The sequence below is a fragment of the Mytilus californianus genome, unplaced genomic scaffold (assembly GCF_021869535.1).
Source record: "Mytilus californianus isolate M0D057914Y unplaced genomic scaffold, xbMytCali1.0.p SCAF_8, whole genome shotgun sequence".
NCBI classification, from domain to species: Eukaryota; Metazoa; Mollusca; class Bivalvia; order Mytilida; family Mytilidae; genus Mytilus; species Mytilus californianus.
Window position 1 is genome coordinate 82,258,495 of NW_026262734.1, and position 72,089 is coordinate 82,330,583.

At 32.4% G+C, this 72,089-nt stretch overlaps 1 protein-coding gene across 1 annotated transcript; it reads left to right on the top strand.

Moving 5' to 3' along the window:
* The first annotated feature begins 46,035 nt into the window (after positions 1–46,035).
* LOC127710914 (E3 ubiquitin-protein ligase TRIM71-like) lies at positions 46,036–48,710 on the top strand. Its single transcript, XM_052216876.1, has 2 exons — positions 46,036–46,068; positions 46,967–48,710. The coding sequence occupies exon 2, from the start codon at positions 46,971–46,973 to the stop codon at positions 48,633–48,635; it is 1,665 nt and encodes a 554-aa protein (XP_052072836.1). The 5' UTR covers positions 46,036–46,068; positions 46,967–46,970; the 3' UTR covers positions 48,636–48,710.
* Positions 48,711–72,089: the final 23,379 nt, after the last annotated feature.

The following is a 72,089-nucleotide window of genomic DNA, read 5'->3' on the forward strand; positions in this document are numbered from 1 at the left end:
TGACAATTTGGTACTTAAAAGATAGAGGATTAATGCATGCAGTGCTTGCAAATATTTCCCTGAAATATTCAAGATGGGAGAATTAAAAAAAAAATTAAAAACAAATAAAATTGAAAAAAAAATCATTTGGAAAAAATATAATAAGAAAGTGAAAAAAATTATAAAATAAAATTGAAAGAAACATTTATGGCGTCACAGCACAACTTAACTTTTTGCAATTAAGAATTAAGGTTTAGAAAAAGTTGCTTGGTAATAGTTTAAAACTTTAAAAATTATTAACATACTAGATTTTTACACAGTTTAAAAACATTCGAAAATAAAATAAAGTTGAAAATAGACATTTTGACTGTATCATTTCTTTGTCTGCTAAACGAGTCCCTCATGCAAGTAAACGTTTGATTTATTCCACAAACACTCACTTAATTAATAAAACAAACTCAATGCTAGAAGCAAAATGAATGAGTACGTTTAACATCCAAATACTGTTCAGAGAAACAACCTTTGGGATGCATGTCATGATGCCGGAGGACACATATATCTATGTTTAGTTTATGCAAAACCTTTTCATTACAGTATCACTTTCAAATACATCATTAAAGATTATACAGTGTAATACTTTTCTTCAATTGGTCTAAAATGCAACGCCATTATGTCACGACGTCATAGTTGAGTATGTGACGTCACAGACAAGCTGTCGTATTTTCTGGCACACTAAATGTAACAATATTAAATTAGCTGTAGTTAGAGGGTCAAGAAATTCACACACTGCATTTCGTACATTTGAAATGATCTATCAAATATCTATTTGTCCGGGTAAGTCACCAGTGTCTGAGCAGAAAGTTGATGACCCAGGGTTATGTCAAAAAAAAAAGTTCCTCGGATGATACCAAGACCTTGTTGATAAATATTCCGTATCAACTTCACAAATAATACATAATTGTCTTGAAGTATAGATTCTAGGTCCTGACACTGTTTATCATCTTAATAACGTGTTATAGTGCTCTTTTTATTTGTTTTTGTATATATTTAACCTTCACTGTTTATTCCATTTTTGCTAATATCCTTTTCGCGTGGCTGTGTTATTGCGTAATTTTTTGATCTTGTCTTTCATTTTTATAGTGATTAAGATTATAACAAATGTTGACTTCTGCACCCCAATTTCTTACATTTCTACCTATCATGTCTGTTTGTTTTGAAGGTAGCACTCCACAGTTAGAAAATAAAATTAAAATTGAACCACAAAATGTTTTATCATCTTCTATTTCTGGCTTTCTAATACATTAACCTAACTGTTTGTGTTATACATGTGCATATGTATGTAATCAGTATCGTCCAAAGATTTGATTTTTAAAAGTTAAAAGGGTGAAATATAATTCCTTTTTTGTGTATCCATGGCAACATTCTGCATTTATTTACCATAAAATATTGCAAAAAGGGGGGTGAAAATGTCACATATCCCCCCAAAATTTGGATCAAACTAGAATTTCAATGCCTTTGAGTGATACCTTTTCAGAAACTGTTGACATTAATCTACCTAATGATCAAATAAAAAATGGGTGTCTTTCGCCTCATTTTTTCGTAAAATTTAATCACAAAGTTCGTGCGACAAAAAGTTGGAAAAAAACATTACAATAATTGCCGGACCAATGTTTGGTATGGATATGCAAATACGGACTGTCATACAGAAAACAGCCTATATTACATACATTACATAATCTTGATGTTCATATAAACCCACTATGAAGGCTATTTTAATCTTCAGTTATCCAAAAATGAATTTTATTGCACACTAGCTCTCATATTTGAAAAATCCACAGGGGCCAAAATGCCAAACTACACACCTAACTGTGGAGTGCTACCTAAACCCTGCTGACTGCCATTGGCGATTGCCAAATAAACGGATCACCGATGTAATAAATGAATCTTAATTATAAATTTGATACTAAATAGAAAACAATAAACTTGCGGAAAAGATGATATACCGCAAACAAAAGGAGCAAAGGTTTTTGTACACCATATCCGGATTTCGACAATTAATGTCTCTTCAGTGATGTTAGGAATCGAAACGGTATTTGGAAAGCCATACAATTTACCTCAATTTAAGATAGACTCTTGAATTTTGAGGAGTCAAAATAGGATGAACGGATCATATAAACCCGAAGGCAAATATAATACAAGCCCAAACGAAAAAATATAAACAAGTCTAAATTGAAAACAACGTTCAAACCTATGATGATTGCGTTGGATAAATCCGCAATTTTTATACGTGTGCATGCAAAACAAATTTCTTGGTAGAGAATATTTGAAACATATATATATACAATGCAATCATTCAAACATTCAAATGGCGACAATTGATAAAGTTTTGATTAAGTTTTCATATTCTCACCATAAAAGAAAGAAAAAGATTATTTGACTTGCATAGAATTTTCAAGAAAATGATTATAACAATGTTTCTTGAATAATTCCACATTACGACATTTTTGTATTGTGAATGGTAAATTATTCCATACCTTGGTTGCCGAATAATGAAAATATTTTTTATAAAAATTTGTATTTGGTCTTAGAACAAATAGATCATTATTAGAGACAGATCGTAAGTTGTAGTGTTGAACATCATTAATATTTAGCATTGCTAAGTAATCAGGTGTTATATAAAAAAGAAGATGTGGTATGATTGCCAATGAGACAACTCTCCACAAGAGACAAAATGACACAGAAATTAACAACTATAGGTCACCGTACGGCCTTCAACTATGAGCAAAGCCCATACCGCATAGTCAGCTATAAAAGGCCCCGAAATGACAATGTATAACAATTCAAACGAGAAAACTAACGGCCTAATTTATGTACAAAAAATGAACGAAAACCAAATATGTAACACATAAACAAACGACAACCACTGAATACAGGCTCCTGACTGGGGACAGGCACATACATACAGAATGTGGCGGGGTTAAACATGTTAGCGGGATCCCAACCCTTCCCTAAACTGGGACAGTTAGTCCATTTACGATTTTATATATAAGAATTGATTGTTGGTATTTTATTCTTTTTGTAAAAGATACATGTAGCCATTTTAAAAAAGAAAACATAAAATTAGATGGAACAGAAATATCACATTCAAGTATAATTCTTAAAATTGCTACTCCTTTTTGAAGTTTAATGATTCTATCTGAATCTTTTTGTAATAAATTTTCCCAAACTGAACTACAATAGTTTATATATGGTAGAATATATGCATTATAAAATAGTTGTCTTATGTGGATAGTCAAGTATTCTTTAAGTTTATACAAAAGTGATATTTTGGATGAAATAATCTTACATATACGATCAACATGTTCTTCCCAGCTTAAATTTTCATTAATGTCATGCAATTCCAAGTAATTTGAAAGAATGGGCATTCTCAACACAGGTTTCGTTGACGGTAATACATAATTCTGATAGTTGTGTAAGTTTTAGTTTTGAACTCAATTTCATACACTTTGTTTTTTGTGCATTAGTTTTCATACTGTTATTGTTATACCAAGATTGTATAGCATTTAAATCATTTTGCAATATGCTGTTTATTTTTTCAATTTTATTATCATGAAAATGCAATGTTGAATCGATCATCTGCATATAAATCCATGTTGGATTGTTTAACATGAAGTGGTAAATCATTGATATGAATTTAAAATAACAGAGGACCTAAAATAGAACCTTGAGGCACTCCATATTTTACAAACATTTTATCAGATTTAATGTTTGCGTATTGAGACAAATGTAATTCATGATGCAATGTAAGGACAAATGCGTATTTCAGACAAATGTAATTCTATTCAATTTATCATTTGGTCTCCGATATGATAAAATTTTATCTTTTCTAAAAGTATGGCATGGTTAATAAGGTCAAAAGCCTTACTGAAATCCAAAAACACAGTACCAACTATTTCTTCATCATCTAAATAGTTTAACCATTCATCAATTAGTTTAGTCAGGGCGGTTTGACATGAATGACCTCGCCTGAAACCTGACTGAGCTATTATATGTAACAATTTTTTATCATTCAAGAATTCATATAACTGTGTACATACATGTCTCTAAAAAATTTAAGGTATGGTATTTAAGATAGAAATTGGACGATAATTGGAGGGAACATCTGTTGGTCCTCCTTTATATATAGCAGTTACTCCAGCATGTTTTAATTTTTGCGGAAAACGGTTTGATGTTTTACTTTTTTTATTAGAAAAGTTAGTGATGGCGATATTATGTCTGCACTAAGCTTTAAAAATTTGGGACCAATTCCATCTAAACTTGCTGATTTATTAATATTAAGGTGTTTTAGTTGTGCACACACCTCTCCAACAGAAATGGGGTTTAATTTAAAATTTTCTGTTTCCTTCAATTTTTTACTAGTAAAATGTTGTAGCATAGAAAAATCCATATCTGAAGTATTATTTCCAATAAGTTTTTCAGCTACCGAAGAAAAACAATATCATGGGGGTTATAAACAGTTTGATTTGCATGCTGCATTTTAGATGGAAAAATATTATCCATTTTTGGATTTAACTCTTTAATGTGATTCCAAAGATCTTTACTATTTTTTGAACTAGATATAGCGTTTTGATAATATTCCTTTTTTGCATTAAATATTATTTAAACGACGTTGTTTTATTTCGCCACTTTTTAAAGTTTACCCAATCTTTTTTTGAATGATACATATTTCTGTCTTGCATGGAAATTTTAATTTCTTCATTGAACCATGCTGCTTGTTTAAATGTTTTCACTCTTTCAATATTCATTGGACAGGTGCATGCTTGTCAATAATTTGTTTAAAATTTTCATACCACTTGTCAGCAAGATCAATATCATCTTCCATTTCAACAATATGATACTGTGATGAAAAGCTTTTTAAAAACAAAAAGTGTAAAGTCACCATTGTTTGGATTATCGATGAACCTCAGTGATCATTCATGGTTTAAGTCGACCTAGGGGGGGGGGGGGGGAGGGATCTTGTTCTTTATTGCGTGAACCCCTGAGGGTAATGTCTACTATCTTTTCGGAATACATCTGTTCTTTTCTATGGCCACCTGCGTAATATGTAATGAATTGATCTAATGAATATGTATTAGCGTCCAACAATTGTTATAGAGATAAATGATAATCGAGACTGATTGATATCCAACATGGCTAATTAAATTAATGTCGCATATGTTAGGTTTCTGAATACAAACTGTGTTCACATTGGAGATCAAGTAGATTTTAAGCTAAAAAGTTACGGTCAATGGATAGGGCTTTTTTTAGATCTCCCTAATTGAGCCATTTCAGCGAAATAAAAAAAGAATAAATTCCGTTTAAGCAGCAATAAAAGTTCTACGTCTAGGAAAGATGGGAACAATCAAGGTTTTTCTAAAATTGGTCCTGTTTTGAATAAAATAACAAAAACGGAATTATAATAATCACATATTATTAAACTGGTAAAATATTGGAAAAAATACAAATTAAAAGAAAAAGATATTAATTAAAAGAAAAACAAACTGAACCTTAAAGAATCGATGAGGTGTGTAATATACAGATATAAGATGCTACAACGGAATTTTATTTCTTAATATACATTTAAGTTATAAAAATATTAAGCGGTATGTTGACGATTCTAAAAGAATAATTAAATGTTTAGTCTTGGTGTTTGTGATGTCGTTTAACAGAAAAAAAATGATTATGCATATGCAATGCAGCAGTGATAAAATACAAATACAGGGTCAGAAGTAAAATAACGTAGTCTTTTATAGTGACTGAGTGATGATAGATACAGTCAGAGATAAGATAATGAATTTCTGTGTATAGTAATTAAGGCTCTACATTTTTATCAAACTTAAATATGCAAATAAAGAAACAAAAGCAATAATTATAATAAATGACAACACGATGAAATCAGGTAATTATTTTTCTCGTATGAATTGTTTTACATTGTCATTTCGGGGCCTTTTATAGCTTACTAGTATACAGTATGGGTTTTGCTCATTGTTGAAGGCCTTACTGTGACATATAGCTGTTAATTAACTTCCACATCACATGGTCATTAGTCGAGAGTTGTCTCATTGGCAAACATATACCACATCTTCCTTTTTTATTTAAATAAACCATACCTAATCTTATTTAAGAATACAGGTTAACCCTGGAAATTACGACGAAATTTAAAGACACCTTTTATGTATGTTAAATGCAGAAATTACACGTCACATTGAAACAGTTCATGAATGAATATGCGTTTGAGTCCTTAAATAATTTTAAAGATATGAAAAGAGTTACAGACACTGAATGATTTTCTTTGGAGTTGAGGTGATTATAACTTTCTATTTATTTAAAACTTATTGCTAATGAATAAAACAAATTGAGGTTTGATATATTCCTCGATGTTTGGCATTGAAAACTATTATAAATTACTACCGTTATGTGGTTTGCGATGATATTTTAGCAAAAGTTTGTCCAAAGGCTTATAATAACTGGAAGATGAATATTATCTATATAATTCATGATTCATGATTCTTTTATAAAATTAGAGATGCATTTGTTATTTTTTTTTTAGGAAAATGTGTTTTCCAAAGGGCACGTGTGTCGACTTCCCTCTCCAAAACATATAAAATTGAGAATGGAAATGGGGAATGTGTCAAAGAGACAACAACCCGACCATAGAGCAGACAACAGCCGAAAGCCACCAATGGGTCTTCAATGTAGTGAGAAACTCCCGCACCCGAATGCGTCCTTCAGCTGGCTCCTAAACAAATATGTATACTAGTTCAGTGATAATGGACGTAATACTAAACTCCAAATTATACACAGGAAACTAAAATTAAAAATGATACAAGACTAAAAAAAACCAGAGGCTCCTGACTTCGGACAGGCGCAAAAATGCGGCGGGGTTAAACATGCTTTTTGAGATCTCAACCCTCCCCCTATACCTCTAGCAAATGTAGAAAAAACAAACGCACAACAGTACGTACAGTAAAACTCAGTATAAGAGAAGTCCGAGTCCGATGTCAGAATAGGAAACAAAAGAAAATAAACAAAATGACAATAATACATAAATAACAACAGACTACTAGCAGTTACTGACATGCCAGCTCCAGACCTCAGTTAAACTGATTAAAAGATTATGTCTTCATCATATGAATATTTATAAATGGTAAGGTCAATTCTTTTGTTTTCGGTATGTGAAACAATCCACCTTCCCTCAAAATAAAATTAGATTAACAACTTCATGTCCCAACTATAAAGAAGAATCAGTGCAAGTTTCTGGGAATCCCATGAATTTGTTTTCAAGGAGTCGAGCCAATCTGTAGTCATAAGCGAAGTTATATGATCTAGTTGACAGAGGCACAGAGCGTGTTTGACGACAAATTATGACGATATGTTAACAAACAAACAAACCCCCCCCCCCCCCAAAAAAAAAAACCCTAGCTTAGTACAAAATATTTTTCTGAAAATCAATATCCGTATTCAATGAACAGGTGATTGCAAAAACAGCAATTTTTAATAGCATACTGAACATGAACTATACTGCATTGGTACAGTTATTCTTGCTTCCTTCTGTCTATCACACAACTGTATAAAAACAACAAAACAACAACTTCATTTTATTTTGACTAATTTACAAAAGTACAGCTAGGCACGAAATGAAAAAGTGAGATTAGCATGATTAGTTTGAACTAGTATAAAGTTGAGGTGTGAAACTGTTTGAACAAATTTAAAGTTGAGGTTTGAAACTGTTTCACTCCAAACGCTTGGTTAGTGTTTGTTGCCTGTGGTATAAATAAATTGATCAAAAAAATCTTGGATATGATAACCAATGACCAAACTATATATATATAAACTACTTTGATTGGTTTTCCGAAAGAAAAAAAAACGTTTTAGTTTGGGATTATCAAATAATGAAGAATACAGCTTAGAATTTTGAACTCATTAATTGAATCCGTATTCATGTGACCTTCATTTTAACCCCTTAGCTGGAGATGGGTTACGCATGAATAAGACGTGCATGTCTGAAGTTATTAAAAGGAAAATAATGTCAACATTGAAAGTGAAACAAGAGTAAACCATTTGATTGACTGATTCGATCAACAGCAACTCATTCTTATTCAGGTAAAAACGATGATTAACATATATTTTTAACCTATAATATGAAATCCAACAGACCTAGAAAATCTAATTGCACGAGTTCGCCATCTATTTATATCTATATTCTTGTTTATATCGGATTATATGACCGTCGGCAGTCTTTGGTGATCACCTCGATAGTTAATTAGATGGCGTCTAGACTAAAAAACACACGAAATGCTGATACATATTATCGAACCCATGCTTTGTAAATTGTTTATTTTATACTTTTTATAATTTAGATATACGTTTTTGTATGTTATACATGTAACTCAAATATGAGAATTTGAGTCAAATCGGTGAACATGACTGAATTTGACAGCTAATGCCCCTTTAAGTATAAAAAGTCTTGATACTGTTATTTAATATCAACGTGTTTGTTGTTTGTTTTTGTTTTGTTTTTATTTTTTTTGGGGGGGGGGGGGGGGGGGTTAGATTCTGATTGAGGCTTATGGTGATATAATGATATTTATATTATATTGTAATGTCTTATTGTTGACTCAATTACTTCAATCATTGAATTTGATTTATATGCTCTTTATGGGCTCTGTAATTTGGGAAATAAAATATTCTATGCTATTCTATTCTGTACGCTCTGTAGATTTGTGTTTCTTGTCAGTGATTGAATTAGGAATTTTGAATCCCTGTACGAAGTGTATATAGCAAATCCCAAATACACATTTTGGTGGTGCTTCTGACAGAGGCGGAATGTACAGATTAGGTAACAGGTTTGTACCTCTTAAGTGTTCCACAATTTTCCTACCGTTACATTCCCCTTTTCTAAAGGATATAGTTCCCATATATATATATTCAAAGTGGCCTTACTGATGATACGTACCTTAACATGTAAATTGTAGTGATATAACCATTGAAATTTTATTAGGGAAACCATTGATGTATAAGGAGTGGTCTGATTGTTTACCTTTTTTTAATGTGACGTACGGCCTTCAACGAAGAGAAAAGTCGTACCGTAGGTTTCATGTCGATCCGGCCCCACGTCGATCCGGCCCAAGTCGATCCGTCCCACGTCGATCCGGCCCAACGTCGATCCGGCCCATATTTAAAGTCGATCCGGCCCAATAAAAAAATATATTTATAAGGAATAGAAATAAAGATATATATTAATAGTAATTCATAAATGTTTATGAATTTTATTATAATGTAAAAGGTGTACGGTAAATAAAATTGGCCTTTGACAAATATTTTCTTTAGATGAGTTTAAAACAACTATATTGAAAATGAAAAACATGTTGTATTGCAATGTCCAATATATGCAGATTTACGTGAAAGCTTTTTTACTCGTGCTAGTCACTTTGACGATAGTTTTATAAATATGCTTGATGATGAAAAACTTATATTCATGTTTAATAATGATGATATGCAATTTTACACTGCCAAAATCTGCCATGATATATTATTGAAAAGAAAAAGTGTTTTATATGTTTAATGATTGTATATACATTACTTTTATATGTTTTAATCAGTTTCTCTTTACTCTTTTTTGAGTGTTTTATGTATAAGCTGAAATTAACCTTTTATATATGTCGTTGTTACACAGGTTTAATGATTGTTTATACATTTCTTTTATGTATATGTGTTTTAATCAGTCTCTCGTAACTCTTTTTAGAGTGGCTTATGTATACGCTGTTGTTTATATATGTATATGTTTTATATGTATGTACATAAGGTGAGACTTTAATAAAGTATTTGTCTTGTCTTGTCTTGTCTTGACTATGTTGATTATGTTTTCATTACAAGTTTTCAAGATTATTGGGTATAATTATAATAAAAACGTATATGGGCCTTTTTCAAAAAATGTGGATTTTCTTGTACAATCAATATTTCTAAAAAAGTGTAAATATTTTTATCCAATTTTTGGATACACAATTTAGTTTTTGGTGTGTGTAACAAGTTCCAGCAAATTCAATATGAAATTTAGCTAGATAAATTGCTTCCAGTGGGTTTCAAAGGGTCCAAAAAACCCCAAATTGCTTGTACGAAATTAAAAAACTAGTCTTTTTTACATGCTGGTTTTAATACCAAGCGGAAATTATTAATTTTTTTTTGGTTATTATGAATATATAGGTATCACTGCAGGTATGTATACACAAATACAGGGAATTATTAGATTTTATTAGCATTTTTTTTTTACTTTTCATTTCGTACTTTAAAAAATGTCAACTACATAACACAAATGAAATAGTGTTGCCAATAAACAACTGATTATATCCCTTGTAACTAAGGAAGTGCTCTCTACTAACTCTTCATCCTCTGATGACGTGCTTAAAGTTACAGGATGACATCATGAATTCATTTCAATGTAGATTAGTTTTGGTGAGTACAAATTACTCCGTAATTTAATTCTATGTCAACTTTGTAACGGCAAAAACATTGATTAATTTTTTGCATAAATATTTTTTTTTACATAAATCATTGAAAGTCTATAATACTGACTCTAATTCAATAAAAACCATTTATCTGGTAGTATTAGGGGCAAGAAAAACATCCGAAAACCACAAATAGGTCAACTACATAACGGTCAACTACATAACGCATCGAATCGTTATGTAGTTGACAGAAAGCGTTATGTAGTTGACCATGCTGAATTAAATTGACTTGAGGTCACCTTGTCGGGCTAATCATCGAACCTTATACTATGATTTAGCATCCATAATTTGAACTTGTTTATCTATTTGCTTTCTTAAACAGAATAATTGTTTTAAAACTTGTTGTGGTGTTTCCAAAGGTACATTTTATCGTATTTTGTATCCGGTAGCCCTGTACCACTAGAATTGGTTGCTTGGTGGCTTTTATATACCGTGATTTTATAATGCCGTGAAATATACCTTTAAATAACTGTAACAGGTAACATTTTATCGTATTTTGTATCCGGTAGCCCTGTACCACTAGAATTGATCAGAATTGGTTGCTTGGTGGCTTTTATATACCGTGATTTTATAATGCTGTGGAATATACCTTTAAATAACTGTAACAGTGAACACCAATCGTCTGTGTGATTGATGTAGACATCAGTTTGTAAATATAATGATTGTTTATTGATTTTCTGTCAATCAGTAATAAAGTTTATGTATGCGTTATTTCAGAATCCTCGCTACTTGAATTTAGGATAACTGCGTGTTAAATTTTTGCGTGTGTTTTACCAATCAGCGAAAATAATACACAGCGAAAATTTAACATGCCCATTTTGCCATTAAATGGCGAAATAAACCAGACGCGAAAAAACCCCGATATATATACGGTATATATAAAACATGGTTTCACTTTGCTGCAAAAAATCTTTAATTTTTATTTTTTATCATTTCAGCTGTAATACAAACTAGCTACGAAAGGTAAAATGGGTCTAACAGTGAAAGAAAGACAACAACGTTTTAGGGACAAATTAAAAGGAGACCCAGACAGATTAGAGGCCTTCAGGGCAAAGGAAAGAAAGCGGTATCATGACTACAAAGAAATTGGTATGGTTAAATCTATAAACGAGATGTCTGAAAGATCAAAAAGAAGTAAAAGAAGGCGATGGAAGTTATCAAAGAATAAAGAAAGACAACGAAAAAAAGACCTTGAAAACGACTTAACTCCACCAGCATCACCAGCTCATATAGAAATGGTAATTCCACAACCACCCACATGTTCCCGTCAAAAAATCCAAAGTAAGAAAAAAAGAAACAGAGATCAAGCAAAATGCTATAGAGATAAAGCTATATTAGAGAAAAAGTTGGAAATCACAAAAAGGAAAGCTGAATTGTACAGATTACGTGTACATAGAATGGAAACAGAGAGAAGAAATGTAGATTCTCCAAGATCAAAGACAAAAAAACTGCTCAGAAACTTTTCAAATTATGATGCCAAACACTGTAAAGTGAGAAAAGCTTTAAACTTTCACCATGCACTCCTCAAGTAGCTAAGCGAGAAGTACAAATTAAATTCAGCTAAAAGACACCTATCTGAAGCAATTGTGGGAAGAGTTATAAGAAAATACAAATTTGTTTCTGAAGCTAGACGTACAATTGGAGTACGAGGTGGAAAAGATAGAAGACAAAAGAAAGGTTCAAAGACTGTGAACATGAAGAAAGCAGTCAAAGAGTTTTTTGAGCGTGACGACAATTCACGAATGTCGACAGGAATGAGACAAACAGTTACTAAAAACAAAGAGAAACGCCAAAAAAGATTCATGCTTGATACCCTTCAACATTTGAACAGGAAATTCAAAGCAGAGAGATATGAAACATGTAAAAGTATCAGTTTTACTACATTCTGGAGACTGAAACCATTCTGGGTTAAATGTCCTACAGAAAAGGAACGAGAAACATGTTTATGTAAAACATGTGAGAACTTATCATATATGGCTAAAGAGCTTTACGGAAATGATGTGATATCAACAAAAGATATTTCTGTTTTAGTGGAACAGGTTGCATGTTCAACGGACAATATGAATTGTATGTTTGGAAACTGTAAGATGTGCAAGGAAAAACAGATTGATCTCAAAGAGTTTGACCAAAACAAACTAGTGACTTGGACTCAATGGGTTACAGAAAAAGAAAAAAGAGAGATAAAAGGAGACATCAAAGATGTAACAATAACTAAAAGAAAAGAAGAAGAGATAACCGTAGGCGACTTACTTGACAAAGTCCATGATGAACTTTGGTTCAAGTATAGGAGACATTCGTTTATGATTGATAACCAAATGAACCATTACAAAAATGTTAAAGGGACATTGAAACCATCAGAATGTTTTTTGCACATTGATTTCGCTGAAAACTACATCGCAAAATTGGCAAGAGAAATTCAAAGTAAACACTTTGGTGCATCTCAGGTACAAATTTCTCTTCATACTGGGTATTTCGTTACAGGAACAATGACTTCTTTAAAGTCATTCTGTGGCGTGTCAGATTCATTACAACATGATCCCATCTCAGTTTGGGCATACTTGAAACCAATATTGATGCAAATTAGATCTGAATATCCAGAGGTAGATACACTGCATTTTTACAGTGACGGGCCATCCTCCCAGTACAAGCAGAAGATGAACTTTTATTTATTTAGCACAGAAGTATTTGACCATGGCTTCAAGCAAGCATCATGGAATTTTCATGCTTCAGGCCATAGCAAAGGAATTCCAGATGGAATAGGTGCATCCGTCAAAAGGTCGGCAGATCTAAAAGTGAAACATGGAGTAGATATTGTAAATGCAACTGATCTCTGTAAACAGATTTGGGAAGCTAACAGTTCTGTTAATGTTTATCTCATCAAAGAGAAGGACATTTTAGACATTGAGTCAAAAGTGAGGTCCTGCAACCTGAAAACAATACCAGGAACCATGAAGATACACCAGCTATTTACAGAGAAGATGGGTAGTGTCAGGTATCGATCTGTAAGTTGTGAATGTTATGAAAAAGTTTGTGATGGCCATGACCTGCAACCATTCACCTTTTCCCCGATTTGTACTGAAAAAACATTCGTTAAACGAACAAAGCAGATTGAAACGTTTGAAAATGAAACAAAACCCAAGGATGAACATAAGAAAACAAGAATCGAAAATAATACTGTTGATGAGGACAGGACTGAAGGGAGAAGAAGAGAAGGCAAATACAGGAGATTTCTGAAATTATTGCAAGCATGTGAAACATTTGATGAACTGCAACTGAAGTGTGTTGAAATTCATGAGCAAATAGAAGAGGTGAGTGGGTCTGCAAGAAACAATGAACATTATTCTACAGATATTTTGTCCGTTGCACTTCTCCCAACAGATTACGAAACAAAGGGGGATGTACCCGTGACAGTGAGAGCAGATGGTGATTGTTTGCCAGCCTCTGGCAGTATGTTTGTATTTGGTAATGACAAACACCCATCAGAAATTAGAACCCGAATTATCATAGAACAGGTGATGAATGCAGAGTTCTATCTAAATGAAGATAATCTTTTGAAAGGCTATGATAGAAGCAATTTCAAAACAGGCACATTGATAAAAGGATACACCATGTATTCAGACGAATACATGCATGGCAATCACATCACAGAGACAGTGATAAAGGAAATCTATTCTAAAGAAGTTCTAAAAATAACAAAAGAAAGAACATATATGGGCATATGGCAGATCCATAGTCTTTCTTCAGTCATTGGGATGATGATTGATTCTATCTATCCTGAGAAAGGCAATCCGTCAGTCAGAAAACATCTTTGTAGACATATATATCCACGAGAGGTACGTTCATCAATGCCAGCCCAAATTATGTGGACCACAACCAGGCTTGATATGAATAACAATAACTGGGTGCCCAATCATGTCGTACCAGTCTTGCCAAAGAAATCGTCTGATCCTATCACATTTGAAAATGTTAGAATAAAAAATGCGTACAAAGAGCTGTTGATTTCGAGATCTCAAAAGCAACAAAACAAAGGTAGCAGCAGGATTGAAGACAATACAGTAACCATTGATGCCTGTATTGGAAGTCATGTGCTTGTATTGTATTATGGTCAAGCATATCCTGGTCTGGTTGAAAATGTTGACATGGAGTCTCAGATGGTTTTCGTAGAATGCATGCACACAGTTGGGAAAAAAAATAACAACTGTTTTTCGTGGCCACGAAAGATGCGTGATAGGAACTGGTATGATATTGATGACATTCTCAGAACAATTCCACCTCCCGAGGCTGTGAAAGGGAATGATTCACATTTCAAGGTTAATGATTCAGACTGGAGAGAAGTCATGGTACAACTGGGTATAAAGGACTTTGTTTAATTACTCGATCCTCTGAAGATAGACTCTTTTATTAACTTTTGTTGTTGTTTGAATATATGTTGTTATCAGTCGTCAGTTCCATTGTCAGAAGTTTCAAGTTTACTTTACTCATGATAATATTGTCCTAAATATGCTATATGTGTTTGCTATCTGATTCTTTTCAATGAAGGTCATTTTGTTCTTGTTAATCTGAGATTCGATTCGAGATGGAGTTCAAGGTTCATTGTTAATTTTTTTATTTTCTAGTCAATTAACAGCAAGAAATGCTTTTTTGTCAACCACATAACGATGATGTCAACTACATAACACATATTTCAACTACATAACACTTGTCAAATGTTGGTGTTTGTGCCTTATAATACTTGATTTAATCTATTGTTGATAGTTGTCAATATTACAATTGTCATATATTTCAATTTTATGGTAATTCAATTATAAAAATATTATTTTGGTGCAATCTATACTGAGTTTCATAGTTGATTTACACAAGTATTCTGACCCTTCCATTAAAAATCTTCATAATGTTAAAAATATGTTTCTAAAAAGTATTATTTTAACTGTTTTGAAAAAAGTGTGATGGTTTTTATGGAATATATATCAAGCAAAATGTAAATATTATTAAAAAAAATTTAGGGACCGAAACTAAATCCGTTATGTAGTTGACATTTGTCCCATACTTGTTTCTATTTTATTTTTTTAAATATGTTTGTAGTAGCATTTAAGATTGCATATTTTTATTTCAGGTTGTATTGTTGTTAAACTATTCAATTTCTTTTATTAAAGTTGAAAATTGAATATTTTTTTGTATAGTTATTTCACAACTGAAATATCCACATTTTTTGAAAATGACCCATATAACAGAATTTAGTACAATCAACAGACATCAACATTAATCAGCAGTAATTAGCATTTTCTTTCAATTGACTGTGATCTTAACAAGTCTTTCATCCTGTGTAATAACAAATAGTTACATACACAACGGTACAAGCCGATCCCCAAGCTGATACATACAAACTCCACTTCTACAAGATGGTTCCAGCGCTCATCAAGGAAGCCAAAACTGTTTCGAGGCAAGTGCGTCTGGTAGATGAACAGAGTCTTGCCCGTTGGCAATGCACCAAGTATCAACGGTCACAGGGACGCCTCTCTTCACTATGGGAGCAACTTCAAGACGGTACCATCACCACCTCCTTCTTCCTTCGTGCCGTCGGACACATGTACGACATTCCTGTGCCAGACCCAGAACCAGAAGAAGACACTGACAGCGAGTGATTTAATTGACATTGAGTGAACTGTATGACTTGTATTATGTTAGTGCATATGTGGCTACAATCTATATGTTTATATAACATTTATTTATTAAATGCTTCATGAGTATTCTTTATGTTTAGAATAATATATATAGTGCGTTTGTTCTTGGTGAGCTAATCAAATTGAAGAATTATAGTGCTGTTAGTTCTATATATTATATATGTACTGCGTATGATAGTTACTGTATATGTTATTGTAGTGCTGCAAGTGTGACCCCTTTTATATTATGTAAGTGACAGTGTAACTGTTAGTGTAAATGATTTAAGTGTTATATATATTTATGTGAGTGTCAGAGATAGTGTGTTTGTTAGTGTGTATGAATTTATTGTTATATTATAGTAGTGCTGATATTATATTTTAGAGAGTGAAAATGTGCATTCAGTGTAATTATTTTGTTATTATCTTGCAATAAAGAATAAAGGATACTCATATAACTTGTTTTTTTTATCTACACACAACTATTCAAAATATTGTCAACTTTAAAAAAATATATTGACTATATTCGATATTACAAAAAAAAGAATGTGTTATAGAAGCCTCTGATGTTACCTGAAAAAAAATACAATTAATTATTATAACACATAACACCAAACAAAAGATCAAACTATAAAGACCTTGTTGATTACGTAACTTTAATCAATCAGGATTTGATTGAATTAAGTGATTACTAGTGGCATTACTTTAGTTCACAATCATCAGACAATTGTTGAATAAACAAACCAATTATAGACTAATGATTTGATTAAACAAGTCATTATGATGAGTTAAAATTTATAGGTTCCATTGGACAGTAAATATTTACTTAGCTATTCTGTGTGTGAATTAAATAAAATAAAAATCGCCATGACATTCAAAATTATCATGGAAAATAACTTCATATTAATATGTTGAAGCTGCTATACAAACATACACAATCACACTCATTTTCGTATCGATTTAAAATAATTCTTTGACTGGTACTCCAATACTTCACTTAACTGTTGTCATCCATCATCGATACTTTTTACAAATTCCATTTATACTGTTTAAATTTGTCACAAAATCCTCCAAAGTCAATATAGTTTATTCATATTTTATTATGGGGCCGGATCGACGTAGGGACGGATCGACGTGGGCCGGATCGACTTGGGACGGATCGACTTTGGGCCGGATCGACTTGGGGCCGGATCGGTTTGGGGACGGAACGACCGGATACCGTACCGTACAGTCGGCTATCAAAGGCCCAGACATAAAAAATATAAAACAATTCAATTGAGAAAACGAACTGCATAATTTATGACAGACTAGAACTAAAGACAACCACTGAACTACTGGTTCCTGACTAGGGTTGCGGGGTTAAGGTTAAAGGCCGTGTTAACACCACAAAATCTACTCTTGAGTACAGAATGACCACAGACAAACCGATGCACCTAGGAAAGTTTTAAGGCTTGGCTGGACCGTCACTCCGACCCAGATATATAAAAAAGTTATATAGTTTATGTTTCAGAAAATTAAAAACCTGGATTTTGATGTGCATTTTTTCCAGTCTGCAGAAGATACATGTAGCAAAATAAACTAACACCTGAGTTTCATTTGATACGGTACACTCAGTTACACAGTTTTAAATCGCCTATGTATGTATGTACGTAAATTCCTCCGATATGCGAAGCACCCCTCGAGAGCTAAGGTATAGTGGAACCTGTGTACACTCCCTTTAAGGATTAATGGAGATGTATCACTAACTTTTATACAACCCACCACCACAGACATTCCCCAACCCACAGGCACTAGACGTTCTGTCAATAGTAATAAAATATGGGCAATGGGAAGAAAATAGTGTCTATATACTCTTTTTTATATATATGGACACTATTTTCTTCCCATTGCCCATATTTTATTACTATTGACAGAACGTTTAGTGCCTGTGCCCAACCCAACACCAAGGGAGTGTTAGGACACCGGGAAGTCTGTTATTATGGTGGAGGAAGCTGAGGTACTCAGAGAGAACCACTGTGCTTCTTGGCGGAAACAGACAAACCGAAGAGATATCTACAGATTGATCTCCAGGTCAAAGCCAGGGGCCACTTTGACCAACCAAGGCCCCCAATGTACCCATTCTAGTTTAAACTCCGGTCTGGGTACCAGAGATGTGTGTGGGAGGGTGAAAATCACCCTGCTAACATACTGAAATTTCCAGCGCCCCCAGTCAGGATGGAACCCAGGACTTTCAGTACTGTAGCCATCGGTCTTAACCACTAGGCCACAAACCCACATAATTGTTTGGAGATGTCTGTTGCCCATCTATTGTCTATTTAAATCAATACAACTCACAACATGTACATGTATTATATGAGTGGAGCTTCTCAAACCTCTTTCCCAACTTAGATTATTTTGGCACCTTCTGCAGGAATGAAAAAAAAATGTATAGCAAAATTTTGTTAAGTTTTTAATATTCTGCAACTTAAAATGCATTTAAACTTTATTTATATAGGTCCAGCCATACTCTAAAATTTTTCCAGGTGCACAGATTTGTCTGTACTCGGGTGAAATTTGTGGTGTAAATATGGCCATACGTGTTTGCTAAAAGGTTATGATGAACCTTAAACATGTTAAACATGTTTGAAGGCGCTAACCTGTATAATACTGAAAAATATTATAAATTGAATGTACAAAAACGTGCCTGTCCGTAATCATTAACCTAAACATATACATTTGAACAAAGACATTGTTCATGAACAATTTATTGTATTTTCTTTTTCATGTTGACAATCTACATGATCTATTTATATTGTTTCATAGTCTATTTAATTTATACTTTACATTCCACTTTTACTTTCACTTTCAATACCATTGTTACATTATGAAGTTGCAAGTAGACAACCAGATTTTCTACTTTAGCTTGTTTATTTGTATTATCTGTATCCTGATGTCACTGTGCCCTAGGCACCGAAACATGTCGATGAATACATTTACTGCAGCAATCACTAAAGTATTGTCGTTATAAGACTTTCTACATATATATATATATACATGATATATATTATATATAATTTTTAAATGAGATTTTTTTCTTTCTTAAATTTATTCATCATGTTCATGTAAGAGGGGCCTGATGGGTTATTTTCGTTCTTCGTGATCGGCGCATTTTCACTATCGTGATCCGTTTTTCAACAGATTTTTTTTTTTTTTTTATATTTTCGTGATCCGTGATCATGGAAATTTATTTTCTGTGAATCGTGATTGACAAAAAAATCAAATCGTGAATCGTGATGAGACCCCCCCCATCAGGCGCCTCATGTAATTGTAACCAAATCATTGTTATCATTTGTACTAAGGCCATAAAAAAGAATATGTTTGTTTTCCCTAACCCTACCTACCCAGAAAATAGATGCCTACTCAAAACCTTTTATTTGTCCAAATGTGAAATCTATTTTTTATCAGATAGGCAAAGACCTGTTGGTGACCTTCTGCTGTTGTCTGTTCTATGGTCAGGTTGTTGTCTCTTTGACACATTCCCCATTTCCATTCTCATTATTATGAAGACTAAAAAACATCTGACATTTAAATTTCCCTTGTACCAAAAAAAAAAAGAAAAGAAAATGCTTACCTACCTACCCACTGTCTCTACTTCTTGGTAGGGTTTGGGGTTAATATTTTTAAGTGTGGGCTAATTCAAATTTAACTTGATTTTTCTGCATGTAAATTTTATGTCTTCGTTTGACAATTACAATATTGAACTTTTAAATCTTTTCAGATTTTATATGGCGAAAGGCCAGTCCAATACGCTGGAAGGTGAATTTTTGGCCAAGTTAAAAGTAACAGATGGGCTGAAACTGCATAACAGTGGAATAGCAGAAATGCCATGTAGTTCTGATTCATATGAATCAGATTCTGAATCCTTCGAATCAGATTCGCCATATTACAGAAATGCAGCAAAAGCACTGCCATCCTCAACCCATAAATGGACATCAACAATGCTGGAATCTCTTGGTATATATTATAATAATTATTTCCACAAATCACCAATAGACATTTTGAATATGATTACTGAAGACACAGGAATATTTGGTGCTCTAACAGAACAACAAAACCTGTACATTGAAGGCATGAAAAACAGTATGATGTTTGATTGTTCCAATCAGGATTTTATAGAAATAATACAGAAGAAAAACATGTTTACAGTTTTGGACAAAGAAATTGCAAACATTAAAGATTTAAGGTATCTGTAGTATTCATGTATGCTCTGTATAAGCATTCTTTCTTAGGAACACCACCATGAAGTATGGTAGTATTTTAACTTCTTCTTTTGTGTATTAGCCTCCTTTAAGTAGGAGCACCTTTATATGGAGCTTTAAACATGGTAAACCTTACTTAAAAGATAATGTACATGTATGACACATACAATTGATTGGAATGATTATTTTACATGGCATGTTTACAAGAACATATATATACATTATCTAGAAATATTGTATCTGAAAAATCAGATATGTAAATTCACACGGAAGCTTTCTTACAATGTAAATCAGCCAATACAATATGTCTATCAATTGAAATAAATAAACATTGAAAGGGTTGACATTTATCAGTCAGCACAATTCGTGTACATGCACATATTCAGGGAATATATTAACATGTTAGTCTGACTGTCCAATAAGTCTATTCATATACAGATATTTCAAAAAGAAAAGTAGTCCTGGACTCATTTGATAGGGTTAAGGTTGCATTACCTCCCCCCTCCACTTCAAAATAAAGTTATCTAACTTTTTTCCTACAAACATGTAGACATACATGAACTCTTATGAAAAGATATTAGCAAAGCATGAAGAAATTGTTTAGTATATAAAAATAAGAAGATGTTGTATGATTGCCAATGAGACAACTCACCACAATAGACCAAATGGGGGGGGGGGGTTGGCCCGCCTTCAAACATGTTTAACCCAGCCACATTCTGTATGTGCCTGTCCTAAGTCAGGAGCCTGTAATTCAGAGGTTATAAAAGATACTTTTATGTATAAGTAAATTTTTGGAGGAGATTAAGGTGAGATTTTAGCATACAAATAAAATTAAAATCTTACAAATCTACTTATACATCGTACATGTACAAGTAAATATTACATTCATCTTCAAGTAAATAAACATGATTTGCATAAATATAAGGCTAACTGCCAATAGGGTGAATATATATATAGTATTATATAATATGGAAAATAATGTTTTTGTACAGTAACCATTTCTTTTGTCATATGTTATACATCATATTCATGATAATTACCTGTATTTTTCATTGTTGTACAATTTTTATTGTGATCTAATTTCAGAAAGGAAGTTCTATACACCTCATTGATAGAAGATTTCATAAGATCGGTAAAAATGATGCTGACACACTACTTCCACATTTACACAAAGTCAATAAGATGTCCAGCATTTCACAATCCAGTTCCAAAAGACAGATTTGTTCACATTTTTGGAACCTTTGCACGGATATGTAATCTACTTGTAGAGTGAGTTTAAACTATTTATGGCATGTACAAAGCAGATAAAATGTCTTTAATCCCTTCAGTATCAATAAATTTTGTGGTCTATCTGAAGGTAGATTTGTTAGATAAGTAGGATACAGTTTCTTTTATTTTTTACTCATATACATGTATATTTAATCGTGACATTGTCATTGCTTACCTTATTTAGATTTGAAATGTCATATTGTATTTTGATTCATGGGTTTATGACCAAAAAGGGGATTAAGTTATGTTTATAAAGCATATCACTCAAAATGCACTGTCTTACTTTCTTTCAATTCAGTTGTTTATAGACAGGTTAAATTTGGGGCCAATTGAGGGACCAAAAAGAGCTATTATAGAAGAAAATTCTTGTCACTTTATGGAACTCAGCTTTCTTTTGAGAGTTCAGAAGTTTGGTTTTGCACATAATTGCGCCTTACAATTTCTCGATGTGTAATACTTAAGGTTTTAACATTCCAGTGAAGGATCAGATGGAAAGAAGGGCCAACTCCCATAAGTTAGTTTGTGCAGATATGATGATTCACAGCTTTTTCAACTAATTTTTTTGTAGTTTTGTCTTATTATCATATAAGATAAGCAATATGTCAACTTTGTTTGGTGTATTGAAAGATTGCATAGTGTTTATGGTGAGTGACAGGGTTCACCAGAAATTGACCTCATAATTTTGGTTCATTGATCAATGTTCAATTTTCGTAATTAGGTCTGTTTCTCAGATACTATAAGCAATAGGCTAACTATATTTGGTTTAAGGTATTAAACTCAATCACGATAAGTAAAGCAGGCAAGACATGTCAGCGTGAGCACTTTTTTATTTATTATAATTCTCGTACCACCTTAAGCTATGAAAAATATCAAATTTAAGTAGCTTTATTCAATAAAGTCAAGAAGATATTGAATTTTAAGGTAATTAGGCCGCAATTAAAAATATCTTTGTTTCCCCTTACCCTACCCACCATTTTGGAAGTGGGTAGGTAGGTAGGCTTTTTTTTTTTTTTTAGAGAAAATCCCTGAAATATATCTCACACACAGGAAAACACAGAAAAACAACAAATTGAACTTTATTGATACTAAAACAACATACTGTATAACGTAATATGCATGACTAGAAGACCTTACAATTTCAGACTAGAAAATGTTTGTAAATATCAATGTCTTTGTGACAGAGTAGACCACATATAAATTGAGACACGGTTCTATATTTTTCTTATAGTTTTATTAATTCAATTGAAAATATAAAACCCCAACGAGACTGCTACCTAGTAACATTCGATGCAAAAAATATTTACACTTGTTTTTCATTTAAGGAAATACTAGAAGCCACAAACTGTGATCCAAGCGAGTATGACTACGCCTATTAAGGCTTATTCTAGAAAACTATGAATTTATTTTTAACAATAAACTTTACCATGAAACCTTGGGCGTGTCTATGTGCGGATCAGTATTCGCTGAGTTAGCAGACCTTACAATGTTTGTTAATTCTTGAACACATTTCACAATATGCTTTCAACACAGAGAAACAAAATGATAATGATAGTTGAAGTTCACCTACGAATTTTCCTGTAATGAAACAATATTCTTAGACACTGTCATAATTATACAAAGGAGAAAGATTCTTTAACGAAGGCATAGTATGATACAAGACATTAAAACCAATATCAAACCAACTGAAACATATCAATATCTGCACAGACACTGCTCACACCCAAAAAGTGTTTTCATTGAAAGGATTTATCAAGGGTGAAGTATTGAGGTATCTCGGAAACACAAGCAGCAAAACTGATCTTAAAAAACAGTAAGAAGCTCAAACAAGGATATCAAATATCTGAAATCAACGATTTTTTTTATCAAACACAAAATACAGAAAGGGAAAACTTGCTAACTGATCGCCCAGCGAAATGGGAGCAACCACTAGTAATGTTAACAAAATTCAACCCATCTATACAGAAACTAAAAATATAATAATGAAACACTGGCATCTTATTTCACAAAACCCTGAATGTGTGACCATATTTAATCATCAGCCCATTATAGCTTATAAAAGACATAAGAACTTACAAGAACTTTTATCAAAGCATTAGCTGGTATAGTCATCTCGACTTTTCACAACACAATATGATACTGAGCTCGAAAAAAATCAACTACTATTTTATCCAAAGACAACTAGTGTATGGTCCAATATCACATACGAAATGAAACAAAATAGCATAAATAGCACGCCAATATACAACTTATTGAGTCAACCACTGATAAAGGCGAACTCAGGGATTTACCACAAACACGACAGAAACACCAGGCCTAACATTTAAGCTCAAGGGTGAGCTCGGATGCGCAATCGTAACTACTCGGCCATTCTCGCTACGCATTTTGTTATTGGAGGCGTAGCTAGAATGGAAGAGTAGTTAAGATTGCTCGGATGCATTTATTTAAAACATTATTCCATTCCAATTTCAGTATCCTTGCATACGTTGTTTACCCTTTGCTGCAAACACACGGGCGACAATGATTTCGCGGAATGTTGAAAATACGGACCATTCAAGGAAACGAAATTTAAAAAACAAACTTTTGAGCGAAACGGAAAAAAAAAAAAAACAACAACGTGATTTTCGAAAAAAATTATTTTAGTCGGCAGATTTTTAGAGGGTCGGTCGGGTAAGGGGAAACAAACTTAATTTTAATTTTGGCCTTACATATACTGAGTATGTTTTGACTAAGTTGTAGTTGTCATTGTCATGTGGCTGATGTTTACCTTCCACTTTGAACTAAAAACCAATGTATAAGACATTTGTCTGTCTAGTTATTTTGGTGACTGCTAAAGGACTGTCTGTGACTTTCAGTATCATATGTAATGAAAGCTTTTGATGTGAAAAAATCATGGGAAATGCTTAGAACTTGCAATAAAGACATATGAATATAATTCTCATGATCATTTTGTCAAATCTGTGCCAATTTAAATGTGTCATAAGTAAATTCGTGGATGCAGTAGTCTATGTAACCTTTGGAAAAATGACCAAAAAATTATTTATCGTTGGTTCATGTCTGTTATAGTTGTTTTTCGTAATTTTTTTGGTTATAAATTAGGCCTTTAGTTTTCTCAATTGAATTGTTTCATATTTTTCATGTCAGGGCCTTTTATAGCCGCCTATATGGGATGGATTTTTCTCATTGTTGAAGGCCGTACGTTTGCCTTTAATTGCTTACATCCACTTCGTTTGAACTTTGGTGGATAGTTGTCTCATTGGAAATCATACCACATCTCCTTATTTTTATACTTTGTGTGTGTTTTATGCACTGTAATCCCCATCCATATTTTTATATATAAGGGAGGGTACTCTGTAAAAATAAAAAATAAATGTTTGATATATACATATATACATGTACAATTGTTTGCACCTGTCCTAAGTCAGGAATCTGATGTTCAGTAGTTGTCGTTTGTTGATGTGGTTCATAAGTGTTTCTCGTTTCTCGTTTTTTATATAGATTAGACCGTTGGTTTTCCCGTTTGAATGGTTTTAAACTAGTAATTTTTGGGGCCCTTTATAGCATGCTGTTCGGTGTGAGCCAAGGCTCCTTGTTGACGACCGTACTTTGACCTATAATGGTTTACTTTTATAAATTTTGACTTGGATGGAGAGTTGTCTCATTGGCACTCATACCACATCTTCTTATATCTAGGTACACTGTTCGATGATAATGTAAAGCACACATTTTGTAGGCCTGGTTCAGCATGGAAAGGTGAAATGGTATTTGGTAAAAGTCGTGTGGTGTCTGCAGCAGATCTTGTATTACTACCTGACAATTCTAACAGTGACAGTGCATTATCTGTAGTAATGGTAGTTACAGTCTTTGAGGTAAAAAGTTTTAGATTTCTATAAAATTGCATAACTATAACAGTTGCACATTTCTATTTAAGGCCAAAAAAAAAATATATGCTTGTTTCCTGCCTCCCTACTGACCTTATGTTTGATCGCTGACCCTAAAAATATTTTATTGCCTTTCCTAAACATTATTCCAGAAAAAGCATTGTGAGTCATCTTATTTGACTGTGCATCCAATTTCAGCTGGATTATTAACTCAAATTCGTAATAAGATCGATGCATATAAAGTGTAGTACTCTTGTCAAACCATTGAAAATTATAAACATACACATGTATCAACACACATGCACAAATGCACATAAGTGTGTAACGGGACAAAACTCGAGACAAAACCTATTTTTTTTCAAGATTTTGTTAATATGCAAAAAATAAAAGAAAATGAAAAAATTGAATTAAAAAAAACAACCGCCCGACCCTATTTTGTAAGCGTTGGAGGCAGGAAACAGGCATATATTTTTGTTTGGCCTAATCTCAGGGGTATTACTTGTACAAGTAATTTTTAACCGGATTTTCGAAAGTAAAATCGGTTATTGATTTGGGGTTGTACAGCCGGCAAGCGGGTGGGCGGCTGCCAAACAGTGTCCGTTCATTAATATGAAAACACTTTGATTATTTACTTGAAGAAGTAAATATTAATATACTTATATAAGTAAATTTGTAAGATACTTATAAAAGTGTATTTTATTTACTTGTATAGGTAAATTATTTTATTGGCTTAGTTATGTCCCTTAGACATTCAGATTTTTTTACTTATACAAGTAAAAAAGTCATTTTATCTTCTTTTCTTGAATTTCTCAGGACTTCTTTGCTCTAATAGAATTTTTAATTGTCTGTCCTTTGCAGATGTCTTTACTAATCATTTAAGTGTAATTTCATGGACAATGAAAATCTAATTTGTCTGTTATCTTCAGAACACTGCTCATTTACAAGCCCCAAAGGGGCAATTTTTGAAGGCCTTGCAGCAATTACTTAAGATCTCTGCCCAATTAGTTTCTCTGTTGAATTGATGAGATGAAACATTAAACTCTAATAAAAAATTATGAGCTAACCTGAGAAAAATTGTTAAAGGCTTGTTTTTACATCTCAAAATTTGAGAATTTTAGGGATTGTAAAAAAAAATTACTTATACAAGTAAATTTTTAAGAAAATTAAGGGGAGATTTTTCAAACATTATAAACAAAACAAAATTTACGTATATAAGTATATTATTATTTACTTCAAGTAAATAAAGATTACTTGTACTACTTGTACCCCTGACTGATTATAGATCACTCTACGGCCTTCAACAATGAAAAAAATTAATACTGCATAGACAGCTATAAAAGTCCCTATCAGATATGAAAAGTGAGAAAAAGTTCAAACTAGAAAACTAATAGCCTAATTTATAACAATTTGTTTTACAAAAAACAAATATGACCGACATGAACTAACAACAACTTCTGAATAACAGGACTTGGAACAGGCACATAAAATATGTGACAGGATAAACATGTTTGTGAGCACTCAACCCTCCCCTAACCTGTGACAGTGGTGTAAAAGCACAACATGAGAACAACTGTAAATATCAGTTGCAGATGGCTTAACTCAATAGATCAATATGAAGCACACAATAACACAGCACACCAAAACAATAGACACAAAAACACCCATATAAGAGAACACACAGTGTCTGAAAGCTAGTTCAAAGCCAATTACAAATAGTAAATAAAGCATGTACTCCTAGACTAGATTATGCAATCTGTATACATCAAAGGATTTAGATTAAAGATGTCATAATCAGTCTGAGAAACTTACGACTTTGTGCAATGCCAAAATATAAATAAACAGTATCGATAGAATGTGGGATCATGAGTACTCATAACTGTACATATATATATATAGTTATGGTTTTTTTTCAAAAACAAAATAAATGTAAGTACCAATAAAAACAATATTTAAAGATTTTAATATCATATTAATCTGATAACCTTTAAGAAAAAGTTCATTCAAAGGATCAATGAGTTAACATAAGTTTACGGGCTCTATAAACAATATCAAGTGCTGTAAAAAGTAGGATGTGATATCCCGTTTTTCATAAGAATTTTAAAAGTACAGGAACAGCCAAGTTTCAAAACCAAATTTTTGTATCTATGAAAAATTTAGTAAAAGTTTTTATTAATTTATGATAAAATTTATTTAGATTATAGATATGCAGTATCTTAATAACTACATACATGTACTAAGGAATTGTATGTATTGACAAAACACTATTTGCATGACAAGTTAAATACAATTTATTTCTAGAAAATATCGTAAATCACATCACTTCAAAACACTTTCTAAAGATATCTATCACAACTTGTTTCATCTTGAAAAAGAACTTAGCTATGTATATATATTTTGTTTACAATAAACAAAATTTGAATCGAATCGTCCAGTAACGAATCTGACTGGTAATAGGATAATAAGGTCAATTTATTCCCTAATGCTCAATGTTTTTAATGTTGGACGACCATGAATAACATTGATACAGTTGATATGTATTTACTGATCTTGTGTACGAAAATTATGATTGAAAAAAAAGTTTCAAGATTAGAAATCCATGGGTTAGTGACGAAGTTTTGGTGATGAAATATCAATTTGAATTGCTCCCCTTATTTTTTTTATATCTTTACATCAGACTTTTTAACTGTGTAAACTGTCACAAAAAATCCATGAAATATCTTTCCCTGATTTTCAATATTAACTTAGGCCAATGGTTTTACTTTATGAATTGTTCTACATTTTGTCATCTTGAGACCTTTCATAGCTTACTTTACAGTAGGGTTTTGCTTAAGTTGCATACATATAAATAATTTGGTCTCTAGTTGATAGCTGTCTCATTGGCAAGTATACCACATTTCTTTTCATATAAGTATTTAAAGTTACTGTCTTACAAACAAAACTTGTAAAAAATTTAGTCACATGTTGAGTTTTCAAGGAATAGACAGACAACCTACTCACCAAAGACTTGGACATACACAGGAGATACATTTTGTGAACTATATGTTGAACTGTATTGTAATGCAGTCTCCTTTTTTCTAGACAATAGTGAAGAATGTAAAAGTAGATATGTGTTCACATTAAGTGCCAATCTAAAGAATCCGGCAATTTAGACATATTAGAAGAACTTCAAAACATAGCTAAAATAGCCTGCCCACCTAACCATCCCATTTTGAAGTTACCCTCATCGTGAGTTAGAAATAGTAGGTCTTTCGTTTCTGCATGTCTGGTAATTCGAGAAATCTCTAGATAACTTTTGGTTCGAATTATAGCAAATTATAGAGTTAGCTCCCCTTAATTGATAATTTCTAGTGCATTTCAACCAAATTATACCATGAAATACAAGAAAAGGAAAGCAACGGAATGTTAGAAGTGTGTACCATTATACATTTAGAACCTAAATTAATGTAAACTTGATTGGGTTTTTGTTTGTTATATTTTCACCACTGCCTGATTCTTTTAATAGGCAGATTGACACTTAAAAGTATATACCGGTTAAATTATGTTTTAAAGTTTGAACAGAAATTGAAATGTTTAATTGTCCAAAACTGACTGTGTAAAATGCTGAATTTTGAGTCTCAACTAATGATACATATAAATATAAATAAGAAGATGTGGTATGAGTGCCAATGAGACAACTCTCCATCCAAGTCACAATGTGTAAAAAGTAAACAATTATAGGTCAAAGTACGGCCTTCAACATGGAGCCTTAGCTCACACCGAACACCAAGCTATAAAGGGCCCCAAAATGACTAGTGTAAAACAATTCAAACAGGAAAACCAACGGTCTAATCTATATAAAAAACGAGAAACGAGAAACATCTATGAACCACACTAACAAAGGACAACCACTGAACAATAAAGCATGGATTAAAATGCTTGAAATAGAAGATGCACTAAAACACTTACACCCACCCAAACACATATATAAGGTTAACATCTTTAATATTTATTAAATAAAATCAAAAATAGTTTTATTAAAGGAGAGAGAAATAAATATAGTTTAATTTAAAGGAATAATGAGGTTTGCCTAAATTTTCATAATCATTGAAATTAATTTTGTCTAATCAGTTATGTCATACCTCTTAATTGAAGTATAAATTTAAACTCAAGATTTGAGGTTATGCTTCCAGACAGTACCGATAGCTTGTGGTGATAAAGGTGATCTGTTGTATTTAATAGGATTCCTAATTTTCCATTTAGAACTTATATAACATGTACAATAATTTAGTTGATAAAAAATGTCATATTTGTATGCATTTTAAATTTTAGCCAAAATCATCAAAGCATTTATTGTCTTATACTGATGTTGAAAATGGTAAGAAGAATCCAAAAAGGTCTTCAGAGGACACTACTGATAATGATTTAGAAGTACTTATACACCAGAAACCAGATATTTACAGCAAAATTCCACAAACTGTTCTTGCACAGCATGGAGGGGAACTTTTAATTCATCACCCTTACTATAGAAAGGAATTGAATTTAACAAAACATGAGTTACATTATATGAATTATCTGCCTGGAATGATAGTCATAGGGGCAGAGGTAATTACAGGCTCTCTTTATTTTACATCATTCAGTATGGTATGTTGAAGAGTTTTCCTACCAAAGGTCAGTGGTTCTCTCTGGGCACTCCGGCTTCCTCCACCAAGCTTAAGAAAACTGATCGCCACGAAATAGCATAATAGTGCTTAAAGTGGCAGTAAACACCAATCAATCAATAATAGACCTTATTGCTATTTGGGGAATCAATGAATTTGCGACACTTGAACTGTTGACGTCATACAACAATCACTCTTCTTTTGTGGCATCAGGAATTTTCTATTGCGACATCTTAAATTAACTGGAAACCTTTGTTATGTGAAGTAATGGCTAACATATAGCGATAGTTAAAGGTGTGTTGTGTGAGCTGCATGATGAAAGGAAATTTTCTACAATTGAACAGTTACCTGATAAAAAAATTAAACAATGTCATGTTAAAATTCATTGGAGCAGAAAAAATAAAAATGATATTTGCTTGTAGTTAGAACATGTAAAATATCTTCAAAGCCTTGCAATTGCTTTCTCAAGATACCTATTCAACTTTCCAGAAATGTAAATTTATTTTACTTTATTATCATTTTTTTTATGCATGTTCCTGAATTCTGGTACAACCAACAAGCAACTAAAGTGTAAAATGAAGTTCATTTTACAACATAATGTATGTTTGTCTGGCTGTTTGTTCATCCAACAAATATTTCTGTCACACTTTTCTCGAGTACTACAGAAAAGAAAGACTTTATAGTTGATCAGCAGCTTGCTTTGAATGTTTCAATTATACATTGAATCAACTTAAACTTTTTAGTCACACTTTTCTCAAGTACATCTGAACAGAATGACTCTGTCATGTTTATATATGTGGTCAGCAGTGATGAGTTGTACCATGTGAGCACTTTCCCGGATCTGATGTTGAATAAACTTAAAAATTTTCATTTCACTTTTTGTCCCCCAGCGTAATGCATTGCGGGGGAAATGGAAATACTGGGCGTCAGTCCGTCCGTCTGTGTGTCCGTCTGGTCTTGTTAGCGCTCTCACAGGTACAATTCTTGCCAGAATTTTATAACACTTATACTATAGGTTAATATCAACAATATCTCGAACAAGTTCTATAATGGTGGCCGATCGACTTTTATTAAAAGAGTTATGACCCTTGGAAATATTAAAGTTATGGAAAATGGCCTCAATAGTGCTCTCGGGTGTACAATTCTTGCCAGATTTTTATAAAACTTATACTAAAGGTTAATATCAATATCTCGGACAAGTTTTATAATGGTGGACGAATTATGGCCCTTGGAAATATTAGATTTATGGAAAATGGCCTCATTAGAGCTCTCATGGGTACAATTTTTGCCAGAATTTTATAAAACTTATACTATATAGGTTAATATCAGCAATATCTCGGACAAGTTCTATAATGGTGGACAATCGACTTTTTTTAAAAGAGTTATGACCCTTGGAAATATTAAATTTATGGAACATGGCCTTGTTAGCGCTCTCATGGGTACAATTTTTTATAAAACTTATAGAATACTATAAGTAATGCCCTTGAAGGTCTGTTTGAAATATTAGGATACAATAAAAAAAAAAATTTTGTCCCCCGCACACACTTTTAATTTATAAATTGTTTTAAAGAACAACATAAAAATTGTTTTTTTTTTTAGTTATTGGCCCTGGATAGATAAAATATGTGGAACGCGGGGGACATTGGAACTCTGTTCTTTTATTTTAAGTAAGATGAGATATAATGTGTGTGCCCCTTTGCATCTGTTTGATACAGACTTCCTATTTTCTGATACTTTGAATTACCAATGGGGGTATGGTTAGCACAACAACACATGCATTCTTGTTGTGCAAGTTTTCATGCGATGAAAACGGCAAGTTTCTCTTGCAAATAGATTTGAAAAATGGTTGAGCAAGAGATGCAAACTACCTCATTCATTTTCAGCATTTGTACCAAAGTTCATCTGTCATGGTTTTTTTTGTCAAATTTCAGGTGGTGTTTACTCTGCTGAAAATAGATGACTTTCATGTTGCAGATTTAAAGAAAAATGGTTTCTCTGAAAAAAGGAAAGCAACTATTTATTACTCTGAACCAAAGGACCTTTTAAAGAAAAAAGATCGGGATCTCTTACTTGAATCATTTGCCAAATTATGTAATGTATAACCCCATGAGGTAATATGTTTGTAACGAGTAGGTCATGGTTGTTATTGATATGGAGGACTGAAGAAGAGGAGAACCACTACAGAGTGAAAATAAAAGGGTCCAAAGGAGTTGTATGCATACATGTGTGGAGGGAATTTAAAAAAAAATGTTATTGTAATATATATATATATATATGCATAATCGCAATAAAGCATGGATTTCAACAATGGCAGTTAAATACCAAAAAACTTAATTCCAGTTGGAAAAATAAAATAGATATTGTTGACATCTGATGCTGTCACTCAATGGAGTACACAGATTCAAAGTGCAATTCTTGAAGAGCTATCATCTTGTGCTTTTACAGACCTGTCTGTTCTTAATTTCTTCCAACATTAAAACAAACAAAAACTTGAAATTTCTATGTTTCTTTCTCCTCTGCCAATTTGATTGACTTACCTGTCAGTAAGATACAATGCATCATTATTCATATTACACAAATCAAGGGTAATGGAAAAAAAATCCTTAATTAAGGATGTAGTTAGGTGAAATTAAAAAAAAACTAGAATTTAAAATTGATATTATAAGTCAGAAGAGCCTTAGTAAAGGAACAAAATAAGCTAAAAATATTGATAGGTAATGGAACTCCTTTTTGCGATATTTGATTTTTGAAAAATTGCAGGAAAAGGCTGACTCAAACTTTTACCTTATATTTAGCATTGGCATTATTTGGTTCTCAAATCAGAAGAAAAAAATCTAGAATCTGCTTAAATTTTGGTAATGTCCTTTTTATGAGCTATTGAAGTCTTCTATTAAAAGAAAAGTTGGTGATATGGGGCAAAATATTTTAGTCTGTATAGTAGGAAAAAACCCAAGGAGTCCAAACATCTGACAAAAATTCATAAACCTCACCTGAGTACATCCTTAACACCATACTTCTTTCTGTTAAATAAAAAGAATACAAATGTATTTCAAATTTTGTTTTAAAAATTTAAAATTTGGGTTTTGAGAGAGTTCTTGATCAAGAAAATCACTTTGAACATCCAAATTTTATATAAGTGTTATTTTCATGTAAGAAAGCATATGATCTTAAAGTAAGCCCAAATGGTGAAAATTATGGATAATACAGTGTTTGTGTTATGCTTAGTCATATTAGTATTTTATATACACATTATGATTGAAGAATTTTATTTAAATCAATAGATAGTAATAAGATCTCTATCTAAATATACATGTTTATAGATATACTAAAAAGTAGAGTAACCTCATTAAAAATAATTATAACAATACTGTCAATTTTTAGTAGCTCGAACTGGGATCATTCTCACAAAATGGGTTTCTTAATTTCCCATTTCTACAATTAAAGGGTAAACGAAATAAATTCAGAAATTATTGCATTCATTTATTATTGCGATTTTTACCAATTGACAAAAATGCTAGATAAGTTATTGCAATTTCAGGAGAAGCCATATACAGATAAATGTATCAGATATCAGATATCAGAATGTGCATTCATTCATATTGTTGCAATACCTACCAAGTCGCATAATATGCATTAATAAAAACCTCTTAATAATTTCTGAATTTACAGTATTAGTGATGGTTATTATTTTTATGGCCCCGCCGTAGCAGAGGGGGCATTAAGTTTTACCCTTGTCCGTCCGTACGTCTCAAAATTGGTTTCCGTGTCTCTAACTTTAGTTTGCCTCAACCAAATGTTAGCAAACTTATACACAATGCTTATTACCACAAAACACAGATCAAGTTTGAATTTGGGTGGCGTCACTTTTACCTTTCTAGAGTTATGACCCTTTACAAATGGAAAAATTGCTGAATTTTTCATTTCTGTTCTCTAACTTTAGTTTGCCTCAACCAAATGTTATGAAACTTACACACAATACTTATTACCACAAAACACAGATCAAGTTTGAATTTGGGTAGTGTTACTTTTACCTTTCTAGAGGTATGCCCCTTTACAAATGGAAAAATTGCTTAATTTTTATCGTTTCCGTTCTCTAACTTGAGTTTGCCTCAACCAAATGTTATGAAACTTATACACAATGCTTATTACCACAAAACTCAGATCAAGTACGAACTTGGGTAGCGTCACTTTTACCGTTCTTGAGTAATGTCCCTTTATAATGTTATATGCAAAGGGGGGCATCATCTGTGTCCCATGGACACATTCCCCGTTTATTTATATACTTTTGTGATTAATGTAAAGGAGGTACTACAGACTTGCTCAGGTTTTATTTTTTTCAATTAAAATATATGTATACCTATAATTGTTTTGGTGATAATTTATGCAGACTATTATTTAGGTTATATCATAATGATGTCACAAATGTGGTACCAATTTGGTCAATTTTAAAAATATTTGCACAGTTTTTGCTACAAAAATAATTAAGCCAATGCCTGCACCATAATAAGTAAGTTAACTTTGTAAAGGACATAATTATACCAAATTTTTTTTTCTGGTGCAAATTTCATTGTATATAAAAATAATTAAAGAATAAATAAAAATTGATTAGTTCCTGCCATTTTTAAGCTAAGTGGAAACATTTTGGCATTTGGAAAAAAATGTGATGTTTCCAATAAACTATTATGAGATGTATAATTCAATTATAAATTAGGCTTAATTATCAATGTCTTTTTTATGTGAAGCAATACAATTGAGACCTTAAAGAATGTATGTATTAATTATATTTGGCAACAAAATAAAGATTTTAAATCAAGATTTTTGTTTGAATCCATGTTTTTGTAAAACACACCGCTGACCCAGGTTAGAGGGAGGGTTGAACGCTCATAAACATGTTTAACCTCTCCACAGTCTCCATATGTCTGTCCCAATCAGGAACCTGTAATGCAATTTTCGTTGATTTCTGTCTCTCATATTTGTTTTTCTTTACAGCTGAATAATTCATTCAAAATTCACATATTCATTTTCACGCTAGAGAATGGCATACAATAAATGTCTTAATATTTAAATGAGTATTTCAAAATGTCTGATACGTCCATTTTATTTGTTTGTTAATGTGACTATGTTTTCCCTGTTTTGACCAAGTCTTGTTTACATCTGTTATACTGCATATAAAAATAGAAAGAAATTCATCAGTTGTTACCATTCCATAACCTTTTTTGATCATCGTTTGTCAAATTGGAAAAGAACATTTCCGCTATGAAACAAACTTAAGGCTCTAACATTCCAAGTCCTTGACTTAGTGAGTATATACAATTACATTTTTATGAAGTATTGATGAGATAAACACTTTATAAATTTGGTGAAGCCAAAGCACTCTAATTTTATTGATTTACCTTCATCAGAAATGTTCAAACCTAAACATTAAAAAACCAGAGGTTTGTAAATTCACTGCAACAGTAGAAGATAAATGACTAAAAATGGACCAAAACAGAATACAATATAATATTATTAGTGTCTCCTATAGCTGAATTGAGCATCATACATCATTATACTGTGTTGGCAGAGGAAAATCAACACAAATATAACTTTCTATGCGGTATCGGGTTTGCTCACTGTTGAAGGCCATATGACCTATAGTTGTTAACTGCTATGTCATTTGTTCTCTGATGGAGAGTTGTCTCATTGGCAATCATATCGCATCTTCTTATTCTTATACAAAAGTAACTTATTTTAACTGTATCATGTATGTATTCTCTCACCTGAAATTCCTTCTGCAAGACACCTAATATCCCAACATAAGTTTGATACATTAAACGTTGCCTTATTCACTCATAGCCTTTTCAACACTTTCATTATAGGAATCAGTGTCAAACACACTGACATTTGATCTGATACACCTTATTACATTGCCTCAGATGTGAAAAAAAATGGTTTTTGCCTTAAAAGTTTAAGCCGTTTCTTAGGTGTTAAAAATTCTCAATTCCTCTTTTGCAAATTTTATTTTGAAATTCATGTAAGCAGAGATATATGTCTCTTGTGTAATGGAACAGCCATTTCACTTCTTGGTTTTTTTGTCATTTCTTAACGTTGTTTTTGAATCAAATAACTTAGTTTTCGTCCAATAAAGTGCAAAAGATTTTTTTTAAGAAATTAAGCATAACATTTAATGGCTAATACTCTCAATTAGAAAATGTAACAAGAACCTTTGTTGACAAAGCCGACAGTATACATAGACCATAACGTTTCTCAATTGCTGTCTTGTGCACAAAGTAAGCATCCATCATGTTACACAAAAATGGGAATCTTTCTGTACCTTTACCATTCTGGAGATTTTACATTTACTTTTGTCTCCAAATACCTCACAATCGCATTAAAATCACGAAACACAAACTAATTTCAACACCTAAGTATAATGTAATAGGCTAAACCTGTGGGGTTGACTTTTCTTTTCTACGAACCAAAGGTGTAATATTTACCGGTATTACACAGTAGATATGTGCACAACTAATCTTAAATGGTGTAATGAGTACAAACACTATATATATAGAGAGAGTACCTGTTCCACATATAAACAATATAGTTGCTATATAGGAGGTTTACATATGGATTATATTAGATTTGATTAAGTGATAGCAACACAAAATAAGAATAATCTTAAATTCTGACCTTGTCAGGCTACCATACAACCTATCTTATCAAAACGTCATATGATTATAATATCTGACAAGACCACCGTATCTTGTAAGATCTATAAAACAATAATGTCAAGCTGTGAGTATATAAAAATCTGATTTTCATATTATTAGTTTTAGCAGAGACATATATACACATATGTCTCTGGTTTTAGTATTAATACCAATATTTACGAGAACGTTCCCTTACAGGATTCAGTGTCAATTGACAAAAAAAGCAGAAACCTTAAAATCATATAAAAAGAAGGAATTCGTTCGTGTATTCTAAAATGTCTATTCACGAAGGTCGATAAATACAGAAGGATGAATAAGTTGTAAAATAAGGTCTGAATGAGATCTCCAAAATAGAGAATAATGGCGAAAAAAGAAAAATGGTCAAAAGTAATTAACAGAGAAAAATAGGTCACGAAAATAAAGAACAGAGAATAAAAGGCGCTAAAATGTTGAAATAGAACACAATCGGCCAAAAAATTAAAAACTCGAGAAACATGGCATACAATTAAACAATGCAGAATTAAAAAACAGTTATTTCGGAAAAATGTCCAGGGGAAAAGAGACGGAAGACACCAAAAACACCTACTTGTCCATTTTTAATCCTTAGCAGATGAAATTACTATTTATAATCAGTTTTTGTTCAACATCGGCTTTTTTTTTTCTAGTTTCATGATGGCATCTAATTCGTACTGTGAATCTTGTTCTGGAGAGGGAAAATCAATAGCGGCAATACGATTCTGTTCAGATTGCGAAGAAGCTCTTTGTAAAGAGTGCGTAGAATATCACCAAAAATGTTAAGCCACCAAGTCGCACCACTTAATGGACTTGACTGCAATATTGAGGTCGAAAATATCGACTTTGAAGAAATTCTCCGAGGTTCACGAAGCTCTATCTCTAGATTTTTACTGCACGCAATATGACACAGAATGTTGTAGATTATGCATCCCCTCTAAACACCAGTCCTGCAAATATGTCCTACCAATGGAGGTCGCTTCCGAACACATAAAAAACTCTTCTTTATTCAAAGACACATTTAGTGAATGGCAAAACATTGGTAAAACTTTAGATCATTTAAGAAAGGATCGAAACGATAATGTTGAAGAATTGGAAAATCAGAATCAGCAATATGTGAAGAGGTCAACAATTTGAAAAACCATTTAATTAAACAAATCAACACGTTGGCAGAAAAAGTCAAAACAGATCTCACAAATTGCACAAAGAAATTCCTATATCAATTAAGAAAAGAAATTGCTGAAATTTCAGAATTATATGATAGTGTACAGGAGAGGGAGCAGGAATTAGAATTTCTAAATGATCATGGATCAAATAACCAGCTGTTCCTTATGCTAAGAGAAAAAGGAAAAGGAGTTCAGGATGTTGTCAGACTTGTGCAAGAAATAACCTTGTCCTACAAACATTTTAAATTTGAAAAAAGAACCGGTATTGACATTAAGTCAATGGGATCGATAATCGAGGTTGAGGAACCATGTGTCGTTCAGTATAGTTCGGTTAAACTTCAACAAACTCAAGTTCCGCCAGAAAGTGTTGAATCTATACCTAGCTTGAATAGGAAATAACAAACCAGTTAAATCTTAGCGATAAATTGGAATTAGCAGACATAGCTGTTACTGCAGACAATACATTATTCTTATGTAACCATCGATATAGTGTGCGTAAAATATATGTTTATAAATGTAATTTACACGGCTTAACATACATCACTACATTAAGTCTCCCAAGTGAACCATATGACATTTCTATACTTAAGGGAACAGACAAAGCAGTTGTTACATTACCATACCAGTCTTATGTTCAATTTATTAACACACAAAAATTGACACTTTTTCTTGATAAAACCATCAAAGTAGGTTTAGGTTGTTTTTGTATCAATATCACTGGTGATTGTATTGTGGTCGGTAAATCGGAAGAAATCACAATATTAAATCAAAACGGGGAAACAAGATTTTGCTTAGAGATTCATTACTACTGAATCATGTTAGATCACTGCACAACGATCATAACGATGGCAGCATAATTTATAGAAAACCAGGACTTATTAATCGTATTGAATTAGATGGATCCGTTTTATATCAGTTTGGAGAAGCTGGCTTAGCTGTTGGTGGAAAGGTTGTGTGTACGTGAGTTCACAAAATAAAAATGAGATACAACGTTTACTACTTAATTGGAAGATTCCGTGATGTGGTGTTGACAGAAAAAGACGGTATTAAAAATCCATTCGCTATTCGCTATTGCGTTTAATGACAGTTTTACAAAATTTTATGTTTCAAATACCGAGGGCTTGGTGCAAATATACAATTGTAAATACATTTTAGTTTCATACCAATAGTCAGTTAAGCATTACAGCCAGCAACCCTGCAGTGAAAGTATTGGTCTTAGCTTATCTTGCTTCTCCGAAAACAGCATTAATTGACTTAACGTAATGTAGTGTCAAATTCTTGATACTGTATTTATAAACTATTATATATATTAGGGATGTTAACTCGGCGAACAATTGCTAATCGTGTACTCGTTGGATTTATCGAGCGATACTCGAGTACTCGATCTGAATATATCTACAACACGGAAACACAAAAATACGTATTTTATATTCTGTGGTTTGTTGTTCAAAGGACGAAAAAACATCTACATAAGTTTCTGGTACAAGGAATTACACACCATGATTAATAGCTCATAACTTACAAGTACCAATTAAGTAAACAAATTACAATTAAAAACCAATTGTTCAGAGAACAATTGAAGGTCTTTCCACCCGATACAATATATTTTGATGTTAAAAATAATAAAACTCGATAAGAAATGTAATTTTCAGTGCCAAATGATAGCTTATTGTACGTTGAATTTATAAATACATGGTTTCTACACATTTTTGTTTGAAATAAGGGAGATAAGTTGTTATTTCCGGTTTGAAACATGTCAAATTCGGTCTCATCTGATAGTTTACTTGACACTGATTCCAAAAATATATGGTTCTATGTACTTTTACATTAAATGAGTACAAAAAATGGCTATTTCCGGGTTACAAAAGGTCATTTCCAGTTGATTTCTTCAAGGTCATATGACTTGCAAGTTAATGCACAAAGTCCCATAAGTTTATTATGTATAAATCAAAAGTTAAAGCAAAGGTCAAAATCTAGAACGTCAAATCAAACTTTGACATTGACCCCAATTTCAAGGTCATGAAACAAGGGTCTCAAATCAAAAAACTCTAGGCCTCTACTATATATTGTTAATGAGTTATATTACCATACTACTAATATTAGATATAAAAGGGGCGTAAACTCCCATTAAATGTCTACATACCCTTTCAACTAAAATTTATGTGTTACGACATGTCGCAACTAACAATTCTGTAAAAATATTTTGTCAATATCTTTCAAGATTTCTGAAAATTAGTGATAACAAGCCAAAATCAAAATTTTGAACATGACCTTGACCTCATGTTCATGTTTATGGACCAAGGACCTAAAATCAAAAGACCCTAGGCCTCTATCACTTATGGTTTTCCAGTTACAAATACATTTCACTTATATCAAATACATAAGGGGAAATAACTCTCATATGGAATCTCTATACGGCTTCGGTCAAAATTAAACGAAGCATCATGAAGATATAACGAGCAATTTGGTAAAATAAATTTGAAGGTTTCTTATACGGTTGCGAAGCCTTAGAAATAACAAGAAAAACAGTGTTTGGGGAGATATCTCTTATATGGGAAAGCATTTGGTTAAGCGGTGTCAGTTTCAAAACCGTATACACTGTTTGATATCATATTCCAAATATCTAAGCGACATCTTGCGAAACAAAAAAACAGCGAAGGAAAAAAATTAGGCGGAAGAAAAAAAAATAAAAACCAATTGTTCAGAGAACAATTGAAGGTCTTTCCACCCGAAACGATATATTTTGATGTGAAAAATATTAAAACTCGGTTAGAAATGTAATTTTCAGCGCCAACTGATAGCTTATTATATGCTGAATTTAAAAACATATGGTTTCTATACTTTTTTGTTTGAAATAAGGGAGATAATTTGTTACTTCCGGTTTGAAAAAGGTCACTTCCAGTATCATTTGATAGTTTACTTGACACTGATTCCAAAAATATATGGTTCTATGTACTTTTACATTAAATATTCACAAGAAATAGGTACTTCCGGTTTACAAAAGGTCATTTCCGGTTGATTGTTTCAAGGTCATATGGCTTGCAACTTAAAGCACAAGTACCATAGCTTTATCAGGCATACATTAAAAGTTAAAGCAAAGGTCAAAATCTAGAACGTCAAATCAAACTTTGACCTTGACCCCAATTTCAAGGTCATGAAACAAGGGCCTCAAATCAAAACACTCTAGGTCTCTAATATATATTGTTAATGAGTTATATTACCATACAGCTAATATTAGATATAAAAGGGGCGAAAACTCCTATTAAATGTCTACGTACCCTTTCAACTAAAATTTACGTGTTACGACATGTTGCAACTAACATACACAATTCTGTAAAAATATTTTGTCGATATCTTATACAATCTCTGAAAATTAGTGATAACAAGCCAAAATCAAAATTTAGAATATGACCTTGACCTTTAACCTTGACCTTATTTTCTTTTTTTTTGGACCGAGTACCTCAAATCAAAAGACCTCAGGTCTCTATAAGTTATGGTTTTTCAGTTACAAATGCACATCACTTATATCAAATGCATAAGGGGAAATAACTCTCATATGGAGTCCCGGATAGCTTCGGTCAAAATTAATCAAATCATCCTGAGGATATAAAGAGCAATTTGGTAAAATCTTACATCGAAAAGTTTTTGGTTACGCGGTGTCAGTTTCAAAAGCGTATTAACTGTTCGATATCATATACCATATGTCTAAGCGACATCTTGCGAAACAAAAAAACAGCGAAGGCAAAAAAATTAGGCGGAAGAAAAAAAATAATAAATATAAATCAATTGCTTTAAAAAGCAATTGTAAACGGTCTTTCCCCCTTCTGAAACATGATTGATTGATATATGTGTTTGTTTGTTTGTTTGTTTGTTTTTTTTTGTTTGTTTTGTTTGTTTTTTTTTGTTTTTTTTTGTTTTTTTTTTTGTTTGTTTGTAAAGGGTCCATATTAGTGTGTTGGTTGAGTTTCTATATTAAGTTTGGAAAGTTTTTATTCTATTTCAGGGTCCGCGCGCGTCTTTGTCTCGCGCCAGGTTGTGGCGTCACGTGACGAGGCTTTATATTAGCGAAAACTTATTTTTATTTCTTTTTAGGTGGGGACGTTAAACAGACAACATGTATAGCGACGGAATTTACACAATGTATTTCTTTTGTCATTGTAGGTAATTGACATTTTGATCACAGTTTACAAGCAGTGCATGCTTTGGATTTAATTGATCCTGTGTAACTTTAAAACACGTTTATCGATTATTTTCAGATAGTGTACATTTTTTTAGCAGCAGTTTGTAACACAGATTTGTATTTCAATCTAGGAGCAGACATTTTATTGTAGGATTTCACAGAGATTTACGGAACTAGCAAGCGATTTTTACGGCATTGCAATTTCTTTTCTCTAGGAAAATTCTTGAGAGATATCTGCACCACATTGTTTTATGAAGATGCAATACATGTATACCCTGCTGACTGCAAATTTTGGGGTCAATTGGACATATAGTTTCAGAGAACATCTGATAACAAGCATGTGGATTTTTTTTTCTGAACAGATGTAAGAACAATATTAAAAACCAATTGTTCAGAGAACAATTGAAGGTCTTTCCACAAGTAAGGATCTATTTTGATATGAAAATATTAAAATTTTGTATTATATGTCAATTTCCGCGTCAAATGACAGCTTATTGTACGCTGATTCCAAAAATATATGGTTTCTATACAAAAAGATATAAATAAGGGAGATAATTTTTTACTTCCGGCTTAAAAGATGTTACTTCCGGTATTGTTTGATAGTTTACTTGGCACTGATTCCAAAAATATATGGTTCTAAATACTTTTACATTAATTTAGTACAAATAGCGACTTCCGGTTTGCAAAAGTCACTTCCGGTTGACTTTTTCAATGTCACATTGCTTGCAAGCTAATGCAAAAAGTCCCTTGGCTTTATCATGTATACATATGAGGTAAAAGCAAAGGTCAAAATCTAGAACGTTAAATTTACCTATGACCTTGAGCTCAATTTCAAGGTCATAAACCAAGGACCTCAAATCAAAAGAATCTAGGCCTTTACTTTATATTGTTAATGAGTTATATTACCATACGACTAATATTAGATATAAAAGGGGGGAAAACTCTCATCAAATGTGTACGTACGCTTTCAATTAAAATTTATGTGTTACGACATGTCGCAACTAATAATTGTGTGATAATATTTTGTCGATATCTTACATGATTTCTAAAAATAAGAGATAACAAGCCAAAATCAAAATTTTGAACATGACCTTGACCTTTGACCTTGACCTCATTTTCATTTTTATGGACCAAGGACCTCAAATCAAAAGACCCTAGGCCTCTATCACTTATGGTTTTCCAGTTACAAATACATTTCACATCTATCAAATACAAAAGGGGAAATAACTCTCATATGGAGTCTTCGTAAAGCTTCGGTCTAAATAAAACCTAACATCCTGAGGATATAACGAGCAATTTGGAAAAATAAATGTATGAAATGATTGTATGTTGAACATGTTTGTCCAGTAGGTTCGTCGGACCTTGACCTCATTTTCTTTGTTCAAAAGTCATGCAGCGTTATATTTTTATGGTTATATCCGTTTCCCAGATACTATATAGGAATACGTTAGCTTTATGTGGTGTATGTACAAGTTTTAATTCATTGAACATTATATTTAAATTGATGGAACGTTATCGCCTCAACACCAGATAATATCAATCAGTTTCTGAAAATCTTTTTCAAATCTCTAGAGGTGTTTGAATGTCTCAAACGCATATTCAGTAATCAACCGTTTTGATATGGCATGACGTCTGCATTAAACACACCTTACCTTTAATTAAGGTACCTTCAAATTTTGTAGAAATGTCTATGATCATAAAACTGGGATTAATTTTATTTGTTTCATTATGGGTTTTTATGTAGGATTTTATATTGGTTGCTTAAATGGCATAAATTTAAAGAAGAATGCACTATTCAATTTCGTTACTCCATAGATTTATAAAGCAAATACTCTGGCCTTTTTTTCACTGTAAACATCTTCCAAGGTCTATAGGGTAACTAACATCGTACATGAACACGGCATTGTTATTAAAGTGTCTGATCCAATGATTAAGTAATGTGATTATCTTAAGAACGCTAATTGTTTGTTTTTTTCATATATTTTGATCAACTTAAATTTAACCGCGTGTGAATGCCATTGACATATGGTGGAGACAACAACCAAACGGAGTCCAAATGAAGCGGTGTAATTAAGGTCACCGTACGGCCTTCTACAATGAACAAACGTAAACCGTATAGTCAGCTATAAAAGGCACTGACATGACAAAAAATGAACAATTCAGATGAAAAACTAGCATACAGACCATAGACACAAATTACCGATCTGAGAACACTAGCAGTTATGGAAGGCTAGTTCAAAACCAAACACAACTAAAAATACATCATGTTCTCCTACACGAAATTATCAATCAGTACAAAATAACGGATTTGGTGTAAATACGTCATAAACAGTACGAGAAAATTATTTCCTTCAGCAATGGCAAATAATCAGCTAGTTCATAAAATTTGTAGAATGTATAACCATAAGTTTTCGAACATTCAAAAATCTTACTACTGTGCTGAATGTATATCTTTGAAGAATAAATGAAAGGATCAATTACTAACATGAATCGTATCTAAATGTACAGTCTTTATTAACCTTCTTACCGTAAAAATCCGATATGACATCCCGTATTCAATAAGTATTTTATATCTACAGCCAAACTTCAAAACCAAATATTGGTATCTACGGAATGATTTAGTAAAATTAAGTAAAAGTTTGAATTAATTCATAGTAACGAAATATCCTAACTTTTTCTTATTTACCAGTCATACATAGCTAACGTTCATTGAAATCTAAAACGTCACTACAAACACCAGTATAGCGAACAAAATGGGAAATATACACATCGTAACAAGGAACCAAAAGAATATCACCGTTCACAAAATCGTCAATGTTGTCGTAAATAACTATTTGATTAAATGTTGCTCTTGAACTTGATAACGTTTTACATTTATTTACACGTCTGGACCAAAATAGAAAATCTAGAACAATATTAAAGTTCTAATATAATATACTACACAATTTAAAATCCAAATCTTACGCCGAAATTCTAGATGTTTCTGTTTAATATTATCTTTGTATAAATAAGGAGATGTGGTACGAATGCCATTAGGACAACTATCCATAGATCAAAAGACAAAAATATGGACATGCAATGCAAGACTGTCTTATTTCTTACTTGAATGGTGAAAACATTTACCTTTTTTGCCTTTACTTATTCGGCGTTTTTGTTCTTTTAGAAATAGCCATTTATTCTTGTTAATGCTGTTAATAAAAAAAAGAAGATGTGGTATGATTGCCTATGAGACAACTCTCCACAAGAGACCACATGACACAGAAATTAACTATAGGTCACCGTACGGCCTTCAACAATGAGCAAAGGCCATACCGCATAGTCAGCTATAAAAGTTAAGTCTTCTTCTATAAATAGACAGACGATATAGTTTCATCAATTTGATTGAAATACAGATCCTGTATCCACGCTTCGCTTATCAAAGCATGCACAAATGATATTTATTTTAATCCGATAGAAAAAAACTCATAAGTATAAATTTGTCTTTTTCTTTTTTAGCCATGGCGTTGTCAGTGTATTTTCGACTTGATAATATGAGTCTGAATGCCCCATTGGTACTTTTCAAAACATTGATAAATGAAAGGACACATACACATACAAAGCTCTAGCTATTAAGCAAATGCGTGTACTGCAATTTAAGTAGATGTGATAGAGTAAACCTGTAACGGCGTCAGATTAAGTTTTCTTTTCTTCGAGCCAAAGAGGAGTTTTTACCTGTAACAGCAAGATCTATTTAATTATGACCCTGTCAGGCTACCGTATACAATTTCTTTAATAGTTCATCATGTGACTTAAAAATTTAACAAATGCCACACTATTTATCAGGTAAGATCTATTTCGTCAATTATATTCAAACTATCTTAATTTGGTGTTTTATAATAAATATCATAAATTTTACCATTGAAGCATTTTCACTTCAGTTAAAATATTGTAATGATATCTATATATATGAAAGAGCGATGACGGCCTTGTCTATTGACAAACAAGCAAAAACGAAAGTACAAATGTTTAAACGATTTAGTAAAAGTCAAGATTAGTGTGAATAAAAATTCAGACTGGTCAAAAGTACATAAACCTCATAAGGAAAGAGCCGGATTTGTTAAAGTCGCCTTACAATCGCGGACAGGGGGGAGTAGTTTGAATGCATAGCATGCAATTATATATTCTGATTTTTTTTGGACAAGTAAATTTTTACAGATGGCTGAATCAGCAATAAAATCAGATATAAAATTATTTCTTAACTTTATAATTATACAGAATTGATTTTTTCAATAAAACATTATTTCTTTTTTAAATATTAAAGTATTTCCTTTTCATTGCCTGTATACTAATTTAAAGGGTAATAATTTTGATAACATTTCAAAGCTTTTTTCGAGATATAAATGAGTAGCTGTAAAAAGGGTTCCACTTTAATGTTTTGTAAACTTGATTTTCATGTTTTATCCGCATATGTACATAGCGTGCTACGGCCTCAAAAATTTAAATGCATATATTGTAAAGTGAAAAAAAAGGCACAACATAACGGAAATACAATGTAAATTTGAGTGAATGCACAAAGACACAAAATCCCAGGCAACAACTGTGTAAAGGCCGCGGTTGAATTGATTTTATTGACTGCAACTTCCAAATGCCATCATATAAATATAGAGAAGATGACATTCATTACTAATCATTCTCATTTTTCTCAATTTTTGTATCATAATTTGCTTGTATTTTTTTTTAGTTTCATGATGGCATCTAATTCATCGCACTGTGAGTCTTGTTCAGAGGAAGGAAAATCAATAGGGGCATCACAATTTTGTTCCGATTGCGACGAACGTCTTTGTAAAGAGTGCGTAGAATACCACAAGAAATGTAAAGCAACCAAGTCGCACCATTTGATGGACTTGGCGTCAATGTTGAGATCAAAAATACCGAATGTAAAGAAATTTTGCGAGGTTCACGAAGGTGTATCTCTAGATTTTTATTGCATGCAACATGACACAGTATGTTGTAGAAAATGTATCCCGTCTAAACATCAGTCCTGCAAAGATGTGCTACCACTTGAGGACGCTTCCCAACACATAAAGAAATCTTCGGTATTTGATGACACATTTAGGGAATGGCAAAACATTGCTAAAACTTTAGATCATTTAAGAAATGATCGAAACGATAATATCAATGAATTGGAAAAATCAGAATCGGCAATATGTGAAGAGGTCAACAATTTGAAAAACCATTTAATTAAACAAATCAATAGTTTGGTCGAAAAACTAAAGATAGATCTCTCAAACTGCAAGAAGAAAAACCTTGATCAATTAAGAAAAGAAAGTTCTGAAATTTCAGAATTACACGATAATGTACAGGAGATGGGACAGGAATTAGAATTTCTAATGGAGCATGGATCAAATAATCAGTTGTACCTCAAGCTACGAGAACAAGGAAAAGGAGTCCAGGATGTTGTCAAACGTGTACAGGAAATGGCCATGTCATACAAAAGGGTATATTTGAAATTTGAGAAAAGAGCCGATATTGACCTTAAGTCCATGGGATCGATTTCAGAGTGTAAGGAAGCATGTGACGTTCTGTATAGTTCAGCCAAACTTCAACAAGCACAAGTTCAGCCAGAAAAAGTTGAACCTATACTTACCTTGAAAAAGGAATCATCAACGATGTTAAATCTTCTTGATAAACTGCGGATATCAGACCTGGCTGTAACTGCAGACAAGACAGTATTCTTATGTAATAATCATCACGGTGTGCGTAAAGTATATGTTTATAAAACTAATGTAAATGACTTAACATTCAATACTACATTACGTTTCCCGAGTGAACCATATGGCATTTCTATACTTACTGGAACAGAAAAAGCGGTTGTTACAATACCATTGATGTCTGTTGTACAATTTATTAACACAAAAAGATTGTCACTTGATGAAACCATCCAAGTAGGAACAGGTTGTTTTGGAATCGGCACAAGTGAAGGTTATATTGCAGTTGGTAGTTCAACAGAAATCAGAATATTTAAACAAAATGGGATAAACATAAAGACCATTGCGCTAAAAGATATATTTAAATCTATATATGTGAGGTCCATAAACTACGATCACAACGATGGAAGTATAATATATAGAAAACCAGGACTGATTAATCGTATTCAATTTGATGGTTCCGTTTTATATAGATATGAAGTGTTAGGGGCAGCAGGCCTAGCAGTTGATACACAAGGGCATGTATACGTGAGTGATCAAAATAAAAGTGAGATACAGCGTTTATTACCAGATGGGCGATTTCGTGATGTGGTGTTGACAACCAATGTTAAAAAACCATTCGCTATAGCGTTCAATGCTAGTTTTACAAACTTTTATGTTACAAATCTCGAAGGCTTGTTGCAGATATATAATTGTAACTAACTTATTTATTCTTTCAAATTGTCAGTTAAGGCATTTTCAGCTTTCAAGCTGTAAAAGTATTGGTCTTAGCTTTCATTGCTTGTCCGATAGGATCAAAAATTGTATTTTATTCATTAAACGTTTTGTAGTATTAAATTTCAAATACTATACATATATATATATATTGGTATGTTATATTTTTTTATTATAAATACCATGATTAAGCCTACTAAGTATGACAATTACACGTCAGTATGCAATGTACAATAATTTGGTTAATATTAAACGTCAGTGGAAATTGTTACTTCGGGTTAATCAAATGTAGCTCTTGAACTTCTTTGCGTTTCACGATTATTTCCACACCTTGATCAAAACAGGAAATATAGAAAAATTCTGATCCTATCATGTGCACTGTAACAGGTCATCGCACGTCCTTCAACAATGACCTAACCCGTATATAGTAAGCTATAAATGACCACGGTTCAAAAAATGGGAAATAATTACAACTATGAGATGGACGGAGCAGAAATTCTGCATTGCAATAGATTGCATTCGGAGCTATAAGCTAGCGAGTTGTTGTAATGTTTATCTGTGCGTGGCACTCACCCTACAAGATGCATGTGATTTATGTTTCCCTTTCCGACCGAAAGTGGCTGTGCAACGATACATCCTGCACAACCAAACAAACGCCTCACTTTAGCACATTTTTTTTTAATTTTTACTGCCAGACGGGAGAAGTACATGCTAAACAGGAACAAGGGCTACAGGTGTAATATACATGCAATTTCGTATTAATAAAAGTATACTGATAATGATAAATTCTTTATTTTAAGAGGGTACCTCAATTTGAACTAGTCTTATTTTCATTGAGGCACTCAAACGAAATACATGTATATAGTTAACATTAATACATCAAAATACAATATAAATCTATGTTAACATATACTTTTTCACTTTTTTGGTCTTTTGGAAAATGTACAAAACCATTTTTTAGGACAACGCATCATGAACGACAAGGGCGAAGGGACAACAGACCGCAGTATACGGAACACAATTCTATCATCAGAAACAACGAATACCCAGGAGACGTCCCGGAAGGAAATAGCCTAACAAACACGGAAAAAATTCACTCTAGTGTTATAAACTTGTCGCATAAAAAATTACAATTAAGGGAAATAAATCTTTTAAAAAGAGGATTAAAATTTACACCAACTCCAAATGAGGATAAAACACAACATGCAGCCGACATTGATGAATTTGGCATAAAGGGAATGCGGTTGTAATCATGGACCGTGAGTATTACCGAGATAAAATTTTAAATATGTTACAAGATGAAATGTTTTATAAGGTGACAGATAAAAAAAATGGACAAACAAACAAGTACAATGATTAAAAAGTTACTAGATAAACATAAGACTGAATTGTATAAAGAAGAGATAGATTACATTTCAAACTCTAAATTTTCAGAAAGCTATTTCTATAGTTTATCTAAAATTCACAAAATTGAGGAAATTTCAAATGCGGTATCAGAACAAAACAGTGAATACATCGAACTTTTAAGACCAAATGATTTAAAATTTCGACCTATTGTGGGTGGACCCAACAGCGTCACACAGAATTTAAGCCATTTTATAGACATTGTGATTAAACCTTTATGTCGTGAAGTTCCTAGTTTTATACGAGACGATTTGGAATTTTTAAATCATCTACCAACAACTGTAAATCCTAATTCAGAACTCATTACTTTTGATATTGTCAGTCTTTACACAAATATCCCACATGACTTAGGAATTACAGCCGTAAAATATTGGTTAGAAAATACAGAAAACGTCATTGAAAACAGATTAACAAAAGAATTTATCCTTGCATCTTTGAAACATATATTAGAAAGAAATATTTTTTACTTTGACGGCACATACTATCATCAGAAAAAAGGAACAGCTATGGGTACTAAAATGGCGCCTTCATACGCCACTTTAGTACTTGGATATTTGGAACAATTATTATACGAAAAAATGGACCATGAATACGGAAATGACTTTGCCATTTACCTACGTCAAAATTGGAAACGATTTCTTGACGATTGTTTTATAATTTGGAATTCGGATATATCTGTCTCAGATTTTCATTCTGATTTAAATTCTTTACACCAACATATTCGTTTCACAATGAACAGAAATGTTAACAAAATGTCGTTTTTGGATATTTTAGTACTTATAACGGAAGACAATGAAATTGTCACAGATATCTTTTCTAAAGACACCGATACACATATGTATTTAAATTTTTACTCAAATCATCCAAAACATGTAAAATTAAATATACCTTTTAATCTAGCGTCAAGAATAATTACCATTACAAGTACAGAACTATTACGCAATAAAAGATTGGAAGAATTAAAAGAGTATTTAAAAAAGCAGCAATATCCGGAACAAGTGATAGATTGCGGAATTCAAAAGGCACTGATAAAAGGACCAATCATTACAGAATCACGGCGATCCGAAACAACCGAAGAATCATCAAACAGTTTAGACAAAATTCTCCCGTTTGTCACAACATATAACCCACGAGATTATGATATATTTAGTTTCATGCGACAAATTGAAAATAATTTACACAAAAGTGAAAAAATGGACAAAGTATTACAAAAAAAGAAGATTATCAACAGTAAAAGACAGTCAAAAAGTCTAAAACAATATTTAACATCTTCAACATTCGACTTTAATGAAACTTTGCCTATTGTTATAAAATGTACCGATAAACGATGTATGACATGTCCAGATTTAATAGAAGAAAGTTCAATTTATTTCAAAATTGTAAGCATTTCACAGTCAAACAAAATATGTCTTGTAAAAGTTCAAACGTCATTTATTCTCTCATATGTTCAAATTGTGAGGAATTTTATATTGGAGAGACAAAAACAGAACTGCGGACTAGAATGACTGTACATAGACAGCAAACCAACCATGAAGATTTAACAATCATCAGGGCTAACGACCATTTTCATCGTTGTTCTAATGGACGATTTAAAATATTTCCGTTGTATATGGTCAATCGTCAAAATGATTTTCTCCGGAAGAAGAAAGAAAAATTATTCATAAACATTCTCAACCCGGGATTAAATGATAAATAATATTTTAATTTTTACGAAACATTTTAAAAGACTTTACTCCAATTTTAAAATGACATTAGTAGTCTCCCTTGTATTTGTTAACGTCATACTATTGTTAACGTCAATCAATTGTTTTATAACATTTATGTATACAAGTCACATTACCTGAAGATCTGTGAAAGCAGTGAAAGCGCTAGTAAAAGTGATGAATTGAAATCGTCATTATCTTATATTAATTTTCTTATATGTTACCAGCATACGGATTCTATTTGACTTTTTTCTATATATATATATATATATATATGTACTAAAGAAAACCCGCGCGAGCGCGGGTTGGAGACTACTTCAAATGAATATGGTGATACACAGCTTGGGTTAGTGTTTCTCAAAGTTTTTTTATGCACTGATGCATTATGTTGATAGTTTTGATTAGTTTATCAGTTCTTCTTCCATTGGAGTTTGAATGTCCAATTAGTAGCTTCTGTCTTGGTGTTACACATGTGCTCCTAGAACGGAGGATAAGTCAGAGAAGAAGAAGACAACCTAGAACACTGATGATTAAAACATTTCTCAGTGGTGCTAGTTTGTAGGTTTTTCTTTTTCGAAAGGTGTGAGTCAAGTTCTGTCTCTGTGTGGTACGGGTGCTCCAAGAACGGAGGAAATAACTACGATAAGACAATTTAGATTTTTGATGGTTCAAAACATTTCTTTAGTGGTGCGAGTTTGTAGTATTTTGTGCGTTCTGTCTCTATGTGACACGGGTGCTCCGAGAAAGGAGGAATTTACTAAGAGAAGAAGAAAACAATCTAATGATTAAACACATTTCTTCGAGTTTGTTAGATTTTTTTTTTTGAGCGAGGGTGGAAGACTTCTTGAAATATGTATGGTGATACACAGCTTGGCTTCGTGTTTCTCAAACTGTTTTCATGCACTGAATCTGATGCATTATTTTGATAGTTTTGATTACCCTATGTAAGTTCTTCTTCCATAGGAGTTTGAATGTCCTATTAGTAGCTTCTCTCTCGGTGTGTCACAGGTGCTCCTAGAACGGAGGAAATAACCCAAAGAGGAAGAAGACAACCTAGAACACTGATGATTAAAACATTACTCAGTGCTCTCTGATGAACTTATGCATTTCTTCAGTGGTGCGAGTTTGTAGTTTTTTTGTTTTTTTTGCGAGTGGTGCGAGTTCTGTCTATTTTGATAGTTTTGATTACCCTATGTAAGTTCTTCTTCCATAGGAGTTTGAATGTCCACTTAGTAGCTTCTCTCTCGTTGTTTCACAGGTGCTCCTAGAACGGAGGAAATAACCCAAAGAAGAAGAAGACAACCTAGAACACTGAGGATTAAAACATTTCTTAGTGCTCTCTGATGAACTTATGCAATTCTTCAGTGGTGCGAGTTTGTAGTATTTTTTTTCGAGTGGTGCGAGTTCTATCTCTGTGTGACAAGGGTGCTCCGAAAAAGGAGAAATTTACTAAGAGAAGAAGAACACAATCTTATGATTAAACACATTTCTTCGAGTTTGTTATATTTCTTCCTTTTTTTTTAGTAGGACGAGTTTTATAAAGTGATGCAAGTTGTAATAATTAGTGAGAGTGTTTGAGTGGGGCGAGTTGGCTGTGGGCCGAATTGTCATAAATTCAAGACAAATTGAATACAAAACCATTTCCGTCTGCTTACAAAACGTAGACGGTAAAGAACCAGCTACGGAATTTTTTTTGGGTTTCATTAATTAAGCTACGCTAATTAAAGCAATTTCTATATGAAGTTATAAAGTACATTACATACACTAACTATTTATTATTATATAGACGATCATCGGCTCGGAGACAAACCGGCTAAAAAATTTTGGTCTCCAAATTTAATAGGATAGATATACAATTCAATCAATCAGACATTTAAATGGCAACAATTGATAAAGTTTTCATATTCTAACCATAAAAGAAAAATTATTTGACTTGCATAACATTTTCAAGAAAATGATTTTTATAACAATGTTTCTTGAATAATTCCACATTACGACAATGTTTTTATTGTGAATGGTAAAATTATTCCATACCTTGGTTGCAGAATAATGCAAAGATTTCTAAATAAAAATTTGTATTTGGTCTTGGAACAATTATATCATTATTAGAGACAGATCGTAAGTTGCAGTGTTGAACATCATTAATGTTCAACATTGCTAAGTGATTAGGTATTAGTATATTTACAATTTTATACATTAGAACTGGCTGTTGGTATTTTATTCTTTTTGTAAAAGATATCCATTTTAAAGAAGAAAACATATAATTAGATGGAACAGAAATATCACATTCAAGTATTATTCTTGCTACTCTTTTTTGAAGTTTTAGGATTCTATCTGATTTTTTATATGAAATAAATTTCCCCAAACTGAACTACAATAGTCTATATATGATAGAATATATGCATTATAAAATAGTTGTCTTATGTGTATTAGCAAATATTCTTTAAGTTTATACAAAAGTGATATTCTAGATGAGACAATCTCACATATACGATCAACATGTTCTTCCCAACTTAAATTTTCATCAATGCCAATTACAAGTAATTTGAATGAATGGACATTCCTCAATACAGGTTTCGTTGATGATAATACATAATTCTGATAGTTATACACCCGCTTCAAAAAAAAGCGTCCGTCCGTCCGTCGCATGAACATTTTTCTTACAAGGATTTCTGAAATTTTGTTTCAGGGTTTATAGAAGTCAGTTATACCGTGTGATGCGTTTTCAGATTCATCACTCAACAACTTCCTGTTTACCGAACACTTACATCATTTTACACATGACATCCAAGTTGAAAATTTTCGTCACATTTTTCTCAGGAACTCCATTAGAATGATTTCTGAATTTTGGTTTCATGGTTTATATAAGTCAGATATACCTATCGATGCTTTTTTCAGATTCATCACTTAACAACTTCGTGTTTACCGTCAAGTATTTTGGCGGGGGTATCATCAGTGAGCAGTAGCTCGCAGTTTCGGTTGTTGTGTAAGTTTTTGTTTTGGACTCTTTTTCACACACTTTGTGTTTTGTGCATTAATTTTTATACTGTTATTGTTACATCAAATTTGTATTGCATTCAAAACCAACTTTTGACTCCGGGTTCTACAATTATTCGACAGGTTACCTACTTAGTGGTAGGACATCCTGGTACTCGGTCAATTACGAGCAACCAAAAGAAGTAAAATCAAATATATGATCGGTGCACTTTGGGGGGAATTTTACTATTTTCCGATGATTATGTCATGTATAGAAATCATTTAAACAGTTAAATTTCCCTCAAAATTGTACCGATTAAAATCTTGAATTTACTTATTTACGTTGCTCTTGCTTGACTGAGTACCAGGATGTCCTACCACAGATAAGGTAACCAGTGTCGAAAAAATAAAAATTCCGGAGTCAAAAGTCGGTAATATGAAAATGGACTATTCGCAATATGTTTATTTTTTTTTTGATTTTTCTTATCATGAAAATGCAATGTTGAATCATCAGCATATAAATTCATGTTGTATTATTTAACATGAAGTGGTAAATCTCTACTATAAATGAAAATAACAGAGGACCTAAAATAGATCCTTTGGGCACTCCATATTTAACAATTGTTTTATCAGATTTAATGTTTGCGTATTGAACTTCTTGTTGTATTTCAGACAAATATGATTCTATCCAATTTATCATTTGTTCTCCGATATGATAAAAGTTTAGCTTTTCAAAAGTATGACATTGATAATAAGTTCAAAAGCCTTACTGAAGTTAAAAAAAGCAGTACCAACTATTTCTGCATTATCTAAATATTTTAACCATTCATCACTTAGTTTAGTCAGGGCGGTTTGACATGAATGACCTCGCCTGAAACCTGACTGAGCTATATATAACAATTTCTATCATTCAAGAATTCATATAACTGTGTACATACATGTCTCTCAAAAATTTAAGATATGATATTTAAAATAGAAATTGGACGATAATTGGAGGGAACATCCGTTGGTCCTCCTTTATATATAGCAGTTACTCTAGCATGTTTTGATTTTTGCGGAAAACGATTTGATGTTATACTTTTGTTTATTAGAAAAGTTAGTGATGACGATAGTATGTATGCCCTAAGCTTTAAAATTTGGGACCAATTCCATCTAAACCTACTGATTCATTAAAATTAAGGTGTTTTAGTTGTGCACACACCTCTCCAACTGTTTCCTTCAATTTTTTAATAGTAAAATGTTGTAGCATAGAAAAATCCATATCAGAAGTATTATTTCCAATAAGTTTTTCAGCTACCGAAGAAAAATGAACATTTAGTGTATTAACAATATCTTGGGGGTTATAAACAGTTTGATTTGCATGCTGCATTTTAGATGGAAAAATATTATCCATTTTTGGACTTAACTCTTTAATGTGATTCCAAAGTTCTTTACTATTTTTTGAACTAGATATAGCGTTTTGATAATATTCCTTTTTTGCATTAGATATCAACGACGTTGTTTTATTTCGCCACTTTTTAAAGTTTACCCAATTTTTTTTGAATGATACATATTTCTGTATATATATAGTATTATATAATATGGAAAATAATGTTTTTGTACAGTAACCATTTCTTTTGTCATATGTTATACATCATATTCATGATAATTACCTGTATTTTTCATTGTTGTACAATTTTTATTGTGATCTAATTTCAGAAAGGAAGGTCTTTACACCTCATTGATAGAAGATTTCATAAAATCGGTAAAAATGATACTGACACACTACTTCCACTTTTACACAAAGTCAATAAGATGTCCAGCGTTTCACAATCCAGTTCCAAAAGACAGATTTGTTCACATTTTTGGAACCTTTGCACGGATATGTAATCTACTTGTAGAGTGAGTTTAAACTATTTATGGCATGTAGAAAGCAGATAAAATGTCTTTAATCCCTTCAGTATCAATAAATTTTGTGGTCTATCTGAAGGTAGATTTGTTAGATTAGTAGGATACAGTTTCTTTTATTTTTTACTCATATACATGTATATTCAATCGTGACATTGTCATTGCTTACCTTATTTAGATTTGAAATGTCATATTGTATTTTGATTTATGGGTTTATGACCAAAAAGGGGACTAAGTTATGTTTATAAAGCATATCACTCAAAATGCACCGTCTTACTTTCTTTCAATTCAGTTGTTTATAGACAGGTTAAATTTGGGGCCAATTGAGGGACCAAAAAGAGCTATTATAGAAGAAAATTCTTGTCACTTTAAGGAACTCAGCTTTCTTTTGAGAGTTCAGAGGTTTGGTTTTGCACATAATTGCGCCTTACAATTTCTCGATGTGTAATACTTAAGGTTTTAACATTTCAGTGAAGGATCAGATGGAAAAAAGGGCCAACTCCTTTAAGTTAGTTTGTGCAGATCTGATGATTCACAGCTTTTTCAACTAATTTTTTTGTAGTTTTGTCTTATTATCATATAAGATAAGCAATATGTCAACTATGTTTGGTGTATTGAAAGATTGCATAGTGTTTATGGTGTGTGACAGGGTTCACCAGAAATTGACCTCATATTTATGGTTCATTGGTCAATGTTCAATTTTCGTAACTAGGTCTGTTTCGCAGATACTATAAGCAAAAGGCTAACTATATTTGGTATTAAATTTAATCATGATAAGTAAAGCAGGCTAAACATTTACGCGTGTGCACTCTTATTTTTTTATACTCTCGTACGACCTTAAAAGAGGGACGAAAAATACCAGAGGGACAGTCAAACTCATAGATCGAAAAAAAAACTGACAACGCCATGGCCAAAAATAAAAAGACAAACAGACAAATAATAGTACAGATGACACAACATAGAAAACTAAAGACTAAGCTACACGAACCCCACCAAAAACTGGGGGTGATCTCAGGTGCAGATCCTGCTCCACATGTGGCACCTGTCGTGTTGCTTATGTTATTACAAATCCGGTAAATAGTCTAATTCGGTAAGTCACATTCGTGAAAAGGGAAGGGTATTGTAGTTACGACATAAGGAACATATCCGATATCATCTGTGAAACGGTTATTCCATAACGGTCAACCAACTCGTGATGGCGTCCGTAAAATTTACGAAGGGATGATTTCAACTTCACCATTTGGAACTCTTGGCTTAATAGCTTCCTTGTGAGCAGCAATCCTCTATCAATGAAATCATGATAGGAAAGACAAGCCCGGGAATATCGTATCAATTGGGAGATATATACTCCGTATGCAGGCGCTGCTGGAATGTTGGTACATAGAAATGGAAAGTTCACAATTGGGGAGCTGAAATCATCTCTTTTGTCGTAAAGTTTTGTTTTCAACTGACCCTCATTGTCAATTTCTAGATGTAAGTCAAGATATGAGGCAGACTTAACTGTATCTGTAGTATCCTTTATCTCTAGTTCGATGGGATAGATTCGTTCAACATAGTCACCAAATTTTGTATTATTTAGTGAGAGAACATCATCTATATAGCGGAACGTAGAGTTAAAGGATATTGCTAACTTCTTATCTTTCTTCCTAAGAAGTTCCTGTATGAAGTCAGCCTCGTTATAATAAAGAAACAAGTCGGCAAGAAGAGGGACACAATTGGTTCCCATTGGAATTCCGACAGTCTGTTGAAAAACACGTCCTCCAAACGTAACAAATATGTTGTCCATCAAGAAATCAAGCATCTTGATAATGTCAGTTTCAGAGAATTTTTTTTTTGAATCAGAGTGATTGTTTACAAAGTAGGATTTATCCCTCCCCAAGACAAGATACTTGTATCTACGTTCGCCATTCTTTTAATGAAACAAAGTAATACCAACTCTTTCAATTTGTCTTTTAGTTTGGAATGGGGAATACTTGTGTAAAGTGTAGAAAATTCAAATGTTTTAATACTATTGCAAGATGAGAGAGTCTTAGATTGTATGTACTCTAAAAGATCTTTAGAATTTTTTAGTATCCACATCTGATTCACGCCACCTCTAGAATAGGCAGTTTCACAATAACTTTGGAGCCCGGCTTTGATTGCTGATAAAATTGATGTTAATAATTTAGAAAGAGGTTTCGTGGAGCACTTGGGAGACCCAGCAATATACTGTTGTTTGTAAGGACACTTATGTAGGTATCCAATACAGTGATGGAAAATCCAGTTCTTCATCTTTGGTTGAAATTCCAAAGGAACATAGAACAGACCTATGATTATCCAGGATTTCCTCTTTGGTAAGTGTCCTGAGGGTATATGTTGAGTTTCCAAGTGAATTGTCAATACCTAATTCATTTATCAAGCAGCTTATGTAATGATATTTACACACAAAAACGATGTTGTTTGGGGCTTTATCTGCGGGGACAACAACATATTTGTCATGGAGGTAGGACAAGTGTTTTGCAACATTTGGGTCTTTAAAAATTGATATAGCGTGGGTATTGATATGCCCATTTAGTTTCTTAATTCGGATTTGTATCAACGACCTCACAGCCTTATTCCATTCGTACGTCTTCTTTCTCGCGTTTAGCCCATTGCCTTGCATAATCCTCGACTGAATCCATCAGTATTTTGAAGTTGTATTTCCAATTGATGGATTTAGGCTCACGATATTTCGGACCTTTGGATAACAAATTTCGCAGGGAAGTGTTATTGACAATGTTGAGGTCTCCGGTAATAACGTGGCCAGCCGGATTATATGTGAATTGGGAACTAGCACAGGTGCAATCAGGAGGTTTAGACTCGAAGTCGTCAATGTTGAGATCCTGCAAAACGTGTTTGTAATTGAAAATTTTAGTTGCAATTGGTTTGGTATAGGTATGAAAACTGTTAAATTTTAGTAGCTTTAATCAATTAAGTAAGAAGTTATTGAATCTTAAGGTTTTACATATGGCGAGTACGCTTTAACTAAATCGTAGGTGTCTTTGTCATGTGGCTGATGTTTACCTACCACTTTGAACTAAAAACCAATGTATAAGACATTTGTCTGTCTAGTTATTTTGGTGACTGCTAAAGCACTGTCTGTGACTTTCAGTATCATATGTAATGAAAGCTTTTGTTGTGAAAAAATCATGGGAAATACTTAGAACTTGCAATAAAGACATATGAATATAATTCACATGATCATTTTGTGAAATCTGTGCCAATCTAAATGTATCATAAGTAAATTCGTGGATGCAGTAGTCTTCGTAACCTTTGGAAAATGACCAAAAAATTATTTATCGCTGGTTCATGTCTGTTATAGTTGTTTTTTGTAAATTGTTTTGTTATAAATTAGGCCTTTAGTTTTCTCAGTTGAACTGTTTCATATTTTTATAGCCGCCTATATGGTATGGATTTTTCTCATTGTTGAAGGCTGTACGATTGCCTTTAATTGCTTACATCCACTTGGTTTGAACTTTGGTGGATAGTTGTCTCATTGGCAATCATACCCCATCTCCTTATTTTTATACTATGTGTGTGTTTTATGCACTGTAATCCCCATCCATATTTTTATATATAAGGGAGGGTACTCTGTAAAAATTAAAAATAAATGTTTCATTTATACATATATACATGCATACTGTTCGATGATAATGTGAAGCACACATTTTGTAGGCCTGGTTCAGCATGGAAAGGTGAAATGGTATTTGGTAAAAGTCATGTGGTCTCTGCAGCAGATCTTGTATTACTGCCTGACAATTCTGACAGTGACAGTGCATTATCTGTAGTCATGGTAGTTACAGTCTTTGAGGTAAGAAGTTTAGAATTCTATAAAACTGCCTTACTATAACAGTTGCACATTTCTATTTAAGGCCAAAAAAAATATATGCTGGTTTCCTGCCTCCCGACTGACCTTGTGTTTGATCGCCGACCCTACAATATTTTATTGTTTTTCCAAAAAATTATCCCAGAAAAAAGCATTGTGAGTCATCTTATTTGACTGTGCATCCAATTTCAGCTGGATGATTATGAACTCTAATTTGTAACAAGATCGACGCATATAAAGTGTAGAACTCTTGTCAAACCATTGAAAATTATAAACATACACATGTATCAACACACATGCACAAATTAACGCATAAGTGTATAACGGGACAAAACTCAGAGAAAACCTGATTTTTTCCAAGATTTTGTTAATATGCAAAAAATAAAATAAAATAAAAAAACCAACCAACCAATCCTATTGTATAAGAGTTGGAGGCAGGAAACAGGCATATATATTTGTTTGGCCTAATCTAAAAATAAGGAGATGTGGGATGAATGCCAACGATACAATTATCCACCAAATAATGTGGATGTAAGCAATTATAGATCACCCTATGGCCTTCAACAATGAAAAAAATAAATACTGCATAGACAGCTATAAATGTCTCTGATATGAAAAATGTGAAAAAGTTCAAACTAGAAAACTAATAGCCTAATTTATAGCCATTTACTGTACAAAAAAAAAAATTTGACCGACATGAACTAACAACAACCTCTGAATAACTGGACTTGGGACAGGCACATAATATCTATGAAGCACACAAACAAACGACAACCACTGAACAATAAAGCAGGGATTAAAATGCTTGAAATAGAAGATGCACTAAAACACTTACACCCACCCAAACACATATATAAGGTTAACATCTTTAATATTTATTAAATAAAATCAAAATTAGTTTTATTAAAGGAGAGAGAAATAAATATAGTTTAATTTAAAGGAATAATGAGGTTTGCTTAAATTTTCATAATCAGTGAAATTAATTTTGTCTTATCATTTATATCATACCTCTGAATTGAAGTATAAATTTAAGCTCAAGATTTGAGGTTATGCTTCCAGACATTACCGATAGCTTGTGGTGATAAAGGTGATCTGTTGTATTTAATAGGATTCCTAATTTTCCATTTAGAACTTATACAACATGTACAATAATTTAGTTGATAAAAAATGTCATATTTGTATGCATTTTAAATTTTAGCCAAAATCATCCAAGTGCCTACATTTATTGTCTAATACTGATGTTGAAAATGGTAAGAAGAATCCAAAAAGGTCTTCAGAGGACACTGCTGATAATGATTTCGAAGTACTTATACACCAGAAACCAGATATTTACAGCAAAATTCCACAAAATGTTCTTGGACAGCATGGAGGGGAACTTTTAATTCATCACCCTTACTATAGAATGGAATTGAATTTAACAAAACATGAGTTACAATACATGAATTATCTGCCAGGAATGATAGTCATAGGGACAGAGGTAAATACAGGCTCTCTTTATTTTACATCATTATTTATGGTATTTTGAAGAGTTTTCCTACCAAAGGTCAGTGGTTCTCTCTGGGCACCCCGGCTTCCTCCACCAAGAAAACTGATCACCACGAAATAGCACAATAGTGCTTAAAGTGGCAGTTAACACCAATCAATCAATAATAGACCTTATCGCTATTTGGGGAATCTGTGACTCTTGACCAATGAATTTACAACAATCACTCTTCCTTTGTGGCATCAGAAATTTTCTATTGCAACATCATAAATTAATGGGAAACCATTGTTATGTCAAGTAATGGCTTACATATACAGTCAGGGGCACTACTTGTACAAGTTATCTTTATTTACTTGAAGAAGTAAATAATAATATACTTATATAAGTAAATTATAATGTTTGAATAATCTCCCCTTAATTTTCTTAAAAATTTACTTGTATAAGTAATTTTTTTTTAAAATCCCGAAAAATTCTCAAGTTTTGAGATGTAAAAACCTGCCTTTAACAATTTTTCTCAGGTTAGCTCATATTTTTTTATTAGAGTTCAATGTTTCATCTCATTAATTCAACAAAAAAACTATTTGTGCAAAGATCTTAAGTATTTGCGCAAGGCCTTCAAAAATTGCCCCTCAGGGGCTTGTAAATGAGCAGTGTTCTAAAGATAACAGACAAATGAGATTTTCATTGTCCATGAAATTACACTTAAGGGCATACGATACAGTAGAGATCCCTCGTTGATTTTTTCTTGAAATTTTGGTAGAAGGTCAATTTCAATGTGTACTTTTGAAATATGCAAAGAAAAATATACCTTCATGACTTACTTTTTGAGATAATTTGGTTCGAAATTTGCATATTTGAAGGAAAAACCCTGAAATTTCAAAAATCAGGACTTTTAAGAAAAGTACCAATACTTTTGAACGAACAGTCATAATTTAACCGGGTTTTTTGTAAAATGTTCCCTTGATCCATGGCATCAGCATGCTGTAACAAGTTAACGGTTGAAATAAATAATTATATCCTAAATTCTTTTAATACAAGTGAAATAAAGAAGATGAAAATATTTTTGCGTCTACACAGAAGTGCAGAAAAAATTCTATCGTTGATTTGTTCTTAAAATTTTGGCGGAGCGTTCTTGAAACAGAACTTGATTGATTGCAAAAGAAAAAACTGGGGGTCCATGTGCTTGTTTTTTCAATAAAAGCAATAAACCTTAATTTTTATTGACAAACCGGACATTTGCCAATAAGGCGCCAAACTACGTTGGAATAAGTTTTATTCGCAACAACGTCGTGAAATCTTTCCCGCCGTTCACTACTACGTTGTCAATTTCAGTGGTAGAGCCAAGGTGTTTTTTTTTAAACCAATGATATTAATCATGAAAATTAATAAAGCTGGCTCCTCGTAAATAGCATCATATTTGCCAAACCTTTATGAATTATTACGAAACTTGGATAGAAAAAGTATTCTAGTAAATTACTTTTAGAAAAGACATGTTCGGAAACAAAACAGATATATATAATAAAAAAATTAATTTGCATCTCTGCATGTCCGACATTAGTCATACAATTCATGTAAACAACACAGCTTGAACATAGTTTTAATTGTTCAAAAGGCCCCGACATGACAAAATGTGCAACAATTATAAAGTGAGGGGGATGATATAAAAATAAGGACATTTGGTATGATTGCAAAAGAGACAACTATCAACCATAGTTCAAATGACGAAGATAAACGCTATTAAAGGTAACCCTACGGCCTTCAACACAAAAAAAAAGCCACACCGTATAGTCAGCTTTAAAAAGCCCCGACATGAAAATGTGAAATAATTCAAACAAGAAAACTAACGACCTACTCTATAGGCATTACATGAACACAAAATCATACCCACATTAAATCGGGTCAGCTTAGTCCATTACAATGTAGTACTAGTATAACATTTCATACAGCAGTCGATATAAGAGCATGAAATTTAACGATTCTGTATCAATAGATAAGTTACCTAAGCTTGTCTTCAGGGTATTTTTTTTTATTACGGTACATATAATCATTGAATTACTTGTCTGTATTTTACCTTCAATCTAGGAGTGAGTGCAACCACATTGTTTGTCCGGTCCAACAAATATTTTGTTTCTTTTCTGAGAAACTTCTTTACAAAAAGACTTCGTATTGTTCAGTAACTTAACATCAATGAGTTGCAACTCTGGTCTGTCAAATACCTAATTCCTGTGTGCCGATTTTTCTCTCTCAATATGTACATAGAGGATATGCTTAGCACATCAACGGGTGCATTTTTGTTTTTGGGCTATAATACGGGGCTTATAACTGTGTCATTTTAACTGACAGTTCTTCTTCATACACATATATATTCCACGGGTTAAATTCTAAAAATGTCGTTAAACTCTTTATTGTACCTTTTCAAAGTCAGGAATAGTAAGATGCGTTGTCATTATTTATTACGTTTTTTTTTGTGAGCCAAATGGTGAAGTTACTATATAAATTACTTATTGTTTTGGTTTTTTTTTGTGTAGTTGGGTTTCTCTCTCATCGACGTCTTATGTTTTTCATATCTCTTATTCATTTCCTATATGAAATAACAGACATACAAAGTTAAGAATGTGGATTTGATTTTTTTCCAATTCGAAGTTAATATTGTTGACTTCCTTATTAATGAATAAATATAACAATTCTCGTGATTTGGCCGATTTTCATTGCAGGTACTTTTTTCAATTTCGCGCAATCGGGATTATGACGTCAGTGGATTTTCCGCAAATGTGACTACATCTAAAGCGACGTCGCGAAATGTAATCGTTCTTATTAAAACATCGCGAAATTACAACGTTCTGATTAACAACGTTCTGATTAACAACGTCGCGAAAACAACACGAACAGTTTTGAAAACGTTATTATCTGCCCCTGCTACTGTATCGTATGCCCTTAAATGATTAGTAAAGACATCTGCAAAGGACAGACAATTAAAAATTCTTTTAGAGCAAATAAATTCTAAGAAATTCCAGAAAAGAAGATAGGATGACTTTTTACTTGTATAAGTAAAAAAATCTGAATGTCTAAGGGACATAACTAAGCCAAAAAAAAATTTACCTATACAAGTAAATAAAATATACTTGTATAAGTATCCTACAAATTTACTTATATAAGTAAATTAATATTTACTTCTTCAAGTAAATAAAAATTACTTGTACAAGTAGTACCCCTGACTGATATAGCGATGAGATCAGACTTATACCTTATACCTTATATTTAGTATTTAAAAAATTAAACAATGTCATGTTAAAATTCATTGCAGCAGAAAAAAAAAAAAGATATTTGCTTGTAGTTAGAACACGTAAAATATCTTCAAAGCCTTGCAATTGCTTTCTAAAGATACCTATTCAACGTTCCAGAAGTGTAAAACTTATTTTACTTTATTATCATTTTTTTTATGCATGTTCCTGAATTTTGGTACAACCAACAAGCAATTAAAGTGTAAAATGAAGTTCATTTTACAACATAATATAAAAGTGGGGCTGAATTGCATTCTGTCTGTATGTTTGTCTGGCTGTTGTTCATCCAACAAATATTTCTGTCACACTTTTCTCTAGTACATTTGTACTACAGAATAGAAAGACTTTATAGTTGATCAGCAGCTTGCTTTGAATGTTTCAATATGTTGAATCAGCTTAAACTTTTTAGTCACATTTTTCTCAAGTACAACTGAACAGAATGACTATATCGTGTTTATATATGTTGTTAGCAGTGATGAGTTGAGATGTGAGCACTTTCCCGATCTGAAAAACAACAACTTCTTGTTTGACTAGAATGTTGAATAAACTTAAAATTTTTCATTTCACTTTTTGTCCCCCCGCGTTACGCACATTGAAATACCGGGCGTCCGTCTGTGTGTCTGTCCGTCCGTGTGTCCATCCGGTCTTGTTAGCGCTCTCACAGATACAATTCTTGCCAGATTTTTATAAAACTTATACTATAGGTTAATATCAGCAATACCTCGGACAAATTTAATGGTGGACGATCGACTTTTTTTAAAAGAGTTATGACCCTTGGAAATATTAAATTTATGGAACATGGCCTCGTTAGTGCTCTCATGGGTACAATTTTTTATGAAACTTATAGTATACTATAAGTAATGCCCTTGAAGGTCTGTTTGAAATATTTAGTATACAATAAAAAAACACTTTTTTGTTCCCCACGCACACTTTTTATTTATAAATTGTTTTAAAGAACAACTAAAAAAAGTGTTATTGGCCCTGGATACATAAAATATGTGCAATGGTGGGGACATTGGAACTCTGTTCTTTTATTTTAAGTACTACTGATAAGAAATGACTTTAATATGGTCAATTTGATGAGATATAATGTGTTTGCCCCTTTGCATCTCTTTGATACCGACTTCCTATTTTCTGATACTTTGAATTACCAATGGGGGGGGGGGGTATGGTTAGCACAACAACACATGCATTCTTGTTATGCATGTTTTCATGCGATGAAAACGGCAAGTTTCTCTTGCAAATAGATTTGAAAAATGGTTGAGCAAGAGATGCAAACTACCTCATTCATTTTGAGCATTTGTACCAAAGTTCATCTGTCATGGTTTTTCTTGTCAAATTTCAGGTTGTGTTTACTCTGCTGAAAATAGATGAATTCCATGTTGCAGATTTAAAGAAAAATGGTTTCTCTGAAAAAAGGAAAGCAACTATTTATTACTCTGAACCAAAGGACCTTTTAAAGAAAAAAGATCGCGATCTCTTACTTGAATCATTTGCCAAATTATGTAATGTATAACCCTATGAGGTAATATGTTTGTAACGATTAGGTCATGGTTGTTATGGATATGGAGGACTGAAGAAGAGGAGAACCACTACAGAGTGAAAATAAGATGGCCCAAACGAGTTGTATGCATACATGTGTGGAGGGAATTAAAAAAAAAATGTGATTGTAATATATATATATATGCATATTCACAATAACAATGGCAGATAAATACCAGAAATCTTAGTTCCAGTTGGAAAAATAAAATAGATATTGTTGACATCTGATGCTGTCACTCAATGGAGTACACAGATTCAAAGTGCAATTCCTGAAGAGCTATCATGTGCTTTCACAGACCTGTCTGCCCTTAATTCTCCCAACATTAAAACAAACAAAAACTTGAAATTTCTATGTTTCTTTCTCCTCTGCCAATTTGATTGATTTACCTGTCAGTAAGATACAATGCATCATTGTTCATATTACACAAATCAACTTGAAAGGTAATGGAAAAAAATCCTTAATTAAGGATGTAGTTAGGTAAAATTGAAAAAATCTAGAATTTAAAATTGGTACTATAAGCCAGAAGAGCCTTAGTAAAGGAACAAAATAAGCTAAAATATTGATAGGTAATGGAAGTCCTTTTTGGGATATTTGATTTTTTATAAATTGCAGGAAAAGGCTGACATTTACCTTATATTAAGCATTGGCATTATATGGCTCTCAAATCAGAAGGAAAAAAAATCAGGAATCTGCTTAAATTTTGGTAATGACCTTTTTATGAGCTATTGAAGTCTTCTATAAACAATGATTAAAAAAAAGTGGGTGATATTTGGCAAAATATTTTACCCTGTATCGTAGGAAAAAAACCTGGACATCTGATAAAAATTCAGAAACCTCACCTGAGTACATCCTTAACACCTTACTTTTTTCTGTCAAAGTAAAAGAATACAAATGTATTTCAAATTTTGCTTTAAATTCAAAATTTGGGTTTGAGAGAGAGTTGTTGATGAAGAAAATTACTTAGAACATCCAAATTTTATATAAGTGTTATTTTCATGTAAGAAAGCATATGATCTTAAAGTAAGCCCAAACGGTGAAAATTGTGGATAATACAGTGTTTGTGTTATGCTTAGTCATATATAGTATTTTATATACACATTGTGATTTAAGAATCTTATTTAAATCAATAGATAGTAATAAGATCCCTATCTTAATATACATGTTTATAGATATACTAAAAAGTAGAGTAACCTCATTAAAAATAATTATAACAATACTGTCAATTTTTAGTAGCTGGAACTGGGATCATTCTCACAAAATGGGTTTCTTAATTTCCCATTTCTACAATTAAAGGGTAAACGAGATACGGTAAATTCAGGAATTATTGCATTCATTTATTATTGCGATTTTTAGCAATTGACAAAAATGCTAGATAAGTTATTGCAATTTCAGGAGAAGCCATATACAGATAAATGTATCAGATATCAGATATCAGAATGTGCATTCATTCATATTGTTGCGATACCTACCAAGTCGCATAATATGCATTAATAAAAACCTCTTAATAATTTCTGAATTTACAGTATTAGTGACGGTTATTATTTTTATGGCCCCGCCGTAGCAGAGGGGGCATTTAGTTTTACCCTTGTCCGTCCGTACGTCTCAAAATTGGTTTCCGTTTCTCTAATTTTAGTTTGCCTCAACCAAATGTTAGGAAACTTATACACAATGCTTATTACCACAAAACACAGATCAAGTTTGAATTTGGGTGGCGTCACTTTTACCTTTCTAGAGTTATGACCCTTTACAAATGGAAAAATTGCTGAATTTTTCATTTCTGTTCTCTAACTTTAGTTTGCCTCAACCAAATGTTATGAAACTTACACACAATACTTATTACCACAAAACACAGATCAAGTTTGAATTTGGGTAGTGTTACTTTTACCTTTCTAGAGGTATGCCCCTTTACAAATGGAAAAATTGCTTAATTTTTTCTGTTTCCGTTCTCTAACTTGAGTTTGCCTCAACCAAATGTTATGAAACTTATACACAATGCTTATTACCACAAAACTCAGATCAAGTACGAATTTGGGTAGCGTCACTTTTACCGTTCTTAAGTTATGTCCCTTTATAATGTTATATGCAAAGGGGGGCGTCATCTGTGTCCCATGGACACATTCCCCGTTTATTTATATACTTTTGTGATTAATGTAAAGGAGGTACTACAGACTTGCTCAGGTTTTATTTTTTTCAATTAAAATATATGTATACCTATAATTGTTTTGGTGATAATTTATGCAGACTATTATTTAGGTTATATCATAATGATGTCACAAATGTGGTACCAATTTGGTCAATTTTAAAAATATTTGCACAGTTTTTGCTACAAAAATAATTAAGCCAATGCCTGCACCATGATAAGTAAGTTAACTTTGTAAAGGACATAATTATACCAAATTTTTTTTTCTGGTGCAAATTCATTGTATATAAAAATAATTAAAGAATAAATAAAAATTGACTAGTTCCTGCCATTTTTAAGCTAAGTGGAAACATTTTGGCATTTGGAAAAAATGTGATGTTTCCAATAAACTATTATGAGATGTATAATTCAATTATAAATTAGGCTTAATTATCAATGTCTTTTTTATGTGAAGCAATACAATTGAGACCTTAAAGAATGTATGTATTAATTATATTTGGCAACAAAATAAAGATTTTAAATCAAGATTTTTGTTTGAATCCATGTTTTTGTAAAACACACCGCTGACCCAGGTTAGAGGGAGGGTTGAACGCTCATAAACATGTTTAACCTCTCCACAGTCTCCATATGTCTGTCCCAATCAGGAACCTGTAATGCAATTTTCGTTGATTTCTGTCTCTCATATTTGTTTTTCTATTACAGCTTAATAATTCATTCAAAATTCACATATTCATTTTCACGCTAGAGAATGGCATACAATAAATGTCTTAATATTTAAATGAGTATTTCAAAATGTCTGATACGTCCATTTTATTTGTTTGTTAATGTGACTATGTTTCCCTGTTTTGACCAAGTCTTGTTTACATCTGTTATACTGCATATAAAAATAGAAAGAAATTCATCAGTTGTTACCATTCCATAACCTTTTTTGATCATCGTTTGTCAAATTGGAAAAGAACATTTCCGCTATGAAACAAACTTAAGGCTCTTACATTCCAAGTCCTTGACTTAGTGAGTACATACAATTACATTTTTATGAAGTATTGATGAGATAAACACTTTATAAATTTGGTGAAGCCAAAGCACTCTAATTTTATTGATTTACCTTCATCAGGAATGTTCAAACCTAAACATTAAAAAACCAGAGGTTTGTAAATTCGCTGCAACAGTAGAAGATAAATGACTAAAAATGGACCAAAACAGAATACAATATAATATTATTAGTGTCTCCTATAGCTGAAATGAGCATCATACATTATTATACTGTGTTGGCATTGGAAACTGACTAAAGTCAACACAAATATAACTTTCTATGCGGCATCGGGTTTGCTCACTGTTGAAGGCCATATGGTGACCTATAGTTAACTGCTATGTCATTTGTTCTCTGGTGGAGAGTTGTCTCATTGGCAATCACATCGCGTCTTTTTATTTTTATACAAAAGTAAACGTTTTTAACTATCTTGTATGTATTCTCTCACCTGAAATTCCTTGCTCCTCTTCTGCAAAACACCTAATATCCCAACATAAGTTTGCTACATTTAACGTCGCCTTATTCACTCATAGCCTTTTGAACACTTTTTTGGAATCAGTGTCAAAGACACTCACATTGGATCTGATACACCTTTTTCATTATGAAAAATTTGTTTTTGCCTTATAGCTTTAAGCCATGGTTCATAGGTGTTAAAAATTCTCAATTCCTCCTTAGCAAATTTTGCCTCTAAATCGTGTAAGTAACAACGGGTGGGGAGAATGGGTCTTTTCATTTCTTGAAGTTGTTTTTGTGTCACGCAAGCATCAAATTATTTTTTTTTTTACTTCATAAAGTGCGAATTTTTGAAAGAACTTGACATAAAATTTAAAGGCTAATACTCTCAATTAGAAATTGTGAAAAGAACATTTGTTGACAAAGCCGACAGTATACATAGATCATCGCGTTTTTCTCTGGCTGCCTTGTGCACAAAGTATAATCATCCATTATGTTACATAAATGATAAACTTGCTGTACCTTTACCATTCTGGAAGTTTTACATTTACTTTGGTCTCAAAATACACAACAATCAACTTAAAACCAGTATCGCGAAACATGGACTAGATGCAATACCTACGTATATGCAATAGAGTAATAGAGTAACCCTGTAGGATTAACTTCTACGAGCCAAAGAGTTTTTACCGGTATTACATTGTAGATATGTGCACAACAATGTACCTATATATAAAGAGAGCACCTGTTCTACATATACAATATGGTTTCTATACAAAGAGGGTTTCAATATAGATTATGTGATAGCAACGAAAACAAAATAATCTTTAAATTCTGTCCTTGTCAGGCTACCATTCAACATATCTTATCAAATCATCATATGACTAAAACATCTGACAGAAGACCACCGTAACTGTTTAAAAGATCTATTAAACAATAATAAGCTGTGAGTATATTAAAAATCTGATTTTCATATTATTAATTTTATTATTGATACCAATATTTAAGGTGGCTAGGGCGTCTTAATTAAAATTGATAGAATTTTTTAATAATTTGTCAAAATAAAGTATTTATCATGCTTTTTCAAAAATATAATAAAAAGTATGGGTCACCGCACTTTTTTACATGCTACAGGTAGTATTGTCAAAAATTGTCAGATTTTGTATAGATAATGCATGGAAAATCAAATTTTGTGTGATAAAAAGAAAACTACCCGATAGAATTTTAAGATATAATGTGAGAAGATAGCTCTTATAACATGCTTTCAGATAAGAAAAAGAAAAAATGGGGTCACCGAACTTGTTTTCTTGCTACAGATTAAAATAGGTAAATTCACAACACTTTCTATTATAAAAATTCGTAAGGGTTCCGCGGAACCCAGTATCTCGCCTACTTTGGCTGTTAATCCCAGGCTCAACAAAAATGAGATGAGGAAAAAATTTAATAAAAATATTCCTCTCGATACAATTTTTTTATTGTAAGAAGCTTCTGTCCAAGTTTGGTAAAAATCCAGGATAGTTTATGAATCTAATAAATGTTTTAAAAAATCTAACTGCAGACTGTATGTAATATTAACTGGAAGAAAAACTAAGTCCATTTATAAGTAAAATATGAATAAACAAGTACAAAATTTTAATAAAAATTTCCTTCTAGATACTAGCTTTTGATCATAAACAAACTTCTGTCCATGTTTGGTACAAA

Excerpts from the sequence above, each read along its gene's own strand:
- LOC127710914 (XM_052216876.1), top strand. The coding sequence starts at position 46,971 with ATGATGGCATCTAATTCATCGCACTGTGAGTCTTGTTCAGAGGAAGGA.